The following is a 72,089-nucleotide window of genomic DNA, read 5'->3' as shown; positions in this document are numbered from 1 at the left end:
GTTGATGCAGAACACAATATTCGAAGCTAGCAATCTCTTCGTTTTCTTTTTACAAATATAATGCTTTCATATTTTAATATATATTATGTGTAGTCAGTAAGTTTTGTTCACAAGTCAAAGTAATAGTAAATATATTATAGCATTCATTTCATGCATGTGTCAACATGCATGGAGCAAGTCTAAAGTGTTGGGATTGTAATGTTAGATAAGCTTTAGATTTATGTATATATATGTGTGTATATAAATATAGCTTACTTGTATGAATAAAGGACACAAAATTATTTTATATTATTAAATTATTGTGGGATATGATTGGTTCCTCGTATTAACCAATAATTACATATTTATATATTTTCTAAAGTTTTGGTCGTAACAAAATAGAGAAATGAACTATTTAGAACTCAATAGATTATAGATATTTATGTGGTACTTTAAGTATTTTTAATTTTGTTTAGGTAAATTATTAGTTTAATTTTAGTGTAGTTTGGGTATATATATTTTACTTTTTTGTTGTTGTGTCAGTTGAATTTTAGTTTCTTTTGAGCATACATTTAGTTTTTCTCAATTATATTTTGGGTTGATTTGTAATTAATTTCTAATTGAATATATATTATTTAGTTTATTTTTATTTTTTAGTATATGTTGGATATATTTTTTGTTTATTCTGGGCATACCATGAGTATATATTTCCTTTAAAAAATTTGTGTTTTTTTGTAATTTTTTCCAAGTTTATTTTCGTTATATATTTAGTTGTTTTGATGTATATGTTTAGTTGATTTTGGGTTGATGTAGTAAGTTGATTTTTGTTGCATTTGTTTCAAAGTTGTTGTTTTTTTTTTTTTTTGATCAAGAAGAAGAATTGAACTTCATTAATCAAACAGGAAAATTACTAAATATATAACGAAAATACTGTATTGTTGTGAGGCTGATGTCTAGTTGCTTTTAAGTTATTTTTTAATATTTTTTGTTGTGAGGTTGATGTCTAGTTGAAACTGTATTTTTATAATTTTATAACTTTAAAATCATATTTTTTAAAACTTGAGTTAGTAAAAATGAAAAAAAAAAGTTAGAGGTCTTTAAAATGTAAAATATACATAAAAATTGTATATTTATGAAAAAGCTCCAATAATTAATTAATTAATTAATTATGGAAAAGATAAAAGAGCTTTAAATTTAAGTCCATTGGGCTTGAAATTTAAGTAAAAATCCAAGGTCTATTTTCTATAAGGTTTCAGCCATAAGGGGATATTTTTCCCTATTTATTTTAATTAATTTATTAATTAATAAACCCTAAGTGAAGCCTATAAATATAAGAAGTTAATTCTAGGATTTCATAAGAAGACAAGCAGTTAAACTTTTGGTAAGTTTTATTAGAAGCAAAATCCTAGACACTAAACCCTATTCCAGTTGCACATCACTCTCTCTTTCTCTCTATTTTTTTCTTTCATCTCATGCGTTGAGAAACTTGCCCAGACATATTATTGTAGATCAAAGGTCGGTGAAGAAGACTGTGAAGAATTAGCAGTTTAGATCCTTGACAATTCTTAACAATTAGAATGGATAAAGAGATAGAAGATCTAAAGGGTGTAGTCTATTAATTCTGTTGTGATCAAGTAAGTGATCTAGACTTATTTCTCTATATATTCAATTTCATAGAAACATGTTCTAGGGTTTCATGTATTTGTTTGATAATATATGAAAAGAATGATAAATAAATGAAGATCTTGTATAAGTAATTTCCAACAACTATGGCACATCAAATCACGGAATATGGCTGCGAAACTTTGTCATTGGGCTGTGCATTTTGGAGAATGTAGAATTACCACTCAAGTTATTTTGTGACAATAATTCAGTAGTGTTGTATTCCAACAACAATAGAAGCTCAACCAAGTCAAAGAATATTGACATAAAGTTCCTAGTTGTGAAAGAGAGAGTTCAGAGTGGACAGATATCCATAGAGCACATTGGGACACACTCCATGATAGTAGATCCGCTCACAAAGAGATTACCACCCAATGTCTTTCATGAGCACATTGCTCATATGGGTGTAGCATTGATTGAGGATATCATGATTTAATGAGAGTTTGTATATTATTTGGTTTATGTTTGTTTCAGAAATTTATGTATTTAGTTATATTCTTATTAGAAATGAAGTTTTTAGTTTATGCACTATGTTTTTTTGTTATGTTTGACTCAGACTTCACTAAAGTTTAAGGAGGACCAGTTGGAAATAGACATGTTTGGTTCACATTGCATGTAATTTTCATTCTATGCATCCATGATTGGCTATGTCATTTGACTGTATTTATATATGTGACCATTGATGGGTTTGTCATGATTAAAATGACAAAGACCACTTTCATCATATATGGATGTTGACGCCGTTTTTTCGTCAACTTAGAAATGTAGAGTAATTAAACAAAATACCAGAGGAAACAAATAATAATAGACAAGATTTTTACGTGGTTCAGCAGTTAAAATCTGCCTAGTCCACGAGTCAATGTTATTCACTTTATAGAATTCTCTCAAAGCTTTCTAGAAGCACTTTTACAGAGTCTTCCCAATACTTATTTCTCCGTCCTTACAAATGAATTGCTCCACACTATTTATAGAATGGTTTACCGAAAATCTCCCCTCATATTTCGAGGAGTCATTATACAAATCAATTAAATAAATGCAATTAAATGCATATAGTTACTACGTACGCGTATAAATCCCATGATATTTGGGATTTAACAACAAATTACAACCAATCCCTTAAACATAGGGATTTTATAACAATAAAGATGTTCACACTCAGCTCACGACCTTGAACATTCAATTCACACGCCTTCAAGACCGATCAACCATCACGAGCTCGCTACCTTAGTTCGCCTCGACTTTTAACAAGTAACATTGTTCATATCATCCTTTTCGAGCTCACAATGCCCGAGCTCGAACCATCTTGTCTAATGGCAGGAGAGGAATCTGGGAATTTATACAAGTGTTGAACCACTGTCATTGTAGCTTCGAGCTTGACTTATAACCTCAGAACACCTCCGACGCCACGTAGTTTCCGAGCTCACCAATTCCGATGTTGTCGCACTTACTGCACAACGAGACTATTCTTGATATTTTTATTAAAGCCAATTATGATAAACCTACTTATTTCGAGCTGGCACTTTACGAGCCTGACTTTCGAGATAAAATTTTTATTTTCGAAATTTAGGTGTAACAATGGATATGGTTGATGGACAAGATTTTTAAAGAATACATTTATATGATAGAAAATTTTGAGCTCATAAGGTTATACATTTATAAGGAAACATATGTTGCCCAAATGAGAGATTGTTGGATTAAAATCCTATTTTATGGGCACATATGTATAATGTATAATGCTATTATATAGCGTGATACAAAATTAAGTGACCAATTATGTTATAAGTATCATAAGGTATTAAAATTTTATGGATTTAATGTGTAAAACAGGAAAGTGAATTTTTAATTTTATAATGGGCAAAATTGAAAATCACTAATGATCTATTAAGGTTGTGGTCCCCTATATATGTATCATTATATTCTTTATGCAATCCTATTAATAGAGAAGAAAAGAGAGATTATTCTCTCATAGAGATACATATAATATAGGAATGAATATCTAAACTTTCTGTACAATCTCCAACAATGGGTTCAGGTTAGTGCTCCCGTTCTCATTTCCATCTTATGTTTTGATTTAGCAAATGTTCTATAGAAACATGATTTATGATTTTTTATATTAGAGCACTTTTAGTAACATGACTAGGTTTGGGAATTTTGTATGTTGCTTGATTGTTTTATAAAACTAACAATACCACCATCTTTGAGGACAAATAAATGTGTACCAAAGGCACGGTGGTACCCTAATAAGTAATGTTGACAGTGATAGGTTTGATTAAATATTTGCTATTTCGTTTAGATTGAGTTATGCATCATCTTGATTAAATATTTGCTATTTCGTTTAGGTTAAGTTATGCATCATCATCATAAGTTCATAACTATATTGTTAATTCTTAATATATATATATATATATGCACTTGTTTTTGTCTTACTTAGCCCCTTAAGGTATTTATTAATTTTTAAGCAAGGCTTATATCATGTTAACGATGTTCAGATTTAATTGGAATTTAGTATCAACCGAGGAATTCCTCGTCTTCTTTTTACCCAAAATGCCATCACATAAAAGAGTTTTGCTATGGTTATTATATGGTGCACAAAATACATGATACATGATTTGATATCCTAAATTTACTACCCAAAAAAAATTGTGGATCCAAGCAGTATTAGACAATATTAGTGCCCTAGAATAACATTCTCACATAATATCATAAATGCAAACAACAACCAAGCTAATATTAGTTCTTACTAGAACAATAAAAAGAATAGATTGCGCACAAAAATTCAAAACATTTATGATGTGCCCTAAATTCATAAGGATTAACTCTAGAGTCATTAAAAGTCTTTGGCTTGTTCAAATCATTTCCAGTACATATGTTAAATTGTTTGCATTAATTATGTTGAATCTTTTGCCAAAATAAAACTAAAATCCGATCATATAAATTGTACAAATCTAGATATTGGGCATTTCAAGTCTAGACTAAGACCATGGCCACACAAAATAAAGTGAGATGAAATTGGTTGATATGGGGAAATAATTTTAAAAAATGGAGCTAAATTATGATAACGCGTATACTTTGCAATTTGCATATATGAAAATTATTATTAAAACAAATAATATGTGTATATACATTTGCTTCTATTCAAAAAAATACACTTTTTAATAATTTGATCTTAATCTAATATGTTATATTATTTGGTTAGGTAAAATAATAATAATACCATAATTCTTATGGCCTTTTGGCACATGGGAGAAGGGACTAGAATTGGGAGAGCAATTATCTCATGTTTGTCCCTTATTTGAGATGATGATTCTCCACATTGTCTTATTGGTGGGATTAATAATCAAAATCCAAAAAAAATAATAGGTCTCACTTTAATTATAATTTTCAATATTAGTGGAGCTTACTTTTAAAAGTTTATTATTTATAAAAAAATTAAATTAAACAATAATATTAATATTTTAGTAGCTTAATATTATTTTTAAATTTATTTATAAAATATATAATATGCATCGAATTTGATAATACAACAAACAAAAGATAATATAAAGATTATCTCAATCTTATCTAACAAAATTATCCAATCCTACTCATCAATCATACTCCTACAATATGTTAGAAAATAGGAATACAAATTTTTATCACTAGACTTGATCAATGATTCAATTATCTAATTAATCCATGTGATCATAAATTTGAGATATTGTTATCATATTAAACCCATTATCTTAAATTTATATATCTTACTAACTATATAAATTTTTATAATTTTAGGACAATTCTTTTATAGGGGCTTCACTTTAAGCCCTATCGGTAGTAGGGCTTTCAGTGTTTCTCGACCCGTGAATAGTTTTCAGCGCAACTTTTTTTTTATGACCGCGTATATTGTAGATATTTAGAGCTTCCTGCAAATTTTCAGAACATTCAGAATAGTTTACAGTACCGAAAACTAGGTTCAAACATGTTGCTTTCCATGCGCATAAAATAAATTAGTCACGCATGCAACAACATGTTTGAACTTAGTTTTCGGTACTGTAAACTATTCGAAATTTTCTGAAAATTTGCAGGATGCTCTAAATAGCTACAATATACACGGTCATAAAAAAGAATCGCGCCGAAAACTGTTCACAAGTTGTAAACACTGAGAACCCTACCCTACCTGTAAGACTTAAAGTGAAGCCCTTATAGGAGAAATCCCCTATAATTTTATATCTAACTTATTTTTTTATAATTTATTGTTAGCAAATGCTCGCTCATTTTTATTTTATTAATTCAATCCAATACTATCATTGTGGGAGTAGTTTCTCCAAATCCCAACTAATTCTGTTAATGAGTTGTTTGGTTTTCAACTATCATAACAACCTCATTAGCTTTCAGTCATTGGTCTATAAAAGGACTTGTGGGATTCACTTGTTAAGGGACACAAAACAGAGAAGAGAAAAATGAAGAGAGAAGAACACAGTGAAGAGCACTACACAGATGAAACAACAGAAAAGCCAGATTAGACGAGAGAGCTCAAGTGTGGAAATCAAGATTGAGTATTGAAAAGGTTGTGAGACCTGGGTTTGGGGAACTGTATTGAGAAGCACAACTGTTGGGAAAGTGCTTACTCAGGGATTGAGAGGAAAACACCTGTGTGATTGAGTGTTTAAAGAGTTTGATCCAAGATTGTTCCAAGAAGCTCCATTGAAACCTTGTACTCATTTCGTTGATTGAATAAAGAAGAGATAGTGGTTCCTAAAACTGGATTAGGTTCAAGATCACATTGATCGTGTTCTGAACCAGTATATATACTTGTGTTGATTTATGCTTTCATATTTTTCGTTTTCTAATTGTTTGATAATTAGTCCTACTGATTTGTGTTCTTAGATTCATCTCTGGTTTTCCGAGATTCATCTGAGGTTCTTGAACTGGGAAATTTATCCTCATTTCCAACAAAATCAGAGACAGGTTTCAGATCAAAATGGGAGAAGAAAGTTCAAGATCCTAGAGCTTCCGCATTACAACTGATACAGAGCACAAGTTAGAAGACTATGTCAACCATGGCCAAGTTCGAGCTTGAGAAATTTGATGGTACAAACGATTTCTCATTGTGGAGAGAAAGTCTTAAAGGAATTTTGGTACACCAGAAAGTAGCCAAGATTCTTGGAGATCAGAAATTGCTGGCTGATAAGAAACCTGAAGAAATAGCTGAGATGGAAGAAATGGCCTATTACACCATAATCATGTACCTATCAAATGGAGTGCGAAGGAAATTGACATCAGAGACTACAACAAAGGGATTATGGGATAAGATGGAAAAATTATATTTAAAGCCTTCTGTTTCTAACAAGATTAATTTACTTGAAAGGCTTTATGGTTTTAGAATGAATCCTGTTATGTCTCTAGATGAAAACATTGACAAATTCAATGAGATCATTGTAGGTTTGGCAAATATCGAGCACAAGGTGGATGAGGAAAGTCAAGCAATAATCTTGTTGTGCTCATTACCAATGGCATACCAAGAAGTGAAAGCTGCAATAAAGTATGGAAGAGATATCATCTCACTAGATGGAGTTCTTGGAGCATTGAAGTCCAAAGATTTTGAACTTCAGTTGGAGAAAGAATCCAAGAAGGATGAAGCTTACTTTGTTCGTGGAAGATCAACAAAGAGAAGCTCTTCAAGAAGCCATACACCATTTCACTCACGTTCTAAATCAAGAGGAAAGGATTCAAGAACATGTTACCACTGTGGAAAGGCAGGACATATCAAGAGATTTTGCAATCTGTTAAGAAATCAACAAGGGTCCAGATCAAACCAGGACCAGAGAAGACCCATCTACAATCAATTTCGTAAGGAGAACAAATACCAGCAAGGAATGAAGTCTCAAAATGATTCAGTTGTTGTAGCAGAAGGAGAAGATGAACGTGTCTCAGAAGGAGAACTATTCTCCATCTCAGAAACCACCATGACAAGGGAGTGGATTCTTGATTCGGGATGCACATTTCATATGTGTCCCAATCAAGAATCATTTTTTGATTATAAAGAAATTAATGGTGGTAAAGTACTAATGGGTAATGATGTTTCTTGCAGGGTCTATGGCATTGGCAAGGTAGCTGTTAAACAATTTAATGGTGAGGTCAAGGTATTGACAAATGTGAGGCATATACCAGAATTGAGGAGAAACTTGATTTCTCTCGGATCTTTGGAAGATGAAGGATACAGCTACAAGTCTACAAATGGCATCTTGAAAATCACTAGTGGCTCTCTAGTAGTGATGAAAGGGAAGAAAGTTAATGGACTGTATGTACTGGAAGGAGAAACTGTAGCAATTGTTGAAGCATCTGTTGTTAAGACCCAGGAAAGTGAGATGCATCTGTGGCACCAACGGATGGGACACATCAGTGAGCAAGGGCTGAGAGAGCTTCACAACAAGGAAGCATAGACAAATTGAAGACCTGTGCATTACCTTTCTGTGAAGCATGTGTATTTGGAAAGCAGCATAAAATTAAATGTTTCAAGCTTGGGGCTTTTCTATACCACATTTCATATGGAGTTTTCAAATCTATAGATCTATTAGGACTCCTATTTATCAAATAGCAAGCAGTAGCAAGTGCTTCTCCCCAATAAGATTTAGACAACCCTGAACTTACTAGCATACACCTAACCTTATTCAGTAGAGTACGATTCATCATCTCGGCAACTCCATTCTGTTCTGGAGTACTAACTACTGTCCTATGTCTAGTGATACCATACTCATTGCACAATATGTCAAACTCATGGTTTATAAATTCTAAGCCATTATCGGTTCTAAGAGTCTTAATTCTAGAGTTTGTTTGATTTTCCACTTGATTTTTCCATACTTTAAATTTTTCTAGACATTCATCTTTAGTCCTAAGTAAATATACCCAAACACATCTAGAATAATCATCTATTATAGATAGAAAGTAATGTTTACCTGAGTGTGTTGGTATTTTGCTAGGCCCCCATAAATCCGAGTGAATGTACTCCAGGACTCCTTTGGTATTGTGCTTTGTTGCAGTAAATTTAATTTCAAGAAATGTTATCTTTAATGAGCATGATTTTCCTCACTTGAAAGCCGAGATTGGTAGTGTTTCAAATGATGCAGGTGGAACAAGTAAAAGGAACATGGCTGAGTTTGAAGTTAAGCTGAGAAACTTTGAAGGAAATACTCAAGCTACTACTGATATGAATGACCAAAGTGAATCTGAAACTGAGCTAGATGCAACAGAACAACAACCTGATCTATCTGGGTATCAACTGGCAAGAGATCGAGAGAGAAGAGTTATACAACCTCCAGCAAGATATGCTGAAGCTGACTTGGTGGCTTATGCACTTGCATCAGTGCAGCAAACTGACACACCAGAACCCAATAGTGTTGAAGAGGCTCTTTCAGGGAAGAACAAGGCTGAATGGAGTCAAGCAATGAAGGAAGAAATGGATTCATTGAGCAAAAACAGAACATGGGATTTAGTTGCAAAACCAAAAGGTCAGAAAGTGATTTCATGTAAATGGATTTTCAAGGTGAAGGAAGGTCTGAGTAAAGATGAGCCTTTGAGGTTCAAAGCAAGGCTTGTCGCAAAGGGGTTTACACAAGTGGAAGGAATCGATTACAATGAAGTGTTCTCACCTGTGGTAAAGTATAAGACTATAAGATTGATGCTTTCTCTTGCAGCACAACAAAATTTAGAAGTAGAACAGTTTGATGTCAAGACTGCCTTCTTAAATGGTTTTATAGAGGAGGACATTTACATGCATCAACCACCTAGTTTTCAGGTGGAATCAAGCAACAAAGAGATGGTGTGCAAGCTTAGAAGGTCACTGTATGGGCTTAAACAGTCACCACGACAATGGAATAAGAGATTTGACACCTATGTTCAAGACATTGGGTTTGTTAGATCAAAGTTTGATCATTGCCTATACTACAAAAATCTTGAGCAATCTACATCATTTTTTCTCTTACTATATGTAGATGATATGCTCATTATGGGGAAGGACAAAACAGTGATAAAAGGCATCAAAGACAAGTTGAAAGATGAATTTGAAATGAAGGAGCTCGGTCAAGTCCAAAAGATACTTGGGATAGAAGTGACAAGGAACAGAAAAGATGGGATTCTGAATCTTAAACAAGCAAGTTATATTCAGGGGGTACTTCAGAGATTCAACATGCAGGATTCAAAGAGTGTTTCAGTACCTCTAGGAGGACAATTTGTACTTTCAAAAGATCAAAGTCCAAAGACTATCGAGGAGACAAAGGAAATGGCAAAAGTCCCTTATGTTATGGCGCTAGGGTGTTTAATGTACATCATGGTTAGCACTAGACCAGACATAGCACATACTCTAAGCATTCTTAGCAGGTTTATGCCCAACCTCGGATTAGAGCATTGGAATGCTCTTAAGTGGCTACTTAGATATCTAAACGAAACTACAGAGATGGGACTGAGATACAAGCAGATGGATCAGAAAGTTACACTTGAAGGTTTTGTAGATGCAGACTATGCAGCAAGTAAGGATACAAGGAGGTCAACTACTTCATATGTATTCACAACAAATGGAGATTTCATATGTTGGAAGTCCCAACTACAGTCAGTGGTGTCACTATCAACAACTGAAGCTGAGTTCATGGCCACCACCAAAGCATTCAAAGAGGCAATATGGTTACAATGAATGCTACAAGAGCTGAAGATGATGAAAGGTAAAGCTAAGATATACTCAGATAGTCAATCTTCAATTCACCTCTGTAAAAATCCAGTATGCCACGAAAAGAGCAAACACATTGACATTTGTTTGTTTTGGATAAGAGAAAAGATAGAGGAAGATGTGATATCTTTGGACAAGATTGGTACTGAGGATAATCCAGCTGATATAGGAACTAAGGTGCTACCTGTGAACAAGTTTAAGCATTGCTTAAACTTGCTCAACCTTGGTAACTAATGCTGGAACTATAGGATCACTATCTCTACAAGTGGAATTCTATTTAGGTTGTGATTTGAAGAATCTAGGTGGAATTTGTGGGAGTAGTTTCTCCAAATCCCAACTAATTCTGTTAATGAGTTGTTTGGTTCTCAACTATCATAACAACCTCATTAGTTTTCAGTCCTTGGTCTATAAAAGGACTTGTGGGATTCACTTGTTAAGGGACACAAAACAGAGAAGAGAAAAACGAAGACAGAAGAACACAGTGAAGAGCACTACACAGATGAAACAACAGAAAAGCCAGATTAGACGAGAGAGTTCAAGTGTGGAAATCAAGATTGAGTATTGAGAAGGTTGTGAGACCTGGGTTTGGGGAACTGTATTGAGAAGCACAACTGCTGGGAAAGTGCTTACTCAGGGATTGAGAGGAAAACACCTGTGTGATTGAGTGTTTAGAGAGTTTGATCCAAGATTGTTCCAGGAAGCTCCATTGAAGCCTTGTACTCATTTCGTTGATTGAATAAAGAAGAGATAGTGGTTCCTAAAACTGGATTAGGTTCAAGATCACATTGATCGTGTTTTGAACCAGTATATATACTTGTGTTAATTTATGCTTTCATATTTTTCGTTTTCTAATTGTTTGATAATTAGTCTTACTGATTTGTGTTCTTAGATTCATTTATGGTTTTCCGAGATTCATCTAAGGTTCTTGAACTGGGAAATTTATCCTCATTTCCAACAAACATATATCACATTCATCGAACAATTATAAGTTGATTATTATTCTTCTATCACAAAATAATATAAAAGATAAGAAGCACATGTCCCCAATTTATACCGCATTATTTAAGTTCTCATTTTAAATTTTAAAGCACAAAAGTTTATATTTTGGCTACAATTCAGTCTCTACACCTTATTTGTTATTTAAAAAACATTAAATTAAATGGAAAAATTATAATTATAATGTTTTTTATTATTTATTTTATTTTTATTGCCGTATTTTTTTCTTTAACCTTTAATAGTTTATTTTTTATTTTTTTATTACTGTAATATTTCTTTTTGCTCTATTATATAAATTCATATATATATATATGATATAACTAAAATGTCAAGTAACATATTATAGAACAACATCTAGTTTGCTTAATGATAAAATTAAATACTTGTATGCAAAATAAAAATATTTTTTTTGCCGGTTTTCTCAAACATGTGGTCGTCTCTTATGTTTTGTTAATTGACAATTTGGATACTATGTTTTACAAAATAAATCAAAATAGTACCTTAGACCCAATTTTTATTAAAATATTTTCAATTTTATAAGATCAATGATTGGGTTGTTGGAGATGGGTTGAGTTCACAGTAGCGGAGAGTGTGGTTAAGGAGATGAGAATAAAAGATAATATTTGAAAATATTTTGACCAACCAAAATTGAATCTAGAGTACTATTTTGATGAATTGTGTAAAACACAGGGTCTGAATTGTCATTTAACAAAACACAGAGGCAAATCGTGTATTCTGAAAAAATAAAGAGGTCAAACTAGTATTTTTCCCATGTATATTTAATTATATCATTCAACATAAGAGACGTTGTTCTTTGATATACTACTCGACATTTCAATTATATCATATATATATGTATATATATATGTGTGTATTTATATATATTAGGTGAAAGAAACATACCATGCATGTTTGCTTAGTTTTATTTAGGATTTTTGCTCCTGAATTATGACTTATACATTATCGTGCCTCTTGATTTTTTTGGGTCGTTAAATACTTCTAACGAACTATTCATAGTGTTGTAAAGTGAGACTTCCGTTTAATTTTATCTAATGTGGCTAATGACATGCTGACGTGACTTTTTGCCTACTAACGTAGCATTGCCACAAGTATAAATTAAAGAATAAATAAAATTTTACCTCCTGAACTATTACCACTACCAAATCATGTCCTTCAAATTCAAAATTTTAAAATTTAAACAATATTTTTGTTATCCAAAAAAAATGCACGGGTGACATGGCAAGCGATTTTGAACACTGACACCTGGTAGAGTTCTGTTAGAGTATCGACTGGTAAGGCATTACAGGTGTGGCAGTTGAGTTTTTCTCACGACCAGCATGGTCGTACATTCCGCATATTTCAAGATAATCTTGTAGAGATCATAATCAATTCCGAGATTGTCTCCAATGATTCCTGATTATTCGATTAATTAGGAGAGAATATCTGTAACAAATTGATGTAATCCTCCTTTAGCCTATAAATAGAGAAAGATAGCTCAAGGGATGGACTTTTGGCTTTTGCTTAATTAAAATTACATACTTACGAGAGAATTAGAGCTATTGTATTACGATTGTATTGTTTATCTCTCTCAGGTTTGTGAAACTCGGAGAACCCTAGTTCTTTGATCACTCTTTTGAGATCTCATATCAATAATAGCTTAAGTGGGCATAGGTCATTACCAGTTCTTGGGGCCGAACCACTATAATTTCTTGTGTCATTTACTGTTTTTGTCATTATATTCATTCCAACACATCTATCCACATCAAGCTTTTTGACTCCATGTCAGTTGACCAAAACAAGGGTCAACATTCTGGTGCTTTCATTGAGAGCTTGATACGAAATCGTTGAAATAGTAATGGCGAAAACAACAAAGAAAACTGGGCAGACGGCTGGCGCTGCACCATCTCAACCGCCTCCTCCTCCAAACATGGCTCAAAATGAGCCACATTTGGAATTCGATGAGGAAGAACTGGATTCCGAGACGCTGAGAAATACCCTGGGGGTATTGCAAGACGAACTGGCCAATCTGAGGGCCAGCCAAGAAAGTGCTGCGAAGACTATGGCGCGGCAGCAACAAGAGATAGAGCGACAGCGCCAGGAACTGAGTGAAAGGCAGGTGGAGATGGACTGTCGTCAGAGGGAGGCCATGGCAGCCCTCGAAGCAGCCCTGCATTTGGCTAGGAATCAGGCTGTACCTGCCTCACAGCTTGATCAACCCACAAATGAGCCACCCCAAAGGGGTCCCAATCCTAGCCCGCTGATCCAGCCGTTGAGCTCCCAAAGGCCCGAGCAGCCGCCAATGCCTCAGGAGGATGTCCCACCAAGGGATCCTGAAGCGCAGCCTCCATCCCAGGCTGGTCGAGGCAATCCCCCGCAGCCAAGGCAGAATAAGGCCGGGCAGCAGCCCCGTAGTCCTAGACGCCATAGGGGCGAAGAGCCGAACCCACCGAGCAGGGGGCCGCATCCTTCTGGCAACAAAAGGAACTCAAAGATAAGCACTGCGGTCCGGGGCGCCCCATGGCATGATAATGCACAGGGACCTACCAACCAACGCAGGCCACCCTCTAACGCTCGAGAAGTTCCGGCCCGAGGGGGCAACCGAGGGGACAGTCGATCCCACCTTAGCCAATCGAGGTTCAGAGATGGCCATGGTTACAACGAGGTCGACTCAGGGAGAGGAAACGCCAGTCGGAGAAATGAAGAGAGAGGTGGGGGTAGAAGCCCACCACCTAGGGAGGACCAACCCGAGAGATGTAACGCTGGGGGGCAGCCCAGACAACATAACGTCTTTAACCGGCTCGGAGCAAGCGAGCAATGGCGAAGAGACGAAGACTTAAGAGATGTACTCAATGACCGCCGGGAGCGGCATGATGAGTACATTCCCCCAGTAGCAGAGGCCCCGGCGATTCCTGACGCCGTGCAAGCCCAAATAGATGCCCTGAACCAGGCAGTACAACAGCTGGTCGGGGGAAGGATGTCTCATATCGAATACGACAGGAGAAGGGGCACTCCTTTCGTTCAAAGGATAGCTGTGGCAGAAACTCCCAGCAAGTTTAAGATGCCCACGCTTTCGAACTTTGACGGGTATGGTGACCCAGTATCTCATGTCAACAAGTTTGAGATACAGATGGACATTCAGAAAGTGTCTGAAGATGCTCGGTGCAGGATCATTCCTGCAACACTTTCTGATGCTGCGCAGGAGTGGTTTTTCAAATTCCCTCCTGCAAGTATTGTTTCTTGGGACATGTTCGTAAAGGAATTTTACAGACAATTCTATGCAGGTCATGTGCACCCAACTGAGGCGAACCAGCTGGTGGAGATACGCCAGCAAGAAGGAGAGCCACTGAAGGATTACGTCCAGCACTTCATGCGAGCAGCGGCTGGAGCCAAAACAGTGGGAGATGAGGGCAAGATGATGGCCCTAACTGCGGGAGTTAGGTGTCGCACGCCTTTGTGGAGTAGCCTCAGAAAGCATGGAGTTAAGACTACTCAAGAATTTTTGGATCGACTGATCGGTACATCAAGCTCGAGGATTCCATCGCCAGCGAAGGAAAGCCCCCAGGCAAGGATAAGGGGACTGCCGAGCCGCCAATGGGTCAAAACCCAATGAGCCTTCCACCTCTAAAAATAAACGCGCTAAGGGCAATCGTTATGAACCGCGATTCACTAACTACACTGCCCTTGTCGAGTCTCGAGGAGAGGTGTATCAGGCCACGAGTTCTAGTGTGCCTTACAAAAGACTCGCTCCCATTCGGAAGGATATTTCGAAGAGAGATACAACAAAGTTCTATCGTTATCATAACGACTACGAACACTATACAAATGAATGTAACCAGCTAAAGGATGAAATCGAGTTCCTTATCAGACAAGGAAACTTGAGGAGATACGTACGGACCTCAGGAACTTCCCAATGAGAGGCTCCAGGTGGCAACGAGCAAGCGCCCGCACGCCAACGCTCGCCACCTTTGCAGCCTGATCCCGTAGCTGGCACTTTACTCACCATTTGTGGAGGCCCGCACCTCGCGGAAAGTAGTGGAAAGGCGAGGGAACGATATGCTTGGACCCTACGCCACAACCAGGACATCGAGATGATGACTGTGGAGGACAGGGCATCAAAGAAGGCTCGATCAGAGGATGGTGAAATAACCTTCACTGATATTGACGCCCAGCATGTCCGGTTCCCACATTCCGATCCGCTGGTCATGGATGTTCAAATCGCCAACATGATGGTGAAGTGAGTACTAGTCGATAAAGGAAGTTCAGTAAACATCCTGTACAAATCTTCGCTGAAACGCATGAAGTTGTCTGTCAAGGACTTAGAGCCCTGGAACCAAACAATTTACGGCTTCTCTGGTGAGGGACTCGCCCCAACGAGGTCAATCAGACTTCCGGTAACAACAGGTACAGCGCCTGCTACCAGGACATTACTCGCTACTTTCATAGTAGTCGATTGTCCTTCGGCGTACAATGCTGTAATCGGAAGGCCCATACTAGTTGACCTTCGAACCGTCACCTCAGTATGGCACCTGGCCATGAAATTCCCAACAGACGCAGGGGTAGGACGTGTGTTGGGGAATCAGAGAGAAGCAAGGGAGTGCTACAATGCCTCGATTACGAAGGCATAGAAAGGAATGTTGAAGAGCACTCCCCCAGAGAGGTTGCAGATGGCCATTGATACACAAGCCCAATTCGGTGATGGAGTCACCAAATAGGGTGTTGCCCAAAGTGAGGATAGAAATTTAGATCCTCGCTTTGGGGATTTTGAGGAAGATGTTGGACCCATCAAGGACCTTGAAGAGGTCCAACTTGACGAAAAAGACCCGACCAGAGTTGTAAAGGTCGGGAAAAATTTAGAAGAAACAACGAAGCACGCACTGGTGAAATTTTTTAGAAAGAACCAGGAAGTTTTTGCCTGGTCACATAAAGACATGGCTGGGATAGATCCTGCAGTTATCAGCCATGTCCTGAACGTTGACAAGATTTATCCACCCGTACAACAGAAAAGAAGGCTGCTCGATAAGGATAGATCGAAAGCCTTAAAAGAGGAAGTTGAAAGACTAAAGGAGAATGAGTTCATTAGGGTGGCGTTTTATCCATCGTGGGTCTCTAATCCAGTACTGGTTCCCAAGCCTAACGACAAGTGGCGAACCTGTGTGGATTTCACAGACCTTAATAAAGCCTGCCCGAAAGATTGCTTCCCACTCCCAAGGATCGACCATCTGGTCGATGCAACTGCAGGACATGAGATCCTCTCTTTCATGGATGCATACTCGGGATACAATCAGATCAGTATGCACCCCCTGACGAGGATCACACTAGCTTTCGGACCGAAACAGGGTTATACTGTTATAAAGTAATGCCCTTCGGACTGAAAAACACTGGTGCGACTTATCAGCGATTGGTTAACCACATGTTTAAGGAGTTAATCGGAGTAAACATGGAGGTGTATGTGGACGACATGCTGGTAAAGTCAAAAAAGACAGAAGGACATGTGAAGGATTTACAGGAGTGTTTCAATGTTTTGAACAAATACCAGATGAAGCTAAATCCTCTCAAATGTTCCTTCGGAGTAGGATCAGGGAAATTTTTGGGGTTCATTGTTAATTCAAGAGGAATCAAGGCCAACCCCGAAAAGATCAAAGCCCTAATCGACATGAAATCGCCAGTAAAAATCAAGGATGTGCAAAGTTTAACTGGAAGAATTGCCGCACTCAGTAGATTTATTTCATAGTCGACGGATAAATGCGTCCCTTTCTTTAATCTACTTAGAGGCAACAAAAAGTTCGAGTGGACAGGAGACTGCGAACAGGCTTTCCAAGCCTTAAAAGCCCACATGGCACAGCCTCCTGTTTTATCAAAACCTATAGATGGAGAAACTTTGTTCATTTACCTGGCAATCACCGAATATGCTGCTAGTGCGGTGCTAGTACAAGAAGAAGAAGGCGTACAAAAGGCATTTTATTATGTTAGCAAGAGGTTAATCGGGGCCGAATTGAGGTATCCTCCCATCGAAAGATTTGCCTACTGCTTAATTTTGGCCTCAAGGAAGTTACGTCCTTACTTCCAAGCCCATCCCATCACAGTCTTAATTGACCAGCCCCTTCGGCAAGTTCTGCAAAAACCAGAGGCGGCTGGACGTTTGTTAAAATGGGCGGTCGAACTTGGGCAATTCAATATCACATATTCACCGCGAGCAGCAGTAAAAGGACAAGTCTTGGCTGATCTTATCGCTAAATTCACTGAGCTCCCAGATAACGAGTAGTGCAAAAAACCTAGTGCGCCTGAGCCCCAAGTCGAAGCTCCTTCGTGGAAGCTATTCATGGACGGATCGTCCAACGAATTTCACGTAGGAGCAGGAGTGATATTGATAACGCCAGAAGGGCATCGATTTCACTGTGCTATCAGGTTCGATTTCACTGCATCAAACAACGAGGCTGAATATGAAGCACTACTCGCTGGACTAAGGTTGGCCAAAGACATGAGTATAAAAGTGCTGGATATTTATAGTGATTCACAGCTGGTAGTGAATCAGGTCTTAGGGGAGTATCAAGCACAGGGCCTGAAAATGGTAGCCTACCTGAACAAAACCAAAGATTTGTTGGCGCAATTCGAGAAGTATACCCTCCAGCAAATACCTCGGGATCATAATTCAAACGCAGATGCCTTAGCCAAACTCGCGAGTGCAAAAGACGCTAACACTTTAAATATAGTGCCAGTGGAACGACTACGCGAGCTGAGCATACGAGCAGATGAAACCAGTATGGAAATTTTGATAAAAGATACATGGATGGAACCATACCTGGAGTATCTCATGAATGGTGTACTACCAGCAGATAGAAACAAAGCCAGGACTCTTCAGAGACAGGCTGCTAGGTACATATTGGTCGATGGTATTATATACCGAAGAGGATACTCCATGCCACTGCTCAGATGTATTACACCAGAAAAGGCTAAAGAGCTGATGAGGGAAGTACATGTAGGCTTCTGTAGGGATCACGCTGGGGGGCAGAGCTTGTCGAAAAAGATTCTGAGGCAGGGTTACTTCTGGCCAACTATGAACGAAGACTCAATGGAGTTTGTGCGAAAATGCGATAAGTGTCAGAGATTTTCCAAGATCCCACGCGCAGCTCCCAACAAGTTAAAGCAAATGCAAAGTCCATGGCCCTTCACAGTATGGGGTATCAATTTAATTGGATCCTTGCCAACGGGAAAGGGTGGAGTAAAATACGCAGTTGTAGCAGTCGACTACTTCACCAAATGGGCCGAAGCTGAGCCACTCGCTACCATAACGACAAAGAAAGTTCTTGATTTTGTCATCAAGAACATTGTTTTTCGGTATGGATTGCCTTGAAAGATTGTCTCAGACAACGCCACCCAGTTTGACAGTGACCTATTCATAGACTTCTGCGAAAGGCATGGAATATTCAAAAGCTTTTCTTCAGTTGCACATCCACAAGCAAATGGGCAAGTCAAAGCAGTGAATAAAGCACTTAAGGATACCCTGAAGAAAAGGCTCGAAGAAGCTAAAGGAACATGGCCGGAACAGCTGCCCGAAGTACTCTGGTCGTATAGAACTTCTCATCGAACAGCAACAGGTCATACCCCGTTTTCCTTGGCATACGGGTATGAAGCCATGTTGCCAGTCGAGTTAGATCCTCCCTCACATCGAAGAATCACATACAACCAAGACCATAATAGCCAACTGTTGATGGAGTCCCTAGACTCACTTGAGGAGAAACGAGAAGAAGCCCAACTCCGAGTAGCTGCGTACCAGCAAAAAGTCGCCCGGTATTTTAACTCAAAAGTAAAAGAAAGAAAGTTCAACGTCGGAGACCTAGTACTTCGACGAGTTTTCTTAAACACCCGCAACCCAGCTGCTGGAGTACTCGGACCAAACTGGGAAGGACCTTACCAGATTGAAGAAGTCCTTCACCCAGGCACATACAGACTTGCACGCTTAAATGGAGATCTCGTTCCGCGCTATTGGAATGGAGAACACCTGCGCAAGTATTATCAATAAACAGTCCTTCTTAAAGGACTGGCTTGTATTAATTTTTACTTTTTACAAGTTTTGAAAAAGGGTTAGTCATGTTGTATGACTGATCGCTTATAAGTGTAAGATCTTTTTAAAAAATCACTCGTAAAGACATGTTTAGTCCATTTTAATACGAGAATTATAAGGGACTGTGCGCAGCCAGTCATTCTTGCCAACCTTTGTAATTATTTTACAAGTATTTTTTCATTACGTGTGTTGTTTTGCTGTATTACAAGTGTTGCATTTTATACCGAGCAGTAATGTTCATACAGGTCGTGGTCAAGGCAAGTGACCAAGGACCTAAAGCTCCTCAGTCACTTGGGGGGCATATAAGGTACATCGATAGCAAAGCATACCAAGAGGTGTGTAAACACATGAACAAAATAAGTGAAAGATGTTGATTTTTATTGATCAAATCAGAGATTATGCGCAGCAGAACAACAATCAAATTGTCAGATTAATCCCATAAGATTTATAGATCTACTTCTTCACACTCATATATATATTGAATCAAGGACAAAAATAGAAAAAATTACCTCATGTCCTTCCTTGCTGCTATCTTTTCGTATGGCTGAATCCTTGAGATCTCACACCAAGATCTTCCAAAATGTTCTCAGTCACACAAAGAACGAGTGTGGGCTCGCTATGCAAATAATAGACAATAACTATTTATCAGATGTTCTCAACACATGAGATATGATAAAGTTTGGACCTAGGTTTTGTGAAGAACAATGACCTTTGTTTTTGTCACTGTTCTCTTTTCTCTGAGAGAATCCTAGATATTTTTCTATCCCTGAAAAATTAAGTTCTGTGAAAACTGATATCCAATATTTAATAATATCCAATATATTAAAATATTTGTTATTTTAAACAAATTCAAAATAACTGATCAGTTATCAGATTTTTGTTTAAATAATAATATTTTAATCAAATTAAAATATCTCATTATTTATTTAATATTTAAATAACTAAAATTGTGGAATCGAGAGATTAAGTCCATCTCTTATACGTGTAGCACAGTGCCTGTGCACTGTGCCACACGTGTACCACATGCTTGTGCAGGCATGTGATTTTTCCCAATTTTTATTATTATTTAAATACCATAAATCCCAAAAATAAATTAATTCAAAATTAATTATATTTTTGTTAAATCAAATAATTAATTAATTACACATAATTAAACAATAATTATGTTTGATACATAGTGTTGACTGTGATTTTAGCCAACGACGTAAGAACGTCAACTACGACAAGCCTTCAAGAGAATTATAAACGACAACAGACAGTTTTTATCAATGAAAGTAAATAACACGAGATTTTATAGTGGTTCAGCCCCGATAATCGGTAATAGCCTAATCCACTTAGAGATTTTATTACTGTATTCACACTCAAGATCAGATGAACAGTGTCAACTGAGTTTCTTCAGTGCAAAATATTCCAGAATACAAAAAGGGGTTCTCTCAGGGAAAAACACTTTCTCTCTCTAGAACACAGATTAACTCTTCATTTTGCCAAAAAGTCCTTTTCCGATCCTCCCAACTCTCTATTTATAGACTTGGGATTCTCAACTGATATCCCCTTTAGATAGGGATATTTCATTATTCACCTTATATTTATATTACAAAATAAATGTTTAAAATACAAGTGATCCCTAAATTCAAGTGAGGAGTGAGAGATTCCCGGATGCTTAGACCAATTCTCACTGATGTCATTTCGGGAAGTTTGACGTAGTCTCTCATGCATGTTGATTACACTTCAAGCTTTTCGTGGGTCAAAGGTGGTATGTGCATGGCTCTCCTCGAACCAAAGGTCATGTACATTTGGCTCTCCTCGGACCAAGGTGGTCCGAGGATACTTCCTTTGCTCCTTACTTCGGGAAAATCCGAGGTATACTCCTTCATTGTGTCCGATCGGACACAATAATTTTCTTCTTGGCTTAAGGTGGTTCAAACCACCCTCTTTGGCATCTTCCCTCAGTCAAGCCCGAGCTCATTTCCTTCAGTCAAGGTCCGATCGGACCTTGTACTCTCCTCCTCGGACCAAGGTGGTCCGAGCCATCTCTTCATGCCACCTCCTCGGACCAAAACGGTCCAAAGGCTCCTCTCCCATGGGCATGTCCGATCGGACATGTTGCCCTTCTCCTCGGACCAAAATGGTCCGAGCCTCTCCATTTCAACCAAGGTCCGATCGGACCTTGCAATCTTCTCCTCGGACCAAAGTGGTCCGAGCCTACCTTCCTCCTCCTTCTAACCTCGTTCAAGCCCAAGCCTACCTCTTCCATGGCATACCCGATCGGCCATTATGTGGCTTTCCCCTTGACTAAAACTTAAGCCTTAGTCATTCTCTTTGGACACGTTCGAGCCAAACTATCAAGAGGTCCCCTAAGTTTAGGTCCGATCGGACCTATTGCTTTTATCCCTTGAACCAAAATCCAAATCTCTCCTTCAATCTTCTTGGACTTGGCTTCAAATCAATTATTAGGGTCTTCAAATTGGGGTCTGAGCCAAGCAACCCCTAGACCAAATATTCTCTTCGGTCGGGTGTATTTGGCTTGACTATCTGTCCAATTTCTTAACTGATGTATTGGGCCATTGCTAAGCCAGATCACCCCACTAACTCATGCCATGTGCCAATTTTACTGCCACGTCATTCTTTTCAAATTTTTGGGATAACACATAGAAAAATATTTTACTTATCACATAAGTCCTTTTTGCCCATTTTTTGTATTTTCCTTTGACAGTGATTGTTTGAGCCATTTCGGGGACCATGGACCTATAACATTAAGCTCCAATAAATTGAAACTAAATAATTAAACTCTTTAATTATAATAGTTAATTTATTAATTCTGATATTACTCCACTTTAAATTCAGAATTGCACTCTTTATGTTATAGATATACTTTTACAGAAATCTTTTTCTTAAGTCATCCATTGATATAACCATCTTACAATAGTTCAACCCTCTAATTAATTAGTTCATAAATTAGAATGGGAGAATTACCATTTAACCTTTCTAATTTACTTCTTATTCCTTAAGTACCATTAATTCACTAGTGAATAATTAATCTATAATCTAATTATAGATTTGAGCTCAAAATCATTCAGTTCCAGAATTAACCCTTAAGGGAACTTGTTGACCGCGTTTTTGGCCAACGACGTGAGAACGTCAAAAACGATAAAACCTTCAAGAGAATTTAAACGACACAGACGGTTTTGAACATAAAGTAAATAACACAGCAATTTTTATAGTGGTTCAGCCCCAATATGTTGGTAATGGCCTAATCCACTTAGAGTTGTGATTATAGATCTGTACTCAAGATCAGATGAACTGAGCCAACTGAGTTTCTTCAGTACAGATTACAAGAATTTTTCTAGATACAAGCACTTTCTCTCTCTAGAAAACTCAGGCCCAAAATTTCCCAAAAAGTCTCCAAAGAAGAAGCCCCTTTCTGATCCCATAAGCCATATATTTATAGGCTTAGGATCATACATCTGATATCCCCTAGAATCGGGATATTTTATTATATTTATTACATTTAAATTACAAAAAACATTCAAAATGTAACAAAACCCCCAATTTATGGGGAAAAATGAGATATTCCCGTGTGTGGCAAGACCGGTTCTTGTTGAAGCCGTTTCTGGGAATCTTGACTTAGTCCTCCTCTATCTGGTTGATCCACATTACCTCCACTCTGGTCGAACATACACATGCTGGTCGGTCATACACTTGCTGGTAGGACATGCACTTGCTGGTAGGACATGCAAGTGCTGGTCGGACACATGCATGCTGGACATACGTAAGTGCTGGTAGGACATGTGCATGGTGGTAGGACATGCACTCCTCTCCTCTAACATGGCACGTTCTCTCTGGTCTGGCATGCCATGTCTCTCCTCTAACATGGCAATCTCCTCTAGCATGCCATGTCTCTCCTCTAACATGGCACTCTCCTCTAGCATGCCATGTCTCTCGTCTAACATGGCACTCTCCTCTAGCATGCCAGTGCTGGTAGGACATTTGCATGCTGGTAGGACAATGTCACTCCTGGGCATCAATGTCACTCCTGGGCAAACAAACACGTGACTGGTCGGACAAGGTCATGCCTGGTCGATCATGACACTTCTCAAGCAGTCAAAACTCTTCATCAGTCTACTGGGTCACTTTATCACAACTCTCAGGAGTCAATGTATTTATTTACTATTTAATGTGTCTTTTATGGAACATGTACTGCCACTTGTCACCTCTATTTCCACGTCATCGATCTCCATTTTTTGGGGATAACAGAACTAATATACGATCCGTTAGGAAAGATTAGATTCCGTATTGTTGATACATGTTCCCAGCCACCCATGATATTAAATCTCCAAAACAAAAGTCATTAGCCTCATTCTTTGAAGAGACCTAAACGAATGAATCAAAAGATTATAATAAACATGAACAGGAGTTCATGAACACTCAGGATTTAGGTTGATCTATAAATGATCATCAGTTATGATATGAATTACAAGTCTTTATTATTAAATGGTTTTTGGATAAATACTTTAATTCATATCGGTCCATGTCATATATAATCATATTATATAAAGCACATTTACCGAGATGTCTTTCCACATCAATAATCTGAATCTAGATTATTTGTATCATTATGATACTCAGTAAACCGTACTTACAGCTCCAATTAAAGAATTCCATAACTTTAATTTGTTGTTGTTGACTATTTTTATTCATTCATGTGATCTTAATTCTCTCGTACTAATACAAGATCACATCCTTAATAATGAATATGGAATTTTTCTGATATTTACAAAATTATTCAAACAATAATTTAACAATCTAAATATGACAATAATAATAAAACATTGTATTTATTTATTCACAGAAAAAACAAATGTCTTTACATGCTTTTAGGACACACTCCTAACAATCTCCCACTTGTACTTAAAGCAAGTGAGGCATTTCTCTCAATCCCATATTACGTACATGACCCTCGAATTGCTTTGCTGAAAGCGTCTTCGTGAACGGGTCTGCAAGGTTGTGTTCTGATACGACTTCAGAATGGACACATCTCCTTTATGTATGATTTCTTTTACTAACTGGTATTTGCGCTCTATATGCTTTCCCTCTTGTGGCTTCTTGGTTCTTTAGAATTGACCACTGCTCTACTGTTGTGACAGTAAAGAACAAGTGGTTTCTCCATTTCCGGAACAACTTTCAGATCGGAGTAGAACCTTTTGAGTCACAGAGCCTCCATAGCTGCTTCACAAGCCGCTATATACTCGGCTTCCATGGTGGAGTCTGCAATGCTGGTTTGCTTAATGCTTTTCCAAACTAATGCTCCTCCTCCAAGTATAAACATTGATCCATAAGTCAATTTCTGACTATCTCTTTCTGATTGAAAATCAAAATCAGTGTAACCAGTGGGGTTCAGGTCTCCACCTGAATATACTAGCATATAGTCTCTCTAGTATTTCTAAGATACTTGAGAATATTCTTCACTACAATCCAATGACTCAATCCAGGATTGGATTGATAATGGCTGACTATCCCTACTGCATAACAAATGTCAGTTCTTGTACACACATGGCGTCATCAGACTGCCTACTGTTGAGGCATAGGGATACTGTCTCATGTTTTCCTTTTCCTGAGGTGTTTTGAGACACTACTCTTTGGAAAGGAATACTCCAGAATGGGTTGGCATATCACTCTTTTTGGATTTTTGCTTATTAAAGCGTTCTAGCACCTTATCAATATAAGTTGCTTGAGACAGTGCCTAAGTTTTGTTTTGTCTATCTCTAAGACTCTTAATGCCCAGAACATACTTGGCTTCTCCCAAATCTTACATTTGGAATTGTTCAGCTAACCAGTTCTTTACATTTGATAATTTCTCCACATCATTCCCAATGAGTAGGATATCATCAACATAAAGAACGAGGAATACTATTATACCATCTTTGATTTGTTTATAGACACAAGGATCATCAACATTTTCTTCAACAACCAAATGTTTTTCTTGTGTCATCAAATCTAAGATTCCAAGACCTAGAAGCTTGTTTGAGTCCATGAATGGACCTAAGAAGCTTGCAAACCTTTTGCTCTTGATCTTTTAATTCGAACCCTTTCTGGTTGAGACATGTAAATGGTTTCGTCAAGATAGCCATTCAGAAAAGCTGCTTTGACATCCATTTGCTAGATCTCGTAATCCATGCACTCAGCTATGGACAAGAGTATACAAATGGATTTTAGCATGGCTTATGGAGAAAAGGTTTCTTCATAGTCAACCCCTTCTTTCTGTGTGTAACCTTTGGCTACTGGCCTTTCTTTGAAAGTCTCTACTTTCCCATTCACTCCTTTTTCTTCTTGAATATCCACTTGCAACCAATGGGTTTGATATTCTCAGGTGGATTTTCAAGAACCCAGACAGAATTGGAACACATCGATTCCATTTCTTGGTTCATGGCTTCTTGCCATTTTTCCTTGTTAGAATGATTCATTGCATTTTCAAATGTCAATGGATCGTCTTTGTTTGTGTCAAACACAAGCATTTGAACTTCGTGTTCACAGTACGTGGGTTACTTACTAACCCTCCCACTATGATGAAGTTCTCTACTATTCTGACTAGAACTAGCAGTTTCCTCTTGCCGTTTTTCATTGGTTATTTCTGGTGACTTTGCGACTTTATTTGAGACCATCTCCTCTAGTACAACCTTACAGCGAGGTTCATGGTTATTAACATAGTCATATTCAAGAAAAGTTGCATTTGTCAATACAAATGTTTTATTTTCTTTTAGACTATAGAAAATTCCACCTCTAGTCTCTTTGGAATATCACACAAACATACATACTTCAAAGTACGTTTCCAACTTCCCGGTCTTCCTATTAAGCACGTATGCACGACACCCCCAAATTTTAAAATGGTGTAGACTAGGTTTACAACCATTCCATAATTCTATGGATGTCTTTTGGATAGACTTAGGTGGAACATAATTCAATATGCATAGAACACATTGTATAGCCCCTGAATGACAGTGGTAATGATGAGAAACTCATCATTCATCTAACCATATCTAATAACGTTCTATTCCGACTTTCTGAAACATCATTTTACTGTGTTGTTTCAGGTGTAGTGAGTTGGAATTGAATGCCATGCTCACGTTGATTTTTCTTGAATTCACAGTCCAAGTACTCTCTTCCTCGATCAGATCGAAGTGCTTTTTAGTGATTTACCTAATTGCTTTTCAGCCTCTGCTTGAAATTCTTTGAACTTTCCAAAACTTTCAGATTTTCTTTGCATTAATTATAGGTAACCATATCTCGAATAATCGTCAATGAAAGTGACGAAATATTCACAACCTCCTTTTGCTTGTACATTAAGTGGATTGGAACATCCATATGTACTAGCTGAAGTGGTTTTGTGGCTCTTGAACCTTTATCAGAGAAAGGTCTCTTGGTCATTTTGTTTTCTAGACAGGATTTACAAATAGGGAGAGATCCAATAGATAGTTCTCTTAAAGGACTATCATTTACAAGCCTATTTATTCTGTCTAGACCAATATGGTCCAATCTCAAGTGCCACAGATATGTTTCACTATCGGAATCAGTTTAATAGATCTAGGATTAGTTGTTTTTAAATAATTCAAAAAATTATAAAAAAATTTCATTCAATATAAGTATGTAAACTTTGTTTATCCCAATGCATTTGCATAACAAATAAATATATAATATCTTTAAATAATAACTACTTTATTAATAAAAGAAATAAATGTTCTGCAAAAATAGAAATAAGTTTCCAAACATTAATAATCAAAATTATTAACAATAAACTAAATTTCTAGACTGTAGTTTTCTTTGTTTAAAGAAATCTAAAATTTCTAAAACAAAATAAAGAAATTTAAATTGTTCAACTAACAATAAAATTACTAAATAAAAACTACTGCTCTCCAACTTCTCCAGCTCCTTACTTGCTACCAAAATCCTCATCAGTCTCTTCCTCCTTTTCAGGGTTCTGATTCTGCAAAAGGAAAGACAAAAGAAAAAATAGTTTAATGGCATATATTTTGAATATACTATTCAAAAAATTTGAATCTGATATTCATAATCTTTGAATCAATTATTCAAAGTTGAAAAATATATGAAAATCTTATTTACCTTTTTCGTTTGATATAAACGATGACATTCAGCATAGACTTCCTCTGTCATTGCTCGCCACATCTCATGGGCTGAGTCATAGTGTATATATTTTTCCTTTGTTTCGTCAGGCATGGTTGAAAGCATGCAATAACGTGCCATACGATCGGATTTCATCCAATCTGCATATTTTTCTTCTGCTTCATAGCTAGTAGCCAGAGGTGGTTCTGTTGGAGGTTTTTCACAGACAGTTGACATCATCTTCTTATAAGAAAAAATAGTCAACATGCCTCGAAACCAGTATTTCATATTTCCAGGTTCAAAAACCAAGGATTTGAGAAAGGCATCGGTGGGTAATTCACCAATAGACATTTTTCTGGTAATAAATAAGTACAAATAAATATTATTATTATATTTAGAAAAATAAATATCAAAGTTTCAGAAATTAAACGTGATGCACGAGCACAATTAAAACACATAAAATAAAAAATAATTTCCACGATAAAATTTTCTAACAATTAAAGTGCCGCCTTAGGGTCGGTCAAATTAATTTTAGAGAATTTATAAGACATTCTTATCTTTATTGTTTAATACTTAAAATAACTCTTTATTTTCTCTTTTAAACATTAAAGTATCGCTTAGTTTGGTCAAGTTATGATTATCCACTCTCAAGCTTAATCATAACTTTGTGAGTGTAACCCATTATTTCGGAGTTCATGACTTAACTTAGGTCATGCCACCTTAGGGTCGGTCAAGCCTAAAATACATCATTAGTTCCTATCTATGTAAGAAATATAACCTTGCTATTGATATGTCCAGACACCTTCCTTAGGGGGACGAAAACAAAGTCGTCGCGAGGCGCTATTCATATCTCACGGTGTTATATTAATAATAGAGACCATGGGTTATGTTTGAGATATCAACCCTCTCCCACTCACTATTTTGAAATAAGTGTTTTTAACCTAATTAATTCCAAATTAATTATAGTTTCTTTAAACTTTATGAACACAATTAAAATTGGAAAGAAAGCGAGTTTCTAGGTCCATGTCCAATTTTAAATTACCAATCATGTTCATCTAAACTTTACTAAAAAACACTTTTTAAAATAAAGTTGGTTTAAAGAAATTAAGTCATAAAGACTTAAAAAAAATGGTGTGATATTTTACCAAGTTTTCAAAATAAAACTAAGTAATTTATATGCAATTGATTTCACAAAACAATTCATATAAACATATAGGACAATCCTAATAATCATGTTTCTACTAATGAGATGCATGATTATAACTGTGTGGGTTTTCATGTATGGCATACAATGCATGAACATGTTATCAATCACATTAACCACATGAAAATAATTATTTAAATAAACAATAAATGTTGAACCGGGTGCTTTTGGGTATTTCTAATTTTACAACCACTTTATAAAATTATAATAAATAAAATAAAACTGCCTTGATCTCCATCGAGCTTCTTTACTTTACTGTCGGTAGGATATGTGGCATTGTTGGTCCAGAATAATAATAAGAAAACAATTTTCAAATTATTTTGATTAATTAAAACAAACTTTTAAATAATCATTATTTTTATTTTTCTTTTTAATTAAAACAACTTTTAATTAAAATTGAAATAAATTTAAATTAAAATCTGTTATTTTGGAAAAATAAATTTTAAATAAGATATTCAAAAAAGTTTGTTAAGACAACAAAAATATCTCATTATTTAAATATCAAATTTCAAAAATAGGATATTTAAACATTTTAAAATTTTAAAAATAACAGATTAATTTCAGAAAAAATAAAAATAAATTCTGGACCGTCAGGCGGGGACACACGGCATCAAAACGGGGCCGCCGGGGCTGGACCGTACGGACACGTCCGTACGGCCGTCTGTACGACATCTGGCAGCGGCTCGGAGGTCGGTCTCGGAGGTGCGGTGGCTGAGTTCTGAATCCCGGGCTCCGTTCTGACTTTTGTGTGATCAGAATTGCAATTTTATGGTATCGAAAACCAAATAAAATTACATAAATCCTATGCCCTTTAATGGCTTACACAATGATCTAATCATAAACAAATCCTAACCCAAAACCACCACACAATTAACGATTCAACATTCCCACGCATTCAATCACATTAAGCCATCCATTCATTCATCAAAATAAATAAATGCATAAAATTAAACCCACACAGATTTAATACATATATATGTGAAGATTGCTCTGGTACCATATGTTGGTTTTTATTGATCAAATCAGAGATTATGCGCAGCAGAACAACAATCAAATTGTCAGATTAATCCCATAAGATTTCTAGATCTACTTCTTCACACTCATATATATATTGAATCAAGGACAAGAATAGAAAAAATTACCTCAGGTCCTTCCTTGCTGCTATCTTTTCGTATGGCTGAATCCTTGAGATCTCACACCAAGATCTTCCAAAATGTTCTCAGTCACACAAAGAACGAGTGTGGGCTCGCTATACAAATAATAGACAATAACTATTTATCAGATGTTCTCAACACATGAGATCTGATAAAGTTTGGACCTAGGTTTTGTGAAGAACAATGACCTTTGTTTTTGTCACTGTTCTCTTTTCTCTGAGAGAATCCTAGATATTTTTCTATCCCTGAAAAATTACGTTCTGTGAAAACTGATATCCAATATTTAATAATATCCAATATATTAAAATATTTGTTATTTTAAACAAATTCAAAATAACTGATCAGTTATCATATTTTTGTTTAAATAATAATATTTTAATCAAATTAAAATATCTCATTATTTATTTAATATTTAAATAACTAAAATTGTGGAATCAAGAGACTAAGTCCATCTCTTATGCGTGTAGCACAGTGCATGTGCACTGTGCCACACGTGTACCAGATGCCTGTGCAGACATGTGATTTTTCCCAATTTTTATTATTATTTAAATACCACAAATCCCAAAAATAAATTAATTCAAAATTAATTATATTTTTGTTAAATCAAATAATTAATTAATTACACATAATTAAACAATAATTATGTTTGATACATAGAAAAATATTTTACTTATCACATAAGTTCTTTTTGCCAATTTTTTGTATTTGCCTTTGACAGTGATTGTTTGAGCCATTTCGGGGACCATGGACCTATAACATTAAGCTCCAATAAATTGAAACTAAATAATTAAACTCTTTAATTATAATAGTTAATTTATTAATTCTGATATTACTCCACTTTAAATTCAGAATTGCACTCTTTATGTTATAGATATACTTTTACAGAAATCTTTTTCTTAAGTCGTCCATTGATATAACCATCTTACAATAGTTCAACCCTCTAATTAATTAGTTCATAAATTAGAATGGGAGAATTACCATTTAACCTTTCTAATTTACTTCTTATTCCTTAAGTACCATTAATTCACTAGTGAATAATTAATCTATAATCTAATTATAGATTTGAGCTCAAAATCATTCAGTTCCAGAATTAACCCTTAAGGGAACTTGTTGACCGCGTTTTTGGCCAACAACGTGAGAACGTCAAAAATGATAAAACCTTCAGGAGAATTTAAACGACACAGACGGTTTTGAACATAAAGTAAATAACACAGCAATTTTTATAGTGGTTCAGCCCCAATATGTTGGTAATGGCCTAATCCACTTAGAGTTGTGATTATAGATCTGTACTCAAGATCAGATGAACTGAGCCAACTGAGTTTCTTCAGTACAGATTACAAGAATTTTTCTAGATACAAGCACTTTCTCTCTCTAGAAAACTCAGACCCAAAATTTCCCAAAAAGTCTCCAAAGAAGAAGCCCATTTCTGATCCCATAAGTCATATATTTATAGGCTTAGGATCATACATCTAATATCCCCTAGAATCGGGATATTTTATTATATTTATTACATTTAAATTACAAAAAACATTCAAAATGTAACAAAACCCCCAATTTATGGGGGAAAATGAGATATTCCCGTGTGTGGCAAGACCGGTTCTTGTTGAAGCCGTTTCTGGGAATCTTGACTTAGTCCTCCTCTATCTGGTTGATCCACATTACCTCCACTCTGGTCGAACATACACATACTGGTCGGTCATACACTTACTGGTAGGACATGCACTTGCTGGTAGGACATGCAAGTGCTGGTAGGACATGCAAGTGCTGATCGGACACATGCATACTGGACATACGTAAGTGCTGGTAGGACATGCGCATGGTGGTAGGACATGCACTCCTCTCATCTAACATGGCATGTTCTCTCTGGTCTAGCATGCCATGTCTCTCCTCTAACATGGCAATCTCCTCTAGCATGCCATGTCTCTCCTCTAACATGGCACTCTCCTCTAGCATGCCATGTCTCTCGTCTAACATGGCACTCTCCTCTAGCATGCCAGTGCTGGTAGGACATGTGCATGCTGGTAGGAAAATGTCACTCCTGGGCAGACAAACACGTGACTGGTTGGACAAGGTCATGCCTGGTCGGTCATGACACTTCTCAAGCAGTCAAAACTCTTCACCAGTCTACCGGGTCACTTTATCACAACTCTCAGGAGTCAATGTATTTATTGACTATTTAATGTGTCTTTTACGGAACATGTACTGCCACTTGTCACCTCTATTTCCACGTCATCGATCTCCATTTTTTGGGGATAACAGAACTAATATACGATCCGTTAGGAAAGATTAGATTCCGTATTGTTGATACATGTTCCCAGCCACCCATGATATTAAATCTCCAAAACAAAAGTCATTAGCCTCATTCTTTGAAGAGACCTAAACGAATGAATCAAAAGATTATAATAAACATGAACAGGAGTTCATGAACACTCAGGATTTAGGTTGATCTATAAATGATCATCAGTTATGATATGAATTACAAGTCTTTATTGTTAAATGGTTTTTGGATAAAGACTTTAATTCATATCGGTCCATGTCATATATAATCATATTATATAAAGCACATTTACCGAGATGTCTTTCCACATCAATAATCCGAATCTAGATTATTTGTATCATTATGATACTCAGTAAACCGTACTTACAACTCCAATTAAAGAATTCCATAACTTTAATTTGTTGTTGTTGACTATTTTTATTCATTCATGTGATCTTAATTCTCTCGTACTAATACAAGATCACATCCTCAATAATGAATATGGAATTTTTCTGATATTTACAAAATTATTCAAACAATAATTTAACAATCTAAATATGACAATAATAATAAAACATTGTATTTATTTATTCACAGAAAAAACAAATGTCTTTACATGCTTTTAGGACACACTCCTAACAAAAGCATGCTACGGTACTTAGAGTATTTTTCAAATTTTATATTTTGTTAAATCAAGCCAAATTACTATGCTAAGTTCGGTCATGCGAACAGATGTTATAATAAGCAGAAATATTATAATATCAAAGGGAATTCTTTTACACCGCAAGCAGTACTGCTTGGATGTAATTGTTCAAATGTAAAAGAAAAATATGCTGCCCATGCAGCAAAACCAAAGAAAAATCATAGTCTTTACATCACGACCCATAGGTCGTGTAATTAAAGAAAAGTAAAAGAACAAAAAACTCTAAGGAGCTTGAGGAGCAAGAGGATCCGTTGGAGCATTTTGATCGACCACGTCCTCTCCAGCTTCTCCTCCCTCCACTTCGGCGGCTGGCTGAATGCTTGGGGAAGCAGGGACCCTAGCTCTCTCTTTGGCAGCTAACCGAGCAGTGCAGCGGGCCAGCTCGGCCTTCCTAGCGTCTTCTGGGAGGTAGCTGAAATCGGCACTTTGGTTGTGTTTCCAAAAATCATAGAAACACCGAAGTGTTGCGTTCTTATACCTCCCCATGTCCTTGGCATTGGTGAGCTTAAGCTGTTCCACCTGGCTTTTAAGAACAGCAATGGTCACGTCCTTAGCGAGATGCTCCTCCCTAAGTTTCTTGACTTCACACCATTGGATTCGGCTGGACTCCAGGTAGTCATCCCTCTGCTTCTGGAGAGTTTCCTGAGAAGCTTGCTTCTCTGCCAGTTTTGCCACCAAGGCATCCTTCTGCTGGGTGACTATTTCCAACTCCCCAGCATGCCTAGCCTCTGTGGCTTGAAGCTCCTCGATGACCTTCACCCGAGACTGCTCGATGCTAGTGCTAGCACGAGTATGAGCCGCGATCATTGTCAGCATGGCCTGCAGTCAAAGAGTAAGAGTTATGCTATATTACAAGAAGGAAAAATAAAAATAAAGATCACAAAAAGAGAAATAGTACTTACACTGGCCTCTTCGTTAAGAGCCCTGTTGAGGATCTGATCGACCCCCATGTTCTCAGCCTCGACCATTGCCTCCCTGCAATGGTCATGCTTCAGGATATGAGCAAGGCGATCTTTTGTTGATCGCAGGGAACAGATCGAGAGTCTGGCCCCAGGAAGTTCGTCTTGCTGGGCCTGTTCTTTTTGAACCGCAAGCGAAGGGTTTATGGCGGTAGGCGGGACTTCCTTCTCAGCAGTAGCAGGTGGTTGAGAAGAAGGTTGGCCAGAGGGCCCATCCTTGGAAGGATCAGCTGCTCGACCCTTCTTGGCCGAGGGTGCTTGGCTAGATTCGTCATCGTGTCTCCTGGCCGATTTCCTCCGTCGGACCAGGGGAACCTCCTCCTCATCCTGAGTCTGGTATAAGTCGAAAACATTGGGGGAGGCCATTTCTGCAGAAAAAGCATGCAGATAGTAAGATAAAGATAGATGAAAAATGACGGTACATCAGAAAAGAAGTAAGGAAAATCACAAATTCCAATACACGAGCTACTACTACTTGTCGCTACACTAATGACTCTACTAGTCATACACTCACTCTCTGGCACGAAGAAGTCTAGCCCTAGATTTGGAGTATACGTAAAATTGCCGTCCCCGTCAAATAAGTGATAGGGAATTGGCAAGCTATTTAAAAGCGAAATAACAGTTGCGTTTTCGTCTGAAGACCCATCCAAGTCTACGACAACTTCTGCTGCCTTTTGTTTCCCCTTCCCTTGGGGGGCAGAAGGCCTTTCTACTGAGGGAGTGCCAGTCGATTCCCTGATCGTAACCCCAGTCGGTCTCCTTCGAGGAGGAGACGCTGGGGGTTGCTGCTCGGGATGCCCCCTCGGCAGTGGCGTCTGCCACCACGGGTTCCCTCGTCTCCTGATGAGGAGTCAGGAGGCCAGACAGCCTCAGGTTTTCATCAGTGACCAGAGACTTAACGCTTTTTTCAGCATCAGCCATCCTGGCCAATGTGTTGGACCTCAACACCATGTCTGGTGTTGGGTTCGGGCGTAACCATGGTCCTGAAAGGCACAAGATACTTTAGAGAAATACAAAGAAATTTGCTAAGAAAAGTAGCGACCAGTGGGAAAGGAAATTTACCTCCTCGAGTGAAGGCCAATTTGTTCGTAGTCATGTCTGGCGTAAGGAAATACTCCTGATTGTATTTCCCCACGTTGGAGATATGGGTAGTGTCACTCAGGAACGTGCGAGTTGTTTCCTGGTGACAAAAGTGAAAAAAGTTTGTCCCGTACTGTTGAGGGTTGGACTTAAGGTCAAAAAGGAAGTTGACCTCGTGGGGAGTAGGCTCTGGCCATTTTTTGAGTTTGTAAAGGATATAGAGTGCAGCGAGCATTCTATATCCATTTGGAGTAATTTGAAAGGGAGCAACACCAAAGTAGTTTGCCACCCCCTGATAGAACGGATGTAGAGGAAGGGTAGCCCCCGCCTCTATGTGGTACCTCGACCAGGCGCTGTAGACGCCCCCAGGCAAATTAGCCCTCTGGTCAGCAGCAGGGATCTTGAGATTGACCCCGGTGAGAGGATACTTCCTAAGGTGATTGGCAAGCATCCAGGGAGTCACCTGGCTGGTGGGAGAAAGATACCACTCAACATCAGGAAGGTTTGAATGCCGAGGGCGAGCCCTGACCTGAATGCGAGGGTCCGGGGCAATGTTTTCTCGACCACTGGTCGAGGGAACCCTAGCCTGCGAATCAGGCTGAGCAAGAGGATTTGGATTGTTTTCAGGGTTTGGTTTCTTTTTGCCTGGAGACTTAGAGCGGGCCATTTTAGGTGGTGATGGTTGGATCTAGAGGAAGAAGGTCTTGAGAATGGGATCTCGTGAACACGCTCAGCCGCCTGTTCTTCGCCTTTAAGCAGTTGGGCAAGAAGATCGTCGTCGATTGGCCGCTCACCTCCTCACAAATCTGGCATTAAAATCTACGAACAGAAAAATGGGGAGGTGAGGATGGAGAATCTAGAAAGTTTGGTAGAATAACGCTGGTCGTGTATAAAAGTCAAACTTTTATACAACAGCATTCTAACAAAAAATTAATTTTTTCACACGAACAGTTTGAAAATCAGATCAAAAAGTGAAAGTAAAAAGTTTTTGAAAAAGCTTTTTCAACTCCTTTAAGGGCGGGAAAAACTCAGTTTTTCAACTAGCATAAAAATCGAATTTTTATTTCGGTTTTACGTCCTAAATTTATGTTCTTGGCTATCAAACTAACTCGTAACTTCTAAATGGAAAAGAAACATCATCCTATCTACTATCACCCGATAAATCCCCTACTTTCATGCATCTCAACTCAGAAACACAGACAACACCAGAACTTAACAATTAACCCACAGAGGCATACACGGCAAAAATAAAAGAGCATAAAGGTTCTGAAACTTACCAAAGCAAAGATCGTGGAGGTTTGAAAGAGCTTCAAGCGAAGACGAACAGACGGCTGGTTCTTGAAACGCTGAAAGATGGTCTTCAGAGAGAATGAAGGTTTTGATTTTAGGGTTTCTTGAAGGAGAATTAACTTGCGTAAAAAGGAAAAGAAGACTATGAGAAGGATATATATATTTTTTGTCTGTGGCATGAAAGAGGAAGTAATCATCAGTTTCCTCTTTTCGAAGCATGGGGAAGGGTGATAGCCGTCAATAGGTTACTTGGGAACCGAAAAGTCGTGATTGGACAGGGGTAGGTTACTTTCCCCAAGGTTGCACGAACTCCTCTGACAGATCCGGTGGGGCAATCGAAGAGTCATTTTCCTTAAAGTTTATTTATTGTTGGTCATAATAAATGAACTTGGGGGGCAAATGTTATCCAAAAAATAGGCACGGGTGACGTGGCAGGCGATTTTGAACACATGGCTGACACCTGGCAGAGTTCTACTAGAGTATCGACCAATAAGGCATTACAGGCGTGGCAGTTGAGTTTTTCTCACGACCAGCATGGTCATACATTCCGCATATTTCAAGATAATCTTGTAGAGATCATAATCAATTCCGAGATTGTCTCCAATGATTCCTGATTATTCGATTAATTAGGAGAGAATATCTGTAACAAATTGATGTAATCCTCCTTTAGCCTATAAATAGATAAAGATAGCTCAAGGGAGGGACTTTTGGCTTTCGCTTAATTAAAATTACATACTTACGAGAGAATTAGAGCTATTGTATTACGATTGTACTGTTTATCTCTCTCAGGTTTGTGAAACTCGGAGAACCCTAGTTCTTTGATCACTCCTTTGAGATCTCATATCAATAATAGCTTAAGTGGACGTAGGTCATTACCAGTTCTTGGGGCCGAACCACTATAATTTCTTGTGTCCTTTACTTTTTTTGCCATTATATTCATTCCAACACATCTATCCACATCAAGCTTTTTGACTCCGTGAGTTGACCAAAACAAGGGTCAACAATTTTGAATATTAAAAAGAAAAGATAAAAGATATTAAACTAAAAATCCATTTAAATTAAATTAAATCATACAAAATTAAAAAATAAAATAGATAAAAACAAAACTACATTAAAATTTTCTCAAATTTTCTTTCACTTTTTCTTATTTTCTTTCATTTTCCCTCACTTTTGCACAAATCAAACAATCTCAACAGCACTCATCAATTTATCACAATAAAAACTCAACCAAAAAAAAAAATTATCACAACATATACAAATCGAAATTTAAATATCTCAAATTCATACATGTTGACTAGAATTTCCATCAACTCAATAAACAACAGAAAATGATAGAAAAGAAATAATGAGCTATGGGATTTTTACGTGGTTCGACCGTTAACGAGGCCTAGTCCACGAGTCACTTGTATTGTAAAATCTAGCCAAAATAGGAAGCTTCTTTAGGGTTACAACTTGGGTGGATGATAATCTTGCTCCAAGGTAAATAGGCGTCCAGAAAATAGGGCTTCAGATCCTTACAAATGATCCCCTTAGGTCTTATTTAGAGTCGGTCTGAGGGGTGAGTGATAGGTTTTCAACCTTTATTACAATGCAAATCCTCCCTTATTCTTTGGGGAATATTCAGAATACAAAAAGATACATTACACATGCTATTCTATCACAAGCCCATAGGGTGGTGATCTAACCTAAAAAATAGGTGGTCCCGAAATCTCCAACAGAAAAGGTGATGGGGACCACCTCCGAAGAAAGTGGTTCCCCGAATCTCCAAGAATCTCGCAGAATCTTTATGGGGAGTGCTCGGCCCCCCGGGGAGTCACTATAAAAAGGCCTCACTTCGGAACCCTCATGAGAAGTCAATCATTGGGGGTTTGTGGGAGTTCGTGAGACCTTTCCTCGGGAACTGAGGAGACGGGGGCTCGCTAGTATGATGTCGACAGATCACTGCTCCGAGGACTCTTTGGGAAACCTATCATACTTCCTGCCACATGTCGTCATTTGCTGACGTTGCCAACAAGTTGAAAATAACCTGGAACAATACACATTTTAATATGATATTAACAACATAACGAAAAACTCATATTTGCCATTCTTTTTCTCACACTCTTGTACCATTTAAATCCCCTAGGACACTCAACAAATGAAAGAGAAAATAGATATGAGATGGGCAGAGAAAAAGGAACCCGCATGAGCCCAATCTGTCAATGATGTCGCTACCCAGCCAACTTCAAGCTCACTCAGACGCATGTCCAACACCTAAGCCAATTTTTTTCAGTATCATTTTTTTTTCAATTTCAATTGATTTTTAGTTTAATGGGTTTTTTTCTCCTTTTTTAAATATTCAAAAGATTGTTTAAATTTAAATTTTTAAAACTTGGGGGCACGATTTGGTAATGGTAATAGTTCGAGGGACAAGAATCCTATTTATTCTTTAAATTATAAACGAGGCATTGATGTGGCAATAACACAGCGGTGCTCAAGCTGCCACATCACCATTTCGTTTGCGAAACTGGAGGGAAGTCTCACATTTCAGTAATGTGAATAATTCAAAGGAATTTTTAACAAGTTGATAAATCCGGGGGCACGATTTGGATTGGTGTAACGCCCTGGTTACCCCTGAACAGTTACGGTGAACCAGAAATTTGACTCGCTACCGAAGTCCTTTGGTTAAAAATGTGCATCTAAGTGTTATTAACTGGCTAAGGTGGAAAACCAATCAAAATGAAAGGATATATTTTATTAAATACATAAAACTGTTCATGGGCCCATCAGAAACATTTACAAGTTATTTACAACTCAAAAAGGTCATTACTATTTCAAATTTACAAACCCGCCGACCTAAGCGGAAAAAATAAGGTAAACCCCCTAGTTCCTCTGAGAACTCCTTGGCCGTGGTGGTCAAGCGGCCGCATATGTACACATCACCACCTAAGCTCTCCACTTAAGGTTGGATGAGCTTCTCTTTCCCTTTACCTGCACCACATAGCACCCATGAGCCAAGACCCAGCAAGAAAAAACAGTATAGCATGATATAATTTCAACAATGATCGTAAAAATCATCCAGGATTTTCAGTCCAAAACAAGTACGTGACAGAGGAAAAGTCACTAAGGTGAGTACAGCTCCCTTTAGCCATGTGACGATAGGGTCACCGGAGCTTAACAAATAAGTGAACATTTCACTAGCTTAAATAGGATAGGTGCATGGTGACTAGTCACCAACATAACCTTCCTCATGACTATAGAGTCATAACTCTGGAACATCATTCCCTAGCCATGTGACAAACGGTCACCTAGGCCTTAGGCCCTAGCTCTAAGTAACTAGCTTAGACTAGTCAAGCGCTTATAAGTTTCATCGACCTTAGGGTCGGTCCAGCATTAATGCCTTAGAGTCATTCAACGCTGATATCGATTAGATCTAATCTTCATTCGGCCCTGCGTTCAGGACGCTTATTCCATTTCTGACTCTTAGGTCAGTGATACGCGACCAGGGCCGTCCCTGACAAATCAGTGCCATACACAAGTAAACAATATCTGCTAGCATTTAATATGCAATCAATGTCCACATTTATCAACCAACATGCCTCAACAACAATCATGCATATCATATACACAGGGTGCAGTTTTCTTACCTCCAGTTCGAGCGAGAAATATAATACGAACGACTCCTGAGAACGATCAACTTTTTAGTCCCTTAGCGGTTACCTAATCACAACCAATATAACCTCCATTAAGGAAAATCAACAATGAAAGGGTCTTAACCTAAACCCCACTCTCGGGACCTCGAAACATGCCCACACAGTGAGCAGATTCGATCCCGGGCCTTAAGGATTGAAACCCCAAGCCAAAAACCCTTAAAAACACTCAAAACGGGATTCTGGAGGAACAGAGTAGCACTACAGCGCTGCTCCCTAGCGCCCTAGCACTATACTCAGAACCCCCAAACCGCCTAAAAGCATCATGTGTAGCGCTATAGCGCCCTATGATGGGCGCTGTAGCGCTACCCCCAGACCAGCTTTCCCCTAAAACCTCCTTCTTCGACTCCTTCAGTTCTAACTCGATTCCAATGCTTCCAAATCCCATTTTTGATGCCAAATGAACCCAAAAACCATCCTCACATACCCCAAACATCACAACCACAAGAACCCTAGCCAAAACTCCCAACAAAACCAAGCATTCAATCTAGAAACCCCAACTGAAAACCAGAACTAAAACAGGGCAAACCAGGGAATTCAATGGCTATAAACTTACCTGAAGCTCAGATTATGATGCTCTTCAATGGTGGAATACACTCCCAAACTGTAACGACCCAAATTCGCTAATAAGGCTTAAGGGCCTTGATTAGAGTGCCTGAAGGGCATAATGGGAATTATGTGTGATTTTAATGATTAAGATGCATGATTATGATTTAAAGCATGTTATATGATTACTTGAATATCTGAGATGCATGACTATGTGTATTAGTATGCATGTAGGCTCTGATTAGGTTAGAAGGGCATAATTGTAATTTTGGCCATTATGGGCATAACTGCTTTGATATATGTGATAATTGTCGAGACCATATTATTATGTGGATATATCTGTGATCTGTGACTCGAGAGGATCCTAGTGAGCAAAGTAGCGAAAAAGTCATGGCGGGGATTTATACCTGGCTTAGGGTGAGCTTAGGGGTATAAATGGGAATTTAGCGAATATACTGGAGTCTATCTTGATATTGAGGAATATTATTGGTGATTAGTTAGGTATCGGGAGTTAAGCGGGAAATATTAGAGACACTCGAGGAGTTAGCGGGAATTGGGTAAAATGACTAAAATGCCCTTAAGTGGATTCAAGGGTTTAGACTTAATAGGGAGGGCATAATAGTCATTTGGCTTACAGGAGTTAAGTATTACTAAGGCTTTATGTTAGTGGGAATTGTAGAGAAGTATAGAAGTCTGAAAAAGAAGGAAAAGGAAGGGAAAAGAAAGGGGAGAAAACAGAGAGAGTTTTCTAGGTCGGTTTATATTTCCTTCATTTGTTTCTTGAGGATTTCTGGAGCAAAGCTCAGAGGAGAGCTGGGATAAACTAAGAATCAAGAATTCTAAGCTAAGTTTGGAGAATTGGCAGAGGTTAAGCAAGGATTCACTAACACTTGAGGTAAGACTTTAGAGTTCTTCAGTTTCTGTTTCTGGTTTTTGAGCTATGGTGTTTAAGTTGAATTGGATGGGAACTTTAGGGAATTCAGGCCTAAGGCTGAGGAGGAGCAAGCCAAGGAAGTCTAGAGGCAACTTGTGGTCAAAATCCCAACAAAGGTATAAAATCTAAACTCTAACTTTGATGTTCAACTGGTTTCTGCTGAGTTTTAGTGTCTAGAAGTGGCTATGGTGAATTTTGAGTTTGGGGATGCATGTGCTTGAGTTTTAGGTATTTGGGGTGCTTGGGATGAGTGGAATATGGTCATAAGGTTGTTTTTGAGGTTGGGAAGATTTGGAAGAGTTTTGGTTGAAGTTGGTTCGAGGAAATCGCAGGAAGGGAAAGCTCGGAGTTGGCCAGTCTGTGACTAGCGCTACAGCGCTAGCCTTTGGGCGCTGTAGCGCTAGGCCAAGCTTGCTGAGGGGATTTTGCTTCTGTTTGTAGCGCTGTAGCGCCCTCCCATGAGCGTTGTAGCGCTACCCTGCCTTCTGAAGGGGATTTTAGGGTTGTTTGCAAGGGCTTTTGACCTAGGGTTTGGGGTTTGATTCCATCACCTTGTTTGGTGGAACTAGGACCTCTCGGGGGCTCGGGATTGGCCTCGAGGCTAGGTTTTGGACTTGAGGATTTATGATGACTTTGGCCCATGGTTGTGTTTAGGTGAGCGCTAGGGCTCAAGGGGGATCGTGCTCAAGGAGTCGGGGGATCAAAGCTGGTGAATTGAAAGGTAAGAAAACTGCACCTAGTTATATGTTTGTGATGGGACTAAGTGCTCCCGATACTTGTATCGTGTCATTGATGGTATTACGCCATGGGACATGTAAAAGCGGCCTAAGAGGGCCGTACATAATATTTGCGCATAGGGCGCGGCTTGGCCACTGGTAGCCGAGGACAGCTTAATATTCACTGAGCTCGGTTTAAGCGGGCCGGAGTCAGTGGGATAACGTAGGGAGCAGCCTGAGAGCGCTAGCCCTAGTTATCAATTGTGCAGTGATATATGATATGAGTTGGTATGCTTAGTATGTTGAATACCTGACTATACTGAATGATTAGATGGTTGAGATTATGTGAAGTAGTATGCGATGTTGACTTGTCTGTTGATTGCTTATGCACTGTTGTTGTGTTTTCTTGCTGTGCCTTGGCTCACGGGTGCTACGTGGTGTAGGTAAAGGCAAGGGTAGGTTGGACCAATCCTGAGGTGGAGGGCTGCGGGGTTGAATGTACATAGCCAGCTGTTCGATCACCATGGTCGAGGAGTGGATCAGGACAGGGATTACCTGACTGTTTGTTTTGCCTTAGTATGATTGGTTATTGTATCTGAACCTTATAATTTTTGTAAACGATCCTTAAACTTGTATTTTTGGGATCCCGTGTAAACAGATAGTGTTTCTTAATGAAAATGTGGCTTTTGAGACCAAAACATTTTAAACCCTAGTTCCTTTACAGTTTCGATGACACGCTTTAAATTAAATGACTTGATTAGCAAGTCTGACACTTTACAAACACATAGTGTAACGGTCTTGGCTATCCAGGGCGTTACACAAAATCCCAAGGCTTACTTCCCAAGCTTGAATCCTCAAGAATTGCTCAAAAATCCCAAAGAAAACTGAAGGAGAAAAGGTACGGGAAAGCTCTTGAACTATACTCTGTTTTCACTACCTTTCCACAGCCATAAATGGCTTATATCCATCCTAGGGGTGAAAGGACCAAAATACCCCTAGATCAATTAAGGGTTTCTAAAGGCTCACAAGGGCAAAATTGGTATTTCTCACCTATCTTGTTAATCATAATTAACGCTCCCCAATTCCCGCTATTCTCGATATTCTCAAACATCAATAATCCATATCCCGTTACCCTTTAATTCACGGTAACACTCTAATCATTAAAATCACCCCGAGACTCATCCCGAGCCCCGAACTTAAACTTATTATGACTAGACCGCTAATTATTAATCCAAGATCGTCTCATGCCAAATAGCTTGAACAAACCCACATTATAATGTGGTCTCAACAATATGTCACCGACATGCATACAAATATATAATTATACCCTCAACGGGCCAAATTACCAAAACACCCATGTAATTAAACGTGGACCCACATCCATGCATTTAACATCATATTATAATATAATTCACATATACATGCATATTATCATTTAATGACATAATTAAACAGTTATGGCCCTCCCAGCCTACTAATCCAGCCATTAAATCGCATTAGGGATTTCGGGGCATTACAACTATCCCCTCCTTACAGAAATTGCGTCCTCAAAATTTACCTGAACAGCTCGGGATACTGACTCTGCATATCTGACTTAAGCTCCCAGGTCGCTTCCTTGACCTTGTTGTTCCTCCATAATACCTTAACCAAAGGTATCGTCTTATTCCTGAGGACCTTATCCTTTCTGTCAAGTATCTGAACTGGCTACTCCTCAAAGGAGAGATCTGGCTCAAGCTCCAGATCTTCATAACTCAAAATATGACTCACATCAGATACATACCTTCGAAGAGCTGAAACATGAAATACATTATGCACGTCTGACAATGCCGGAGGCTAAGCCAACCTGTAAGCCACTTGACAAACCCTCTCCAGGATCTCAAATGGACCTACAAATCTAGGGCTCAGCTTGCCCTTCTTCCCAAACCTTCTCACCCCTTTCCATGGTGAGACTCTAAGTAAGACATAGTCTCCCACTTGGAACTCCACGTTCCTGCGCTTGGGATCTGCATAGCTCTTCTGCCTACTCTGAGAAGCGAGCATCTGAGCTCTAATCTTCTCAATGGCCTCATTGGTCCTCTGAACTGCCTCAGGACCCAAGTATCTCCTTTCACCTATCTCATCCCAATGAATGGGAGATATGCACTTCCTACCATACAACATCTCATAAGGTGCAACCCCAATGGTAGACTGATAACTGTTGTTGTAGGAAAACTCTATCAAAGGTAAGTACTTACTCCAAGATCCACCAAAGTCCAGCACACATGCCCGCAACATGTCTTCCAATATTTGGATCATCCTCTCAGATTTCCCATCTATCTGAGGATGATAAGCAGTACTGAACTTCAATTGTGTCCCCATGGCCTTCTGCAAACTCCCCCAGAACTTGGTAGTAAAAGTAGGGTCCCGATCTGACACGATCGACCTAGGTGCTCCATGGAGGCGCACAATCTCTTTCACATAGAGATCTGCATACTGATCAACTGTATAAGTATTCCTCACCGGCAAGAAGTGAGCTGACTTAGTGTAGCGATCCACTATCACCCAAATAGAATCATGCTGACCAACAGTCCTGGGTAAGCCCACCACAAAATCCATCGTGATGTCCTCCCACTTCCACTCTGGGATATCCAGAGGCTGCAATAACCCTGCCGGCCTCTGATGCTCAGCCTTAACCTGCTGACATGTCAAGCACTTAGCCACATATTCTACTACATCTCTCTTCATCCCTGGCCGCCAATACAACGATCTCACATCCTGATACATCTTCGTGGTGCCTGGATGCAAAGAGTAAGGTGTAGTATGAGATTCATCCAGAATCTCTCGCCTCAAAGCAGTGTCTAACGGAACACATATCTGCCACTTGTATCTCAACAAGCCTAACTCAAACATTGTATAATCTCTGGATGCTCCAGCCAGAACATCCTCTCTAATCTTGATCAGCTGTGGATCACTCAACTGACCCTCCTTAATTCTCTCCAACAGCATAGACTGTAGCGTAATATTAGCCAACTGGCTCACCAGCAACTCTATACCAGCTCTGGTCATATCATCTGCTAATTCTCTGGCTATCAGCCTCATACCATAAATCTGTCCCGGACCCTTCCGGCTTAAAGCATCAGCTACCACGTTGGCTTTTCCTGGATGATACAAAATCTCACAATCATAATCTTTTACTAACTCCAGCCAATGCCTTTGCCTCATATTCAAATCTTTCTGGGTGAAGAAGTATTTCAGGCTCTTGTGGTCTGTGTAGATCTCGCACTTCTCTCCCTAAAGATAATGCCTCCGTATCTTTAAAGCAAAGACCACATCCACCAACTCTAAATCATGAGTGGGATATCTCTTTTCATACTCCTTCAACTGACGAGAAGCATAAGCAATTACCTTCTCTGATTGCATCAGAACACAACCCAAACCCTGATGAGAAGCATCACAATAAATCAAAAACTTCTCCTGATCTGTCGGGAGACTCAGAATCGGAGCTGTAACCAATCTCTGCTTCAGTTCCTGGAAGCTGTTCTCACACTTATCTGACCACACAAATTTCTGGCTCTTGCGTGTCAGCTCAGTCAATGCAGAAGCAATCTTTGAGAACCCTTCCACGAAACGCCTATAATAACCTGCCAATCCAAGGAAACTTCTAACCTCATAAGCATTCTTTGGCCTTGGCCAATCTCTAACCGCTTCAATCTTTGCTGGATCTACCTTAATCCCCTCCTTACTGACAATGTGCCCAAGAAAGGATACCTGAGATAACAAGATATCACATTTCTTGAATTTTGTAAACAATCTGTGTTCCCTCAGTCTCTGTAGAACCAACCTCAGATGTTGCTCATGCTCTGTCTCAGACTGAGAATATACCAGAATATCATCGATGAAGACGATCACAAACTGGTCCAGATAATCCTTGAACACTCGGTTCATCAGATCCATAAAAGCAGCAGGGGCATTAGTCAATCCAAATGACATAACTAAGAACTCATAATGCCCATACCTGGTACGAAAAGTAGTCTTCGGTATGTCTCCCTCCTTGACCCTCAACTGATGATAACCAGAACGAAGGTCGATTTTTGAGAATACCTTCTTACCTTGCAATTGATCAAACAGATCATATATCCTTGGTAAAGGATACTTGTTCTTAATTGTCGGCTTGTTCAGTTCTCTGTAATCAATACACATCCTCAGAGAACCATCCTTCTTCTTTACTAACAGAACTGGCGCACCCCAAGGTGAGAAACTAGGTCTGATAAAACTCAAATCCAACAGTTCTTGCAACTGTACTTTTAGCTCTTTCAACTCAGCTGGGGCCATTCTATAAGGTGCTTTGGACACTGGCTCCGTCCCTGGTGCCAGTTCTATAACGAACTCAATTTCTCTGTACGGTGGCAACCCTGGCAAATCTTCTGGAAACACATCCAGGAATTCACAAACAAGTCTGGTCTCTTCTGGTCTCACTGGCACAACCTGAGTGGTATCAACCACACTGGCTAAGAATCCAATGCAACCTCCTTGCAATAGATCCTTGGCCCTCAATACAGAAATCATAGGTATGCGAGGTCCATGCACAACACCAACAAACACAAAAGGATCCTCACCTTCAGGCTCAAAGGTGACCATCTTCCTTCTGCAATCAATGGTTGCCTCATACTTTGCTAACCAATCCATACCCAATATCATATCGAAGTAAGTCATAACCAACTCTATCAAATCCACTGATAACTCTCTGCCTGCCACTGTCACTAGCAAAGATCTGACCCATCTCCTGGATACCACTAACTCTCCAGTGGGCAACAAGGTTCAAAACCCCACAGCATAAAAATCACAAGGTCTACACAGTCTATCAATAATACTACTAGCAACAAAAGAGTGTGTAGCACCAGAATCAATCAAAACATTATAAGGGGTTCCAACACTAAGAAGCTGACCTATAACAACTGAGGGAGAAGCCTCAGCTTCTGCTTGTGTCAATGCGAACACTTGAGCTGGGGCCGAGCTGTCCACTTTCCTGGGTTCTTCTTTTCTGATCTTAGGGCAATCCTTTTTAAGATGACCCACTACTCCACAAGAGAAGTAGTCCCTTGCCCTACACTCCCCCAAATGACGCCTCTTGCATCTAGGGCATTCAGGATAAGACTTCCAGGCTTCATTACCACCTGGACGACCCATTGAAATACCACGAGGCCGCCTATCAGAACTTGGAACTGGGAAGGTGTCAGGAACCTTCCTCTTCTACTCACTGGGGCCTATACCCCTACTAGAACCCACAAATGGAGGACCTGTGTAACGCCCTGGTTACCCCAGAATAGTTACGGTGAACAGTGAACCGGAAATTTGACTCGCTACCCGAGTCCTTTGGTTAAAAACGTGATCTAAGTGCTAATATCAGGCTAAGGTGAAAACCAGTAAAAAGGAAAGGATACATTTCATTAAGTAAATAAACTGCTCATGAGCCTTTCAAAATGTTTACAAGTAGTTCGTAATACAAAAGAGTCACTATTGTTTCAAATTTACAGTCCCCGCCGGCCTAAGCGGCAAAAATAGGGTAAACCCCTAGTCCCTCTGAGAACTCCTTGACCGTGGCGGTCAAGTGGCCCTGTATGTACACAACGTCGCCCAAGCTCTCCACTCAGGTTGGTTAAGCTTCTCCTTTCCTTTACCTGCACCACATAGCGCCCATGAGCCAAGGCCCAGCAAGAAAACATAGTAAAGCATGTTATAATATCAACAGCGATCATAATAACCACTCAGGACTATCAGTCCAAACGAATAGGTGACAATAGCCAAAAGTCACAATAATGAGCATAGCTCCCTCTAGCCATGTGACGATAGGGTCACCCGGGCTTAACTGACGAGTGGTTCTTTCATAAGTTTGATCAGGACAGATGCATGGTGAATGGTCACCAACATAACCTCTCCTCTCGACTCTAGAGTCGAAGCTATGGACAACGTCCCTTAGCCATGTGACAAACGGTCACCGGGGTCATATACCTTGGCTATAAACATCTGGTCATAGACCAGGCAAGCGCTTATAAGCTCTTCGACCTTAGGGTCGGTCCCGCATTAATGCCATAGAGCTATTCAATGCGTGATCATCGACTTTAGAGTCGGTACCTGACTAGTCAGTGTCTCAAACAGGTAATCAGCGTTCACTAGCATTTAATATGCAATCCATGTCCACATATATCAACCAACATGCCTCAATATCAAACCATGCATGTCATATACCTATACAGGGTGCAACTGTATTCATACACTATGTTTCTTACCTCTGGTTCGAGTGAGAATTATTGTATGAACGACCCCTGAGAACGATCAACCTTTAAATTCCTTGACGGTCACCTGGTCATAACCAAGATATAGGATTCATCAATAAAAATGATAACTGAGGGTTCCCAAACCAAGATCTAGCCTCCGGGACATCAAATACTACCCAACCAGGTACTAGGTCCAACCCCGAGGCCTAAGGTTTGAATCCCCAAGCTAAAAACATGTTTTTGGTCAAAATGGCCTTAAGGGCCGCGGCCCTCCCCTGCTACGCCGCGACGCGCCCTCAAACAGAGAGGGACTCCCCCTGCCAGACGCCAAGGGCCGCGGCGCTCCCTTGCTGCGCCGCGGCGCCCAGCCCAGACCATCTAAAACGGCCACACGAACCCAGTTTTTTCCCTATGCTATTTCCTCTCAAACCAGTCCTTCAAACCATCTCTAATCCTCCTCCAAACATACAATTAAACCCCCAAACAACACCCTTAGCTCACCCTCATCAAATCCCAATCAAACCAACACTAAAACTCCCTTTGATTCCCACTTACATCAAGAACTTTAAAGCTGAAAACTAAAGATAAAAACAGAGCATAACTTGAGTTCAATGATCAAAACTCACCTTAAAACCTGTTTTGAACTTCCCTCACTAGCTGAACCAAGTCACCAACCCAGCTTTTAAGTTTCCTTGGTTGAATTCCCACTTAGAACTCAAAACCCCAATGAAGGAAAAAGAGAAAGGTGATGCACGGGAAGGAAGAGGAAGCAAGTCTCTGTTTTGTTCTATTTATTCCACATACTTCTACAATCAACAGCCTCTTAAATCATATATATCCACCCTTAAATGACCAAAATACCCTTGAGTCAACTAAAGCTTCTCAAACTATTCCAAGGGTAAAATTGGTACTTTTCGCTTAACCCGTTAATCATAATTAACGCTTCCCAATTCCCGCTAATCTCAATACCCTCAAACACCAATAACTCATATCTCGTTACCCTAAAATCCCCAGTAACGCTATAATCATTAATGTCACCCCGAGACTCACTCCGAGCCCCGAGCTCAAACCTGTTATGACCAAACCGATAAATCATGTTTAAAGATCGTCTCATGTCGAAATACTCGAACCAATCCACATTATAATGTGGTCTCACAATATATCATAAGCACGCAAACAAATATTCAATTATACCCTCAACGGGCCAAATTACCAAAACACCCCTGTAAACAAATGTGGACTCACATGCATGCATTTAACATCATATTATAATATAATTCTCATAAACATGCATAAACACATTTAATGGCATAATTAAATAGTTATGGCCCTCCCGGCCTACTAATCCAGCCATTAAACCATAATAGGGAATCTGAGGCATTACAACCTGTCCTCCTAAAATCCTTTCTGGTTGCACTGTCTCGCCAGATCTTGTTCTCTGCACTCTCAGCTGTGAGTGCCTTCTCCACCACCTGTGCATAGGTAGTAACCCCAGCCACAGTGGTAATACGTACATCACCGGCTAACCTGGGCTATAGCCCCTGAAAAAACCTCTCTCTTCTGGTCCCATCAGTGGGCACCAGTTCCATGGCAAATTTCACCAAACGATCAAACTTCAAGGCATACTCAGTGACCGACAAATTTCCCTAAAGTAGCCTAATAAACTCCTCAGCTTTTGCCGCCCTGATGGTATCATTGTAGTATTTTTCATTAAACAGAGTCTGAAACTCTTCCCAACTCAGGGCATTAACATTCTTGGTCTGGGTAATAACCTCCCACCAAACTCGGGCATCCTCCCGAAACATATAAGTGGCACAAGACACCCTCTCATTACTAGCTACCCTCATGAAATCAAGGATAAGGGTAAATTTCGAAATTAATTTAATTATTTAATATAATTTTGAAAATTATACAATAATTAAATATTAATAAATTTTGTTAACTACAACTAATTTGTAATTAATTAATTACTATTATCATATAATTGCATATTTGGCCTGAAGAACAAATTTCTTTTTAAATATGTCTTTAACTATTTTCCCTTCATATCAACTCTTACCTTGAACATTGTTGATAGAGCCGCTATGGGGACCTATGGACCTATAATTCCAAGCTCCAATAATTTGAGATTATTAATTAAACTCTTTAATTAAATAATCTTAATTTATTAATCTCATGATTATTCGACTATGAATATGAGACTGCACTCTTGTAATTATAGACATTTCATTTACTGAGTACTTTATAATCATAAAATGTCCATTGATATAATCATTTCATACAACTTGACCCTCTAATAATGGTTCATAATTAATTGGGAATAAAATTACCGTTTTACCCGTTTAATTATCTCTTGTTTCCTTAAGTATCATTGACTCTACTAGTGAAGGTTAATTCATAACTAAATTATGAATTTGAGCTCAATAACCTTTCAGTCCCAAAAGTCAACCCTTAAGAGAACCATCATTCAATCTCTTGCGAGAAGGCATAGATTCCATATCTGTATACTATGTCCCCAGCCATCTACATTAATGAGTTCCCAAAACAAAAGTTTCTAGCCTGATCATTCTGACAGACCCTAACAAGTGAATCAAAGAACTCATATAACATAAACAGGAGTTCATAGTAACTTCAGGATTAAGATCTATTTGTATATGATCATCAGTTGATATATTTAATTAATACTTCGAAACAGTATTTAACTAAGTATTAATAAACATATCTGGTCCAGTTCTATATATTCTCTAATATATAAAGCACCTCCACTAAAGTGTCATACCACACTAGTGATCCGGATATAGATCACATGTATTCATAATACTAGTGGACCGTACTTGCAGTAATTAATCTAAAGATTCCATAACTTTATTTTACTGCGAACTATTCAAGTTCATTTATCTCAAACACAATCCTCCCGTACCAATACGTGTTTGAAATCACATATATGAACTTAGGAATTTTCCTGATATTTACTTAATATTATCACAGAATAATATAGTCCATAAAATATATGCATAACAAATTCAATTCATTTATTTATTTCATAAAAACAATGTCTACTACATATGCTTTCAGGGTACATTTCCAACATTTACAAACCTGTCGACCTAAGCGACAAAAATAGGGTAAACCCCCTAGTTCCTCTGAGAACTCCTTGGCCGTGGTGGTCAAGCAGACGCATATGTACACATCACCACCTAAGCTCTCCACTCAGGGCTGGATGAGCTTCTCTTTCCCTTTACCTGCACCACATAGCACCCATGAGTTAAGGCCCAGCAAGAAAACACAGTATAGCATGATATAATATCAACAATGATCGTAATAATCATCCAGGATTTTCAGTCAAAAATAGGTAAGTGACAGAGGAAAAGTCACTAAGGTGAGTACAACTCCCTTTAGCCATGTGACGATAGGGTCACCGGGGCTTAACAGATAAGTGAACATTTCACTAGCTTAAACAGGATAGGTGCATGGTGACTAGTCACCAACATAACCTTCCTCGTGACTATAGAGTCATAACTCTGGAACATCGTTCCCTAGCCATGTGACAAACGGTCACCTAGGCCTTAGGCCCTGGCTCTAAGTAACTAGCTTAGACTAGTCAAGCACTTATAAGTTTCATCGACCTTAGGGTCGGTCCAGCATTAATGTCTTAGAGTCATTCAATGCTGATATCGATTAGATCTAATCTTCATTCGACCCTGCGTTTAGAACGCTTATGCCATTTCTGACTCTTAGGTCAGTGATACGCGACCAATACCGTCCCTAACTAATCAGTGCCATACACAAGTAAACAATATCCGCTAGCATTTAATATGCAATCATTGTCCACATTTATCAACCAACATGCCTCAACAACAATCATGCATGTCATATACACAGGGTGGAGTTTTCTTACCTCCGGTTCGAGTGAGAAATATAATAAGAACGACTCTTGAGAACGATCAACTTTTTGGTCCCTTAGCAGTTACCTAATCAAAACCAATATAACCTCCATTAAGGAAAATCAACAATGAAAGGGTCTTAACCTAAACCCCACTCTCGGGACCTCGAAACATGCCCACACAGTGAGTAGATTCGATCCCGGGCCTTAAGGATTGAAACCCCAAGCCAAAAACCCTTTAAAACACTCAAAACGGGATTCTGAAGGAACAAATTAGCGCTACAGTGCTGCTCCCTAGCGCCCCAGCACTATACTCAGAACCCCCAAACCGCCCAAAAGCATCCTGTGTAGCGCTATAGTGCCCTATGATGGGCGCTGTAGCGCTACCCCCAAACTAGCTTTCCCCTGAAATCTCCTTCTTCGACTCCTTCACTTCTAACTCGATTTCAATGCTTCCAAATCCCATTTTTGATGCCAAATGAACCCAAAAACCATCCTCACATACCCCAAACATCACAGCCACAAGAACCCTAGCCAAAACTCCCAACAAAACCAAACATTCAATCTAGAAACCCCAACTGAAAACCAGAACTAAAACAGGGCAAACCAGGGAATTCAATGGCTAGAAACTTACCTGAAGCTCAGATTATGATGCTCTTCAATGGTGGAACACACTCCCAAACTCCCAAGGCTTACTTCCCAAGCTTGAATCCTCAAGAATGGCTCAAAAATCCCAAAGAAAACTAAAGGAGAAAAGGTACGGGAAAGCTCTTGAACTATACTCTGTTTTCACTACCTTTCCACAGCCATAAATGGCTTATATCTATCCTAGGGGTGAAAAGACCAAAATACCCCTAGGTTAATTAAGGGTTTCTAAAGGCCCCCAATGGTAAAATTGGTATTTCTCACCTATCTCATTAATCATAATTAACGCTCCCCAATTCCCGCTATTCTCGATATTCACAAACATCAATAATTCATATCTCGTTACCATTTAATTCTCGGTAACACTCTAATCATTAAAATCACCCCGAGACTCATCCCGAGCCCCGAACTTAAACCTATTATGACTAGACCGCTAATTATTAATCCAAGATCGTCTCATACCGAGTAGCTCGAACAAACCCACATTATAATGTGGTCTCAACAATATGTCACCGACATGCATACAAATATATAATTATACCCTCAATGGGCCAAATTACCAAAACACCCCTGTAATTATACGTGGACCCACATGCATGCATTTAATATCATATTATAATATAATTCACATATACATGCAGATTATCATTTAATGACATAATTAAACAGTTATGGCCCTCCCGGCCTACTAATCCAGCCATTAAACCGCATTAGGGATTCCGGGGCATTATAATTAGTAATAGTTTGGAGGGGAAAATCCTAAAAAGCCTTAAAAAATGTATTAATTCATTTTTATTATTTTTTTAATCATCATATAAATTTTAAATAAATAAACGATGTCATATATTACTAAAAAATGAAATAAACATATTAAAAAAAACCAAAAACATTGTCTATAGATAACTTTTTAAAAATAAGTCATATGACAACTTTTTAAATTACAAAATACCCTACTTATCTCTATTCAGGGTACAAACACATGCGACCATCGTACTATTTAAAGCATGCTTCAAAGATTGTAGAAGAAACTTATTTATATTTGATAGAAAATGAATGTTATTCTACTTTCTTATGTAGTTACTTAGTCACACTATTTGTACACGATATAATATTATATCAATATATATAATTTAGATTAAGTAATAATAAAAAAAGAGTAGCGTGTTTATAAAAATATATATATATATATAAATGATAAAAAATAATAAAAATTAAGATTATGTATTAAATATAATAATAATAATGATATTTTATAGTATTTGAATTTATCTTAATATAATTATTAAATGGTAAATACCAATTTTGACCATGTGTTGTACAAAAGTTATCAATCAAACCCTCTATTTTGTTAAATAAATGACAATTCAGATCATGCATTTTGCAAAATAGAACAAAATAATATCCTGAACTTAATTTTGGTCAAAACTTTTTTTAATATAACTACTATGCCCATGGATTTTAATGTAATTTTTTTTAAATATTTAATATATTTTATTTTAAATAAATAAAAATAATTTAATAAAAACTAATTAACAAACCTAAACTATTAAAAAGTTTATATATTATCAAAAAATAAAATAAAAAATTCATATTTTATCATCAAAAGAATTAAATCTCAACTTAAAAAGGTAAATTAAACCTTCTAAACATAATAAAATTTTTAATACTCACTATTTAGTTCATATGCTCTTCATCTAGGTCATGGGTTCTTCAAGTTCAAATGTTCTTCAAAAAAATACCTGGGCAATCATATCACAACCATTTTCATCTTCAACTTTGCAAACTTTACCATCACCAAAATATCACAAAATCAAAGCTTAACCTTAAAATTTCATTTCCAATAATAGAAAACCCATACAAATTTTGAGACAACCAGATTAGAGAAAGGAAAAAAAATCAAAGTCATCCTCATCTTGACTTTTGCCTAGAAAGCCATCAACCAGACCGACGTCCTCGTTGAAGACTGCAAGAATGCTGGAGTGTTTGCCTGTCAAACGACCTGCAACGAGACGAAGTGTTCACTGCGACGAAGGGCACCGAATTTGCACTGCGACAAAAAACAAAGAAGAATAAGAGGAAGAAGGGGCGAAGCAACTAGATCTACAACCTGGAAGTATACCTCGACGAACGACTCACCATTCCCCGGCACACCGGCAGGAAAGAGAGGAGGAAGATCTGAGCTCCTCCATGCCTAGCTCCTTCGGCGATGTCCAAATCTGAAGAAGAAGAAGAGATAGATGGGTTTTGGAATGAAGAAGAAAGAAGAAAGAAGAAAGAAGAAGGTGAAGAATTGGGAAAGAGAAAGGAAGAACAGAAGTGGAGAAGTTATGAAGAAGTTTTAAGAATTTTTTAATTTTTTTTATAACATATTAACTTTTTAATAGTTTAGAGTTATTAATTAGTTTTTATTAAATTGTTTTTATTTATTTCAAATAAAATATATTAAATATTAAAAAAAATCAAATTAAAATTAAAATTTAGGGGCATTTTAGTCATATTAAAAGAAAGTTTGACCAAAATTTAGGATGAGGGTATTATTTTGTTCTATTTTACAAAACATATGGTTTAAATTATCATTTAACAGATAGTTCGATCGGTAATTTTTGCACAACATAGAATCCAAAATGATATTTACCCATTATCAAATATCTAATTTTTCATATTTTTTAATTAATTTTATAAGTATATTTCATTAAATATTTAAAATATCTCGTTAAAATTGAATTAAAAAATAAAAAATCTTTAAACTAAGAATACATTAGATTTATCTCTTTTATATAAAAAGTGTGTAGATGTCATAAATTTTTTGTTTTAACGATAAAGAGGAAATTACATTTTATATGAGATTTTTAATAGAGTGTGCAAAAATATGGCTTTTTTTTTTCAAAAAAAGTTAATCTATGACTTTTTTAAATAATTTTAACTTTTATGAATTTATTTTCCCATATTTTTGTATAAAAGTTGGTTTATGTCATAGTTTTACTTTTAATCAAATTTGGAAGGGTATGTTTGTAATTTAATTATTATTTTTTTAGATTATTTGTTTTTTTATATTAAATTTTTCTTTGGTTGTTTTGCAAATTTTTTTTTTTTGTAATATGAATTGTTTTTAAAATTATTATTTATTTATTATAAACATGTTTTTTTAAGATTGTACTTTTTTTTTTTCAAATTTTGGGTAGGGTAACCAGTTACTTGATTGATCTTAAAAAAAAATTATAGAGCTAGGTTAAATAACATGCACCAGGAGAGGTAACCAATTATCCTAAGATGGGTAACTTTCTGCCATAAGAGGGGTAACCAGTTACCTAAGAGGGGTGACGAGTTACTCATATTAAATATGAAAAGAAACATCAAATTTGAAGGAAAAAATGGAAGAACACTTCATTAAAAAATGAAGAAGAAGTAACTATGATTTTAGTAACATAAGTGTTGACGCGGTTCTTCGCCAACAGGTAATTTAAGAAAAGAAGAGAAAGGCATTAGTGCTAATAATAAACCGAAACAGATATGTGATCTTGGAAAATAGAAATGGTGACTCAAGACACGTTTTTTAAGTGGATCAAAGGTTAAAATCATTCTACTCCACTAGTCAATATTATTGCTCTATTATGGGTATATGATTACAGGGTATTTCTTACAAGAGAGAATCCAACCCTTATTTATTCCCAGGGTCTCTATATTTATAGGAGAAGGCACCTGGGAGTTGGTAAGAAGGTCATCCCGTGACCTTCTTACCTATCGTATCAACTCTGTGACATTCATGATTAATTCCTAAACCTGACACATGAGTGTGGTCAAATCAATAGGTAAGGAGATAATGGGCCGCACGGCCCAACCCAGTCGTGGGTGTCTAAATACGCACGTTCCTGCTGCGTGTTCGAGAAGTCAGGGGCATATCAGACATGTGATGTCTGATATATGCACGTTTACCTTGCGTGTGTTGACTTTACAAAGGGGTCGTAGCCTCCATATCCAGCTCGTGGTATGGCCTTCAAAGTCCGGACTCAAGTCTTAGGCAATCTTGGCGAACCTTTGGGTTATCTCGATCTAAGGAGGTACGACCTTATGACGGAAGCTCCGGTCTTGGGGATGTCCACGAGATAATCATGATTAGGCCGCAGCTCAGCTCGCTAATCAACCCGTGGGAAAATCAGGGCGTACAATAAGTAACTAGTTACCATAAAGAAACCATAAATATACACACACCAGAACGTGAAAGTAACCAGTTACCATCAGAAATATACACACAAAGAATGTGAAGGTAACCAGTTACCCATTCACGTTTTCATATTTTTATTAGTTTTCTTTCCAAATTTTGGTATTCCTATAAGTGTTACAGTAAAAAGAAAATGCTGAAAAAATTGATTTGAATTTTTTTAATATATAGTGGAAAAAACTATAAAAAAAATTACAATAATAAAAGATAATAAATAAAAAAATAGTAGAATAATTATGTAATGTTAAAATATATGTGTGAAAAAAAAAAGAAAAAAAAAAGAAATAGAATGAGAAAAGAATAATTACAAAAATGAAAAAAAAAAGAAATGATGAATGAAAAAAAAAATAGATGAATAAATAAGAATAAAAAGAAGAAGAAGAAAAATAATGGAAAAATGAAAAGAAAAAAAATATGAATGAAAAAATTGGTAGAAAAAAATGGAAGAAGAAAAAAAAAAGAAAAAAAAGCTCATATGTGTGAAAAACGAAAAAAAAAATAAAAGGAGAAAATAATAAATACAAAAATGAAGAAAAAAAAATGAAAAAAAAACTGAAAAAATATGAAGAAAAAAAAGAAAACAATACAAATGAAAGAAAAAAAATAGATAAATGAATAAAAAAAAATGAAAAAATGGAAAGAAAAAAAGATGAAGGAAAAAATTGGTATAAAAAAAAAGAAAAAAATGGAAGAAAAAACAAGTAAGGAAAAAAAAATGATGGAAAAAAAAATTATTTTCAAAATTAAAGAAAACATAACTATGATAAAAAAATGTAACATTTCCATATTTTAGTTAGCTACTAATTGTGTTTCCCATACTTTAACTTTTTCTTTAATAAGTTTCCCATACAAATTAAGAAAAGTATAACTCCCATATTTTTGCACATTGATAGTATAAAAGCCATATTTTTGAAAAAATTATTTTCTTTTTTTACTTTAACGGAATATCTTATATTTAACAGAATATTCTTATATTTAACAGTAGATTGTAAACATGACTTAAACTTAAATAAATAAATAATTAAGCAAATTAAAATAGTATATTTTTGATATATTTTACAATGATAATTATTTAAAAATAATAAAATCATACATTTTAATTTAATTAAACTTAATATCATATTAAACATATAATATAAATCTTTAGTTGTTACTGCCAAATTTAAAAACTAGAACAAACATAAACTTAAGTAAAAATAAATTAATTAATTAAAATAAGATATTTTTAAGATATTTTATGATAATTTAAATAATTAAATCATATTTATTTAAAAATAATAAATGCATACATATAATTTTTTTAATCTTATAAATTTGTGTGATAGTTTATTTTTAATCAAGTGATTGGAGCTATTTTTCTTCATAAAATTCATTGAAAGACATTGCGAGATATATTAAAATTTAAAATAGTTGACGCATATATACTACTTTTTCTATTCTTAATTTATTTTTATTATTAATTTATTTTTAAATTTTGTTGTATGTAAATATATATCTATTGTGTTAGATGTCATATATATATATATATATAGATTATTAATATAAATATTTATATATATTATAGAAATATAATTTATTTTATTATATATATATTTAAAAAAATTGAACTAATTTTTACTAAAATTATAAATAATATTTACAATTTTAAAATTAAATAACTTCTACCTAATATATAAAAATATATGAATTTATATAATAATTCTTTCAAAGAAGTATTATAACAAAAAAAAAATTACAATAATAAACAAAATAAGAATGAACTATTATTAATGTCTGAGAAAAAAAAATTATATCAATTCTGTAGGTATAAATTGGAGACCTCTCCTCTACGGTTATTTATCCTAAAAGATATAACCTTGGTCAGTCGAATATCAGCATACATATAAAAATCCATGAGGATTAGGAATACTTTACCACAAAAAGTTAAAAAATGTAACTAAAAAAGAAAAGAAAAGAAAAGAAAAGGCACAGATTGTAACTAAAAAATGATTTAATAATGAGCTATATGGATACGACTCTTTTAGACAGAACCACCTTAAATTTGTTATATTTCTTTGGAGTTTTGTCGATAACGTTAGAGATTCTACCATCAACGATTATATACTTATTTCCTGATATAGCAAAGGAAATAATGGGCAAACTCATCAATTTATAGCAAAACAAATAAAGGGGGAGTCTTTACGCGAACGCGGCTCAACAACATAATAGAAATTTATGTGCGTTTCGTGGGTCCAATAATTAAGTAAACTTCTTTATTTTATTGACGTCATAAAGTTTCTAGAGCATTTCAGATTAATAAGCTTGACTTTTTAAAAAAAATAAAATAATAACAATAATTAAGTCGCCAATGGTGGCTTATGCATGAGCTGACCACACGCTAATTCTGTAAGGGCTGGGAATGGTCCAACGATGTGGGTCCAATCCAATATATCTAAACGTTTTTTTTTTTCTTTTCTTTTCTTTTTTTTTTTTGTTTAATGAAATTTATGTAAATTTGAGTTTGACTTCTTTTCTTTTTAGAATTTTAAAATTTCCCACTTTATTTTAGTCAAAGGGACTCTTCTTCTTTCTCTTATTTTCGTTGTTTAAGTTTTCATCAGTAGTAATGCAGGAGTAGCCAATTTTCTTATAATGATAAATTTTGGGGTGTCCTATCTATATCTATTTCTCTTTTATATAAAAAATGTGAAGATAACAAAAAAATTTGGTTTTAATAGTTATTTTTTCTGTTAACTTTAATAAAATATTATTATATTTAACAGTATATTATAAACATGACTTAAATAAATAAATATTTAAATAAATTAAAATAAGATATTTTATAGTGATAATTATTTAAAATTAATAAAATCATACGTTATATAACTTAAATAAAATTTAATTAAACTTAAACTTCACGTATTAGAATAATATCATATTAAACATATAATATAATATATTCTACTATCAACTAGCAACAAACTTAAATTTAAAATCCATGTATAATATTAATGTTATATTAAACATATAATATATAATATCTTGTTGTTACGGCCAAATTAAAAAACTAGAACAAACATAATGATGACGCGGTTTTTCGTCAACAGTAGATTGAGAAATCTAATAAGGATATTAGTGCTTAATTGTAAACCGTAATGAGATAAGAAGAACCCTTTCGTACACACACAACTTTTACGTGATTCAGTGATTAAAATCCACCTAGTCCACGAGACAGTATTATTGCTTTTCTCTCACAATTTATGCATAGTTTCAGTAATACAAAAAAACAGTCTCCTTCCCTGTCCATTATCCCTAATATTTCCTAGACATGTTTAGGTAACCGCGTGAATAAATATAGTATACATTTAATACAAATTATTCTCATTTATATAGGGATATGATTTGATAACAGAATAGAATATACTCCTGCTATCTCGGATAATAAATGATAAATATGCAATACAGTTTGGGCATTAATGAGTGTATAAAGAGCGTCCAAGTATCTTGGGATCCTTCAGTATGCGTTCTGACAAGATTTCCACGAGCTAAATATCTTCACCGAGCTGGTGATCAAAGATTACCTGAACCTTAGTTCGGGTTAACCTCAGAATGCCCAAAGGAGGATCTGGCCACTATTGGTCTCGAACTGGATCGTTATCCTAAGAGACGGTCTAATAATAACCTGTACGTCGTGTTGTCAAGTCCCAACTCGAGTTGCTCGCATGATTACTAACCAGAGATTCTACTTGGCTGCTTTTCCACATATTCATCTGCCAACTGTACCCTGAGCTGAGTGATTAAACCTTTGCTAATTTTTAGGGTACAACATTTGCCTCCAAGCTCCTACTCATGCTTGATGTCATCACTTTTTGAAATGCACAGTAGGGGCTTTTAGGCTTCTGCCATGTAAAATCGTGCATGCCTACTACTCGAGTACTAGACACGTGGCTATCTATAATTGGTGTCCGTTCAGGTTTCGAGGACTGTGATAAGTGTCCTGTCAACTGTTTGTCGCCGTATGATTCATTTAATCTTGGCCTTTGGATCTCGAGCTGATCCAATCAGATGGCCTGAATTAATTCCCATAGTTTACGTATAAATAGGGTAATCAAACTTGAACCCTCACCACCTTTGCATTCAAAAAGTTTCCTTTCAAAAACAAAATTTCCCTTTTTCTTCTCAAACTTCTCTCAAAAACCTTCATCGCCTTTCAGACTCTTAGAAGCTTTCAAGGAGCTTCATGTGGACGTATCGACATTCTCTTTGAATGAACATATAATCTGTAAGTGTTTCCTCATCTAGTTTGAATCTTTCGATTCTTTATTTTCTAGTGAGTTTTTTGTTTCAGAAAAACATTCTTTGTTCAATATCGCTTAGGCTATGTCTGATTTTGAATAGGGAATAGGGTTCGGTTTAGGCTAAGTGCCCGAGACTAGGCTTGTTTAGAAATAAGGTATTCATAAAAATGGGCAAATTTTCTGGGTTTTACAAAGAAAATGCTACTGGTAAATCGATTAGAATACCTGTTTGGATGTAGAATCCGAAAGGGTTTTAGGTGTGGTTCTAGGTAGCTTAAGGGTCACGATTCCTTAAGTGGTTTTGCATTAAACCAGTTTCAAAAGAAAAGTAGTGGGTCTGACAAGTCTGACACACGAATCTCGAAGTATCAGGGAATTTCACGAAATCAAAGCGCATGACCTAGGACCACACGTGGAACCATGCGCTGAGGCTAGAACACACCTTAGCTCAAGTAAATTTTAAATCCCAAAAGTAAACCACTTAAACCCTCGAATTTTTGTACCCTTAAAGTCGTAGCTAGTAATTGTCTTAGGTCGCCACTAATAGGCCGCTTTGTTGTCAGGCGAGCTAAATCATGGCCCCCCAAAGAAAAACGTTGCGAGCTCCTCTATTCAAAGCAAGAATAAGAGCAACCAAGTTGCCTTTGACTCTCCAATTCCTCATTTTGGCCCTGTGGTGGAGAGGGAACTCGTCGTCGACCCCAATGCATTCTTCGAGGCCGAGCACATAGTGTCCCGGATATCAACTCAGGGGAAAGTTAACAAGATCCTGCTGAGTCATGGGATTGAGATGGGAGTTGATGGCCTCCATGCCCGACCTCCGTTGGAAGGAGAGCGGAGCTGCACCCCTCTCCAAGATGACTATGGGTCTTGGAGTGATGAGCACCTGAAGGCAGGTGCCTTCCTCCCACTGGACCAGTTGATGGACCCAAAACGGGTATGTTTTAAAAATTTATAACTCGCAAGCGCACTAATCGTATATGAAATATAGTGTTCGTGTAAGCATGAGATCGAACCCAAAGGAGTTGTCTAAAATAAAAAAGAAAACTATTTTAAACCAAAATTAATAAACTCTAACCGAGCTCCAAAGATTGATGAGATTTTTGTATCAATAAAATAAAATAAAAGATAATAATAAAGATATTAAAGGCAATATATACTTAAAATAATAATTGTAAACAAGATTGTAGAAGAAAGATTATTAAGATAATAGAATCCACAAAATATAAGTTCAATAATATTTATAAGTACATTGATTTCCAAGTTTTAGTAATAGTATAAATTAATCAAACCATCACTTCTTCAATTTAGATATTTTATTTAAGCATGAGTTTTTATAAAAATAGGATTTATCTTCACTTTTAAAATTATAATTTCAAAGTATTTAATGTAAAGCAATCTAATGAAATAACAAATAAATCAATAAAAATTATTTATAAGGCAAAACATAATATTTTTGTTCTAAGAATTTGATGTGCACAATTTAATGGCACACCTTAATCAAAGAATATTATGATTTTGCACTAATGAAGAACAAAGTGCAAATATGTTCTAAAAATAAAAAATACAAGATATTTAAGATGAAAGAAAATATTTGAAGAAGAAAATCCATAAACTTTATTGCACAAAATTGGAAATCAACACAACATAAATACTATCTAGTTACATATTGTTTCATCATCACCTTAATAATCTTAAAAAGATTAGAAACTCATAACTAGAATATAAATTACAAACATAAATAGGAAAATTTGGAGGAGGAACCCCCATATTTTTCCTCTAAAATCTCATAGAAAAAATGACCAAAAAGAAGAAAAATATGAAGAGAATGGAGGGTCTTGAAAGTGTAAAAATTGAAGTGTAAAACTTCCTCCTAAAAAATAAGCACCCCTAAATGGTTTTAAAAATTCCCTATTTATAGCCAAAATGAGAGTATTAAAATAATCAATTTAAATTAATTAAATTGATTAAATTAATTAAATTAATATTTATATGAAAAATAGGGGTAAATTCTAGGTGTAATGATGATTTTGTGGTGAAAAATGTAAGAAAGTGAGGTAAAAAAAATGGTATTTTTAGACATACGGGGACAAGGGGACATTTAGGCATTTGTTGGGCTCAAGAAAAACAAAGGGGCTTGTTGGCTGCTGCAGGTGGGCTGTGGCAGAGGTGTTTGGGCCCGTGGTGAAGGCAGGGAGGCGTTGGGCTGGCTTGGGGCGTGTTGGGCCTGGGAGGCTTCGGTGGTGCAGTGGCTTCTTCGGCTGGGCAAATGCTGGGAGGAAGGCTTGCTGCTGACTGGCTTCAGGCCTGTTGGGAGGAGCTGAGGGAAGGCCCAGGCGGCTGGAGGGGGAAAGCAGCTGGCAGGTGTGGGCCTGGCATGGGCTTCAGTCTGGGCTGGCCTTTTTGGGCCTAGGAAAATGCCAATTTCTTGTCTTTCTTTCTTGAAAATGCCACACTTTTTCTTCATTTTTCTTGGCTTTTCAAACACCAATAATACAACATAATCCCTACAAAATAAACATAAATTAAATCATAATCAAATATTTTCAATTATAAAATAAATCATATTAATTCATTGAAAATATTAATTAAAGCTTAATTTAATTTAACATTTAGTTTCAATAAAACACATATTTTTTTACTTCTAACTAGACACAATAATTTAAATAATTAAATACAACATTTTACAACAAAATAACTATAAAAACACACAAAAATATATAAAATCAAAATAAACCCAATAAATTCAAAATTACTTTAAAACTTAATAAATCAATTAAAAACTCAAGAATTAAGCAACAATTAGCACATAAAAAGTGATAAAATAACTCTATTTTGTAGAGTTATCATCAGTACTTTGTAGATTTCCTGAACTATGTTAGACTGGCTCTGTTCCACCTCCCGCCAAACTCATACATACTTTTGGCGGGGTTAAAATATATGTTTCTGAGGCACGAGTGGGAGGTCCCCACTCCAGCAGATATTATGTATTTTTCTGCCTCAAGGCTAGTCCTGACCAGAAGGGGCGAGGTGACGGTTTTTACTACCTCACTCGCTCTCCCGACTCAGCATCTGTCATCGACCTCCCCAGCCAACCAAATAACTATAAAGATTTGTTCTTTATGTCAAATGGGTTCAAGAACTTCGAGTACCGATACTTCAATCGCCCTCGTAAGTCTTCTATCTTTATGAATTCAACATGTGAACTTTCTTATCACTTTCACACATATTTTTTTGTTTAAGTATTCTAATTGAGTTCATTCCTTGTGCAGCTATATTTGCGAGGACAGGGCGGTCTAAGACCTTTAAGGGTCAGTATAAGACTTTGTCTAGTCTTCCTCTGAGGGAGAAAGACTTCCGTCAGGTTGTGAATGATGCCACCATGGTGGCCTGCAACCTGATCAGCAAGGGTCAAACGCTGGCTCTTAGGACCCAAGCTCCTCTTCTTGTTATTCCTGAGCTCCCCCCTCCTCAAGAAGCCCTACCATCCATTGAAGATGTCAAGGAGGAAGAAGACGTGGCACCGCTGGTGTGTAAAAGGTGAGCTCCTAAAGATAATTAGGGGCCTGATCCAAAGCGATTTGCATCTGGGGCAGCAACCAGCCCCTCTGGCCAAGGTAATCCATATAGAGAGTGAGATCAGGTTGCTGCTAGTTTTAAGCTAGTTCGTTTCAACCCTAACCAGCTCGTTAGTTGCCATCCTACTGACCCGAACCTAAACACAACACTCCTTCAATGCGTGGACCATTTGGTGGTACGTTATGACCACAACTACCCCAAAGGTACCATTGTGGTTGAAAACACTCTCAATTTTAGGTCTTCCATTTTTGAGGAGTTGGGACAAACCGTAGGACTTGGCCTTCCTTGCGTCAAGGTGTATATGCCCCTGGTTTTAGGAAGTACGTAGATGATTCCAACCCCGAAGAAAGACCTGAACCCCTTAGGACCCAGGAGGTAATTGTTACCCAAAAATGGCCCCTGATGACGTGGCAAGATTGGTTCACACGTGGCAGGCACATGACGGCTTTTAGTGAGTGTATCCTGTTCGGCCATCGACCAGAAAATTATTGGTTTACCAAGCATCATACTTACAGACGATCAGCCTGGTCGCACACATTCATTTATTTCCTTTATTTATGCAATTCTATAATTATACATTGATTGTAATCTCTATTATTACCTAGATATGCAAGTCTTAATTTTAATTAAGGCCCATTGGCTCATGTAACCTTCTTGAGCCTATAAATACGAATCAAAGGGCTCAAGGGAGGGGACTTTTGGATCTGTGAATCCTGAGAGAAAATTATAGTGTGATTATTCACCGAAGTTGTAATTCTCCCAAGGCTTGTGAAACTCGTGAACCCTAGTTCATTGATCACAGTATTGAGACTCTACATCAATAAGAACACTAAGTGGACGTAGGTTATTACCATCCAATTGGGGCCGAACCACTATAAATCGTTTGTGTCGTTTACTTTTCCATTTGAATTTCTTCTCGTTTTTCATCTCATTTTATATTGTTTATCTGACTCCGTGTCATTGACCAATTTGAGGGTCAACATTTTGGTGCTTTCATTGAGAGATGAATTCTAGGCTGTCAAGAAAATCAAATGGCTAAAACATCCAGGTAGACAGGACAGACTTCTAGCGCTGCATCCACCCAACCTCCTCCACAAAATGTGGCTGAAGATGAACCACAGTTGGATTTTGAAGAGGAGGAAATGGATTATGAAACCCTGAGGACAACACTGAGTGTTTTGCAAGAGGAGTTGGCCAATTTGAGGGCCAATCAAGAGAATGCGGCTTAGACGTTGGTGTTGCAGCAGAGGGAAATCAAACGTCAACGCCAAGAGTTGCATGAGCAGCAGGCTGACATGGACTGTTGGCAAAGAGACGCCACTGCCGCCCTGGAAGAAGCCATTAAGTTGGCTCGAGGACAAGCTGCGCCGACTTCTCAACCAAATCATCCACCAAGTGCACCACCACAACAGGCCCCAAAACCAAGTCATCCACTTCAGCCGACAAGCTCTCAAAGGCCGGAGCAACCACCTGCTGCTCAATAGGATATCCCATTTTAGGATCCTGAGCAACAACCAACTTCTCGTGCTGGTCGAGATAATCCCCAGCGTCCAAGGCATAATAGGGTCGGGCAACCTCCCCGAAGCCTTAGACGCTCAACGGCTGAGGAGCCAAATCCACCGAGCAGGAGGCAACATCCTTCTGCTAACAGAAGGCACACCGAGTCAGGATCTACGGTCAGGGGAACCCCACAACATAATAATGCCCAGGGACCCATCGACCAACGCAAACCTCCCCCTGACTCTCGGGAGATGCCAGCTAGAGGAGAGAATAGTGCGACCAGCTGATCACATTATAGCCAAACACGTTTCAGAGACAGCCACGATTACAATGAAGCTGATTCCGGCAGAGGGAATGCTGGTCGAGGGCAAGGAAAAAGTGGTGGAGAAAGGAACCCCCCACTAAGAGAAAATAGGCCTACGAGCCAAAACACTTTTATCTGTTAGGCGCCAGCGAGCAAAGGCGCAGAGATGACAACTTGAGGGATGTACTCAACGACAGGCGCAAAAGGCACGATGAGCACGCTCCTCCAGCACCAGTCGCCCCAGCGATCCCAGATGCTGTGCAGGATCAGATCGATGCACTAAACTAGGCCGTCCAGCAGCTGGTAGGGAGCCGGACATCCCACATCGAGTATGATTGGAGAAGAGGAACTCCATTCATACAAAGAATAGCCATGGCAGAAACCCCCAGCAAGTTGAAGATGCCAGTACTGCCCAATTTCGACGGATATGGGGACCCAATATCTCATGTGAGTAAGTTCAAGATACAGATGGACATCCAGAAGGTGTCAGATGATGCTCACTGCAGGATCTTTCCGGCCACCCTATCTAACATCGCTCAGGAGTGGTTTTTGAAATTCCCTCCTGCTAGCATAGTGTCATGGGAAATGTTCGTGAATGAGTTCTGATAACTCTTGAATAAAGAGTTATTTCATGTGTTTTTGAGCTTATAATTGTGAAAAAATCATGGGTGATGTTAGTTTATTTTTAGTTTTTGTAGCTAACTTGAATGTTTTCATTATCTTAATTAAGTGTAATTATGTTTTAGTTTTTAATAGCTATTGGGTTAAAGATAATGATTTCATGGATAAATATTTGCACAAAGGAATGAGTGAGCTTAAGAGTCTAGTGTGATGAAATTATTGTGTTGATGGCTGAATATTCAGGATTGCTGAAGCAAAACTGAAGCATTGTGATCAGCTATATTTTGGAGCATGGAACACGTGGCAGTCAAGAGTCAAGCTTACATTTCAGCTGATGTGGCAGTGGCAGAAGGAAATAATCAACATAATGGAGAAAAGGACAAAAGAGAAGGAAGACTTGATGTTTTGGGAGAAAAAGAGGGGCATTATGGTACTTTTGGAGGAGAAGAAGAAAACCTAATATACCAAAATAATGCTCCAGCCGTAATATACAACCAGCAGCCATTTTTGGCAAAGAAAACCAGAAAAAAAAGAGAAACAAGCTGAGATACCAACAAGGAAGAAGGAGGACAAGCATAGAAAGCTCAAGCATCATTTGGATTTGTTCTTTCTTCTTTTCTTAAACTTTCTGTTATTAATTTCTGAGTTAGATACTAAATCTGAATATTATGGGCTGTTTTGATTGGGAATTACTGTTTATGAAACCAGCCATGAACTAATTTCTTGGTGGCTTGGATTGTTGATGAACCATATGTTATAATCTATCCATTTCTTGCACTTTATTTTAGTAAAATCTCCCTTGATCATTCAAGTGTGCTTAAATTAATTTCTTGTTGTTGTTTGGCCAGCAATGGCAAGTTATTTTAATTATATTTAATGCTGGAAAGGTTAAATTTTATTTTGAAAAAAAGAGAAGCTGAATTTCAATATTTCACAAGTTTTAAACCAAATTCTTCAAGTATGAATGTTGCTGCCAAAAATATGAATCAAGTGTTTCACCCTTTAATGCATGCATAGCTTTTCCTAAACAATTTCAATCACCAAAAATCAAGCTAGCCCTTGGTCCTCAAGCTTAAATAATGTCTCCATACGTTACTTAGTAATTCCCTCTCCACTAATGTAGACAAACACCACACCAAAGATCAATAGGACTTTATCAAGCTTGTAATGATAGGCTAGGGTAAAGGTAGGATAAGAGAGATACATTTTTGGCTCAAATCACCCTAAACACCTCAATCTTTCTAGGACCTAAATACATAAATGCACACATTAATTTCCCCAAAGAAAACCCCACAACACAATATAAATCTTGCCACTAGTCTTTATTACTAACATACAAAGACAATAACTCTAACAACTTTTCCTTTATTTGAAAAGTACACCCCCAAACTTATTTACAAACATACACACTCTTTTTTTTTTCTTTTTTTTTCCTTTGATTTCTGATTTTTTTTTAGAAGCTTTGATGCAAGGGAGTGTACTTCTTAATTTCTTTTTTTTTTATTTTAATTTTTTTTTTACTAATAAACAACTAAATGGCAAGATTACAAGAAGATTGAGAACACACTTTCCCCCCCAAACTTAAAATCAACATTGTCCCCAATGGTGAAAACAAGCAAAATAAGAAAAGGAAAACGCTCACCCAATTTTCTTGCTCACACTCAACTCATCACAACCCCCCAAAATGCACAACAAATAAATCCTATAAAGATCAAGGTGCTAAAAGGGTGTGGTGAAAAGAGGTGAATATATATATGTAAAGCTAGGCTAATGAGTGGCTAAGAAAGAAAAATGACACTTAAGCTCAATGGGGTGACTAGGGATAAAAATGCATACAAGGTAGGCTGCAAAGGCTCAAACGGTCCAAAGATGGCCTAAATCATGTCATCGGTGTGGTATTGTCTAGGATTTTGCCTCAAGGAAAATCACTAAGTAATTCTAGAAACTTAAGCTCTCACAAGAAACTAGCTCTTTCTAGGGTCTCAAAATTGTTTAATCTAACTATGCACCAACTAAAAGGAGAAACAATTGCATCAATCAATGGCTAGCAACATTCACATCCAAAGAATTTAGTTGAAAACTCAAGAAAGAAAAACATTCAGCGGCAACTTAGATTGAGTAAAGAAATCGTCATGGAGCCCCCTAGTTACATATGAACAAAAGCAAAGAGTATCGCTACAAGATTAACTAAATAACAAGACAGGAACAGAACAAGCAACAAAACACACACATAGAAGCAAAATAGTAGATCATAAGAGTAGACCACCAGAGAATTCAAGAACAGAATTAATTACAAAACAATAATAATAATAATTACAAATAAAAAGTGGGTTAAAGAATCTCCCTCCTCCTAATCCTCGGAATCAGCAGCCGAAGGACTAGGGCCATCGGGCACAGCTGGCGCGGTCCACGCCTCCAGGATGGAGTTGGGAAAGACTGGGAATGGAGTTGTCAATGTTGGCTAACCCAAAGAGGGCATTAATAGCCTCACCTGCAAAAGAGACCACCTTGCCTCGAACCAACACTTCAGAATTTTCAGCGAAGGCAAGGTTGGCATAAAATTCTCTGACCACTGGAATAATGGCATACTCTGGTTTCTGATAGAAAAGTTCCCACTGGTGTTGCTCAATGACAGTAGTAATAAAGGCAGGCACCTTCCTAGTGGTAGGCAAAAATCCTCTCTCTGGAAACAATTTCTTGGTCTTTACAGATTCATGGCTGGCCTTGGCTTGAGCAGAAGTAAGTTTGCTGGCAGGACCTGAAGGGGTAGCTGGTTTCTTGGTTTTATGAGGTGGGGCAGCTGTGGTGGCACAGTGGTGTTTTTGGATGCTTTCTTGGGTGTTTTGGTTGTTTGTGGGATAGAGGTTGGTGGTGGGACAAGGGATGGTGGGGTAGTGTTGGTCTTCTATCTCTGTGCTCGTGTTTTGATGGTCATGATGGGCATAAAAAGACAGCACCTAATTCATAAGCTTATCACACACAAATGGAACACCTGAACAGAAATGCCACAGAATTTCCAGCAGAGTTTCCAACAGATTTGCTCACCAGATCAAAGATTATCAGTACTCAAATGCCCAGTAATATATATATGTATATATATATTTTGCTTTATACGGGGGCAAGGAAATTAATACCCCATGATTGAGAGGCTCGACCGACTATTGGAATGCTTGGCTGGTAGTGGTGAGCCTCAGTCTGGTGGAATGCCGCCTGGGGTCGAGAAATGGTGCTCGGCTGGGACACGCGGAGCAGGGTCACGCAAAGAGGCGAAAGGTTCAGAGCTGGGATACGCCTGAGTTGTCCTTGGTTTTGGGAGGTGCTACTGGGCGAAGAGCTGCGTACTGAGCAGGGACTGTCTCAGCGGAAGGCACGCAAAGGGCAGGAGGGCACAATGCGGAGCAGAGCCGCGCCTGGTTCTGGGTTTGTGAGGCGTTGCTGGGCGGAGAGGCTGGACGCCAGAATGTGGTGGTGAGATGCCTTGGATCCGAGACTTGGGGTGCTGGGATCGCTGGGAACCACCTCGGCTCAGGCGTGGGGTCTTCGTGAGATGGAGAGGCGGAGAGGTCGACGGGGGTTTCTGGGTCCGGGGCTTGTTTCGTGGGTGGTTCTCGGCCTGGGGACGCCGTGGGGTCGGCTGAATGTGGCTGGGTGGAGATGGTGAATATGGGGAAGATGACAATGGGTATTAGGGTATATACATATATATTTATATATATAGATTTTATAAAATAAATAATTAAAATATCAACAGATGCATATTTATAATATGTATATTATGAAGCTATATATATACAGATATATCTAGTGTATACATATAATAAAAGTGTTACTGAAATATATATATGTGTATATATATGCCTTTTATCTAGTTTATAGAGTATATATATATTTATTTAATTTTTTTTATAATATTATATATATATATGTATATGCCCCTGAATGAAACCCCGATCCACGATTTTTCTCTGCCCAGATTGCTAATATTTTGCCCAAGATTTGCTTCAGCAACCCAAATTTGACGTAACTCCATTTTTTTTTTCGGAAATCTTTGCGTTCATTTTGCTGAAGCAAATCTCTCGCAACACCATCAGACTCCACAATTACTTCCAAAATACCCTGTTTCTTGCTGTTTTAACACCTGAAACACCAAAATAAACATAAAACTGCTCCAAAACATCACAATAAAATGGGATTAAAATTACAAAAAGTGAAATTAAAATAAAAATAACTATAATTAAAAACACTCATATATATATATTTTTTTTTCTGTTTTTCTCTTCTTTTTGTCTCTTTTATTTTTTATTTTTTTATATACAATATTAATTTCCACTTGATTCTTTTTGGGTTGTCTTTAAATTAGTGCCTGAATCACTTGAGAACCCAAAACAACCTCAGCCTTAAGGATCCTCCAAGGTGATGGAGGTCTTCTCTCGGTCGACCTCGCCTCCCCCAAACTTTGCTCCTTTCCTTGTTACCTTAAATGCTCTTACCAAATGCTCATCATATAATTTCACTACACCATTGGGAAACACCTTGCTCACTAAGAACCCACCATCACACCTTGATTTCACTAGAGAGTTTGAGAAAAATGCTCTATTCCCAACTTCCAACATTTGTGATTTAGGCTTGCTACTATGTTTCTTTTTCTTCTTCTTTTTCTTCGGTAGCTTTGGAGAATGCGATGGTTCTTCTTCCTTACTTATCCATGGCTCCCCACCTTTCTCAATTTCTTCAAAAGGGACCTTTTTCTTGACTCCATTGCTGTA

The 72,089-nt window shown here is 37.6% G+C and overlaps 1 protein-coding gene and 1 long non-coding RNA gene across 3 annotated transcripts; both read right to left on the bottom strand.

The window, feature by feature from the left end:
- Positions 1-32,859: 32,859 nt before the first annotated feature.
- LOC133832592 (uncharacterized) lies at positions 32,860-34,467 on the bottom strand. The gene is made up of 2 exons (XM_062262913.1): positions 33,730-34,467; positions 32,860-33,646 (listed from the first exon to the last, which is right to left on the bottom strand). The coding sequence occupies exons 1-2, from the start codon at positions 34,150-34,152 to the stop codon at positions 33,050-33,052; spliced, it is 1,020 nt and encodes a 339-aa protein (XP_062118897.1). The 5' UTR covers positions 34,153-34,467; the 3' UTR covers positions 32,860-33,049.
- A 4,475-nt stretch (positions 34,468-38,942) lies between these two features.
- Positions 38,943-55,172, bottom strand: LOC133806125 (uncharacterized). Of its 2 annotated transcripts, XR_009879026.1 has the most exons (4): positions 54,960-55,172; positions 54,495-54,870; positions 51,395-51,537; positions 38,943-39,126 (listed from the first exon to the last, which is right to left on the bottom strand). It is a non-coding gene; the product is annotated as an uncharacterized LOC133806125 (long non-coding RNA). The 2 variants fall into 2 exon arrangements; XR_009879025.1 differs by lacking the exon at positions 38,943-39,126 and having other exon boundaries at positions 51,305-51,537; positions 54,960-55,170.
- Between the last annotated feature and the right edge of the window lie 16,917 nt (positions 55,173-72,089).

Source organism: Humulus lupulus, chromosome 1 (genome assembly GCF_963169125.1).
Source record: "Humulus lupulus chromosome 1, drHumLupu1.1, whole genome shotgun sequence".
NCBI lineage: Eukaryota > Viridiplantae > Streptophyta > Magnoliopsida > Rosales > Cannabaceae > Humulus > Humulus lupulus.
Note: the sequence above shows the minus strand (reverse complement) of the source record. Positions and strands in the feature narration are given on the sequence as shown.

Excerpts from the sequence above, each read along its gene's own strand:
- LOC133832592 (XM_062262913.1), bottom strand. The coding sequence starts at position 34,152 with ATGGCCTCCCCCAATGTTTTCGACTTATACCAGACTCAGGATGAGGAG. Across the intron at positions 33,647-33,729 it reads CTCTTAACGAAGAGGCCAGT|GCCATGCTGACAATGATCGC; the intron begins GTAAGTACTATT and ends CTTTGACTGCAG.